Genomic DNA, 72,089 nt, shown 5'->3' with positions numbered 1-72,089 from the left:
CTGATAAACTCGCAAGTAAGGAGTAATGTGTTTTCATAATGTGCAAGTGATCTCCGACCTTATAATATAGGTTCATTAGTTCAAGAATTCATAAACATGAGAGCGAAATACATAGCTCACCGCCCAAGAAGTTGTGCCTTCCCCAATGACTGTAGCAGACCACAACAAAGATTTGGCTAACCAGATCAGGAATGAACTTTTACCTAAAGTGAAAGAGGCAATATCCAAAAAGCAATGTGCAATGATGTGTGACCTCTAGACAGATAGCTATCGTAAGTTTGACTACCAAACTGCTACATCCTCCTGCATGATGAGTCGATAGACACATGAAGAATAAAAAATAATATTCTGGTATCTACGAGGTTCTGCGATGTGCCGAAGACTGGCAAAAAGACATTATTATTACACATATGTACGAACAGGTGGCATATCTGTGTATTACTGTCCCAAAACCAGGAAAAGTTACTTTCGTTGCGGATTAGGGAGCTAACGGTAAGAAAGCACTGGAAGCACATAAGTGTCTCTCATGCGTGGTACACTATATCAATACAGCACTGTACACGCTCTGAATGAAATATTTTTAACGAATGAAAGTCCTGACGTATAAGAATCCATCCTATAAGTTTGTAAATTTGTAGGTTTTATGATGAGGTCTGGCGTAGTCGCTAGCTTAGAGGAAACATTGCACCAAGACGCCGAAAGTAGGTGGAACAGTGTGTATGTAATTCTGGAGTTATTTCATATGGAAAAAGACCAAATAGAGATCGTTCCGCGTGAATCCAACAAATACGAGGTGGTCAAGTCTTATCACACTGCGACTATGGAAAGGGGTGTGGAGTTTATGCAGTTTTTCAGGGAGGTCACAGACGATCTGTAAGGCGAAAAGGTGCCAAAGCTATCTTTTATAGTGCCGTGGATTTTCGAATTGTTAGGTCATTGTCAAACTGGAATCGACGATGTGAATATGAGGATGGACCATCACCGTTTTTGAAAGAGACGGTTCTAACTGAGCGTCGTGGCCATCACTACGAAGCGACGTTCCTACACCCGTCTTTCCAGGAGCTACCAGTACAAGTACAAATTGTTCGGCAAACTAAGTGGTTGTGACAAAAGTGATCGAAGATTTAACTCCTTCTCCTACAAGAAAATTCGAAAATTGTTGAAAGTCAATCTCAAAATCAAGAGATGAAATAGAGAAATAAACCCAGGTTCAAAAAAAAAAAAAAAAAAAAAGAAACATAACACCCTGATCGAGATAGGACATTCGTATTTACAGGACACGAACATCAGTTTCTACTCCAGAAATGATTAGCATTTCAGTCACCTCAGTTCAGCATGTGTTCAAATGGTTCAAATGGCTCTGAGCACTATGCGACTCAACTTGTGAGGTCATCAGTGGCCTAGAACTTAGAACTAAGTAAACCTAACTAACCTAAGGACATCACACACAGCCATGCCCGAGGCAGGATTCGAACCTGCGACCGTAGCGGTCACGCGGTTCCAGACTGAAGCTCAGCATGTGTCCTATTGCCTAGTAGGCACAGGGTCCACCAAGGGCCCTGACAACTTGTTCCATGCGTGGTGGCATCGACTCGTATACGGCACGAGTGGCGTCCTCTGGTATAGCTATCCATTCTGCATTCATCTGATTCCAAAGTTCGTCTGTGGTGGTTGTCACAGCGCTGCACCCATCGTTTCAACATAAGCCACACATTTTCTATTGGCGTTATGTCTGGAGATCTGGCGGCCAAGGCAAAAGGCTGACATGCTGTGACACCAAGAAGGCACGTGTTTATGGAGCAACATTTCGTCGTGCATTGCCTTGCCAAGTCATCATCATCAAACTACAGCAGATCGCTGTGTCCGCTGAATCGTTTATGTATATACAGAAGAACAGCGGTCCTATTTCACTTCCTTGGGCCACTCCTGACGATACCCTTGTCCCTGATGAACACTCGCTGTCGGGGACAAAGTACTGTGTTCTACTATTTAACAAGTCTTCGAACCACTCACGTATCTGTGAATCAATCCTATATACTCGTACCTTCGTTAGCGACCTGCGACGGTACACCGTGTCAAATGTTTTCTGCAAATCTAGAAATATGGACTCTGCCTGTTGCTCTTCGTCCAATCTTCGCAGTATATCACGTGAGAAAATAGAAGCTGAGTTTCGTTAGAGCGATGCTTTCTAAAACCGTGCAAATTCTTGGACATAACTTTCTCAGTCTCAAGAAAGTTTAATGTATTCAAACTGAGAATATTTTCAAGGATTCTGCAGCAAGAAAAGCTTAGGGACATTGGCCTATAATTTTGCGGGTTCATTTCTTACCCTTCTTATATGCTGGAGTCATCTGCGCTTTCTTCCTGCCTGCTGGGACTTCGTGCTGGGCGAGACACCCACGACATATGTAAGTTACGTGAGGGGCCAGTGCCGTAGAGTACTCTCCATAAAATCGAACTGGCATTCCATCTGGACCTTGTGATTCATTTGCTTTCAAATCTTTCAGTTGTTTCTCTACGCCAGAGGTGCTTGTTACTACGTTGTCCATTCGGGAGTCTGTCCAATAGTCAAATGACGGTATGTTTATACGATTCTCCTCTGTGAACGATATCTTGAACGTGACATTTAAAACTTGGACTTTCGTTTTGCTATCTCCAACTGTCACACCAGACTGGTCAACAAGGGAATGAGTGCAAGCGTTAGATCGCTTAGCGATTTTACGAAAGACCAGAATTCTCTCGGGTTCTGTGCCAGATATTTTGCTAAGGTGTGACGGTGGAAGTTGTGTGCTTCGCGCACAGATCTTTTCACACACGCACGAATCTCTACTAACCTTCATTTGTCGTCATTTGTGCATTCCCCTTTGAACCGAGAGTGCAACAACCTCTGCTTCCTCAGCAACTGCTAACTTTCGTTGGTAAACAATGGCGGATCTTTCCCATCTTTTAACAATTTAGCAAGCACAAAATTCTCCAGACCACGATTGACAGTCTCCTTAAACTTTCTCCTTAATTCCTCTATATCCATCTTTCTGCATATATGTGATGCCAGTTAACTCTCTAAACGAGATGCTAATAACTGCTTCTCTCCTCTATGTAACAGGAACACTCTCCTAGAGTTCTTGACTAATTTATTAACTCTCGTAATCATAGTTACTATAATGACATCATGATCGCTAATCCCCATATCTATACTGACATTGTCGATAAAGTCTGACCTATTTGTAGCTCACAAGGATTAAAATATTTCCTTTCCGTGTGAGCTGCCGAGCTAGCTGCTCAAAACAATTTTCAGAAAAGTGTTCAAAATTATTTCGCGTGTCTGTCTGTATGTACCCCCCACAATGAATCGCTAGACATCCCAATGTATACGCGGCAGGTTAAAATCACCTCCAACTAGTGTTGCATGATCTGGGTATTTACACACTATTGACACTAGTCTCTTTTTGAATAACTCTAGAACTGTCCACAGCAGAATCGGCTGGCCGGTAAAAACATCCAACACCTGTTACACGCGACCAGAAGACTTCACTGTCACACTTAACTTCGACCTCAATAGAGACAACGTTTTTGTCAATTGCAGTGAACGCTTCCCCTCTCATGGCCTCTAATCCGTCTTTTCGATACATGCTGCGAGACTCTCTAAATACATTATGTGATCAAAAGTATCCGGACACCTGGCTGAAAATTACTTACAAGTTCGTAGCGCCCTCTGTCGGTAATACTGGAATCCAGTATGGTGTTAGCTCACCCTTAGCCTTGATGACAGCTTCCACTCTCGCAGTCATACGTTCCATCAGGTGCTGGAAGGTTTCTTGGAGACTGGCAGCCCATCCTTCACGGAGTGCTGCACTGAGCAGAGGTATCGATGTCGGTCGGAGAGGCCTGGCACGAATTCGGCGTTCCAAAACATCCGGAAGGTGTTCTATAGGATTCACGTCAGGAGTCTGTGCAGGCCAGTCCATTATCGTCGTGTAACCACTCCGCCACAGGCCGTGCATTATGAACAAATGCTCCATTGTGTTGAAAGATGCAATAGGTATTCCCGAATTGCTCTTCAACAGTGGGAAGCAAGAAGGTGCTTAAAACGTCAGTGTAGGCCTGTGCTGTGATAGTGCCACGCAAAATAACAAGAGGTGCAAGCCCCTCTCCATGAAAAACACGACCACACAATAACATCACCGCCTCCGAATTTTACTGTTGGCACTAGACACGCTGGCAGATGACGTTCACCGGCCTTTCGCCATACCCACACCCCACCATCGGATCGCCACATTGCGCACCATGATTCGTCACTCAACACAACGTTTTTCCACTGTTCAACCGTCCAATGTTTACGCTCCTTACACCAAGCAAGGCGTCGTTTGGTATTTACGGTCGTGATGTGTGGCTTATGAGCAGCCGCTCGACCATGAAATCCCCAAGTTTTCTCACCTCCCGCTTGTCATAGTACTTGCAGTGGATCCTGATGCAGCTTGGAATTCCTGTGTGGTGGTCTGGATAGATGTCTGCCTATTACACATTACGACCCTCTTCAACTGTCGGCGATCTCTGTCAGTCAACAGACGAGGTTGGCCTGTACGATTTTGTGCTGTACGTGTCCCTTCGCGTTTCCGCTTCACTACCACATCGGAAACAGTGAACATAGGGATGTTTATGAATGTGGAAATCTCGGGTACAGACGTATGACACGTGACACCTAATCACCTGACCTCGTTCGAAGTCCGTGAATTCCGCGGAGCGCCCCATTCTGTTCTCTTATGACGTCTAATGGCTACTGAGGTTGCTGATATGGGGTACCTGGTAATAGGTGGCAGCACAATACACCTAACATGAAAAACGTATGTTTTTGGGGGTGTCCGGATACTTTTGATCACACAGTGTATCTCAGAGCTTTCCACAGGCAGCTCAAGGTATAGAGAATAATTTCAGCGCGAGAACTTTCTTGGAGCGCCGTAAATTAAAGAACTTTATTACTGATACTTCGACAGTTTACTGATAAAAGTGTGATAATCGAAGCGTCTTTATTCTGAACGCCGTTTGTCTTCCTTTGCCGCATATCGACCGGCGAGTGTTCATCAGAGCACCTCAAGCTACTGCCTAGCATAAAAGATCCTCATATGGCACTACACAAGTACTCTGCCATGGTAGTAGCTGTTTCCTTTGTGTAGTGCACCCCTGACCTACCAAGGGGAGTCTTATAAATCTCCACACGTTAAAGCAGGTCTAGACATCTGCAGGCAAGACCATCACAGAGTCGACGAAGCCTTCGATTGAGACGTTCCACTCGATCACCTCTGGGAATGATGCTGCACATTGCGAACTCTCTGCTTGCACACGGGGTGCGAGTCCAGCAGTCTTCACCACCTCGGCCAGCCGCCTGTACGAACTGGTGATCGCTTCAGAACCCATGCCACAGACGTCGATGGTGCCAGCCAGCGTGAGCCACAACATGCAGATGAGCGCACCCTGCACGCTGGATAGCCACAGGCAAGGCCGCCCCCAGATCTCTAATGAGGCCCCCCAGCAGACATACCGAGTGCATATTGGCTATCTTTCCAGCCTTGAACGCCGTCTGCCTAAGGGGCTCCATAACGCGCTTAACGTTGGAGCTCCCAATAACTACACTACTGGCCATTAAAACTGCTACACCAAGAAGAAATGCAGATGATAAACTGGTATTCATTGGACAAATATATTATACGAGAACTGACATGTGATTACATTTTCACGCAATTTGGGTGCATAGATCCTGAGAAATCAGTCCCCAGAACAACTACGTCTGGCCATAATAACGGCCTTCATACACCTGGGCATTGAGTCAAACAGAGCTTGGACGGCGTGAACAGGTACAGCTGCCCATGCAGCTACAGCACGATACCACAGTTCATCAAGAGTAGTGACTGGCGTATTGTGACAAGCCAGTTGCTCATCCACCATTGACCAGACATTTTCAGTTGGTGAGAGATCTGGAGAATGTGCTGGCCATGGCAGCTGTCGAACATTTTCAGAATGCAGAAAGGCCCGTACATGACGTGCAACATGCGGTTGTGCATTATCCTGCTGAAATGTATGGTTTCACAGGGATCGAATGAAGGGAAGAGCCAAGGGTCGTAACACATCTGAAATGTAATGTCCACTGTTCAAAGTGCCGTCAATGCGGACAAGAGATGACCGAGACGTGTAACCAGTGGCACCCCATACCATCACGCCGGATGATACACCAGTATGGCGATGACGAATACACGCTTCCAATGTGCGTTCACTGCGATGTCGCCAAACACGGATGCGACCATCATGATGCTGTAAACAGAACCAGGATTCATCCGAAAAAATGACGTTTTGCCATTCGTGCACCATGATTCGTCGTCGAGTACACCATCGCAGGCGCTCCTGTCTGCGATGCAGCGTCAACGGTAACCACAGCCACGGTCTCCGAGCTGATAGTCCATGTTGCTGCAAACTTCGTCGAACTGTTCGTGCAGATGATTGTTGTCTTGCAAACGTCCCCATCTCTTGACACGGATCGAGACGTGGCTGCACGATCCGTTATAGCCATGGGGATAAGATGCCTGTCATCTCGACTGCTAGTGATACGAGGCCATTGGGATCCAGCACGGCGTTCCGTATTACCCTCCTGAACCCACCGATTCTATATTCTGCTAACAGTCATTGGATCTCGACCAACGCCAGCAGCATTGTCGCGATACGATAAACCGCAATCGCGATGGGCTACAATCCGACCTTTATCAAAGTCGGAAACGTGATGGTACGCGTTTCTCTTCCTTACACGAGGCATCACAAAAACGTTTCATCAGGCAACGCCAGTCAACTGCTGTTTGTGTATGAGAAGTCGGTTGGAAACTTTCCTCATGTCAGCACACTGTAGGTGTCGCCACCGGCGCCAACCTTGTGTGAATGCTCTGAAAAGCTAATCATTTGCATATCAGAGCATCTTCTTCCTGTCGGTTAAATGTCGCGTCTGTAGCACGTCATCTTCGTGGTGTAGCAATTTTAATGGTTCAAATGGCTCTGAGCACTATGGGACTCATCTTCTGAAGTCATCAGTCCCCTAGAACTTAGAACTACCTAAACCTAAGTAACCTAAGGACATCACACACATCCATGCCCGAGGCAGGATTCGAATCTGCGACCGTAGCGGTCGCGCGGTTCCAGACTGAAGCGCCTAGAACCGCTTGGCAGCAATTTTAATGGTCAGTAGCGTAGTAAACCCCTCCCGCTGTGCTCGGACCCTGCAGAAGGAGCGGCCACCTCTCTACCTGCTTGCAGAGTGAATTGGCGAGGCCAGGCGGCCAGTCTCCACATCTGACCCCGGGCCGAGGGACGCGGACGCGTCATCACTCGTCACTCACCCCGCTGCGCGGGCGGATCCGCGGCGTCGGGCGGACCAGGAGGTGCCTCCGAAGCAGAACACGTGGGCGAAACAAGCGACACGTGAGGTGTCCCATGTGACGCCCCAGATTCTCAGCCACCGCTATAGCGCTAGGCAGCAGCCTGAAGGAGACTGCACATTCAGCAGTTTGCGAACTGTGACCAGATCTTCCTGCGTCCGCACGCGGCATGCAACCATCCTCGCCATCGTAGCAAGAGTAACTAAAGAAGAGAACTATAAAAGCAGGTAATTCTATTTATGCACCTTGCTATCTCCATGATGTCCCCCAAATGGACGCTAATGTGTTAATGAGCTACGTAGGTGGCTGTTCAGAGATCAACTACTGCGCTACAGACTGAATGAATTTACACTTACAAAAACGCGAGATTAAACCTTGTAAACAGACAAACACGCACGAAATTTAATGAACATACCAGGTGATCAAAAAGTCAGTATAAATTTGAAAACTGAATAAATCACGGAATAATGTAGATAGAGAGGTACTAATTAACACACATCCTTGGAATGACATGGGGTTTTATTAGAACCAAAAAAAATACAAAAGTTGAAAAATGTCCGACAGATGGCGCTTCATCTGATCAGAATAGCAATAATTAGCATGACAAAGTAAGACAAAGCAAAGATGATGTTCTTTACAGGAAATGCTCAATATGTCCACCATTATTCCTCAACAATAGCTGAAGTCGAGGAATAATGTTGTGAACAGCACCGTAAGGCATGTCCGGAGTTATGGTGAGGCATTGGCGTCGGATGTTGTCTTACAGCATCCATACAGATGCCGGTCGATCACGATACACTTGCCACTTCAGGTAACCCCAAAGCCAATAATCGCACGGACTGAGGTCTGGGGACCTGGGAGGCCAAGCATGACGAAAGTGGCGGCTGAGCACACGATCATCACCAAACGACGCGCGCAAGAGATCTTTCACGCGTCTAGCAATATGGGGTGGAGCGCCATCCTGCAGATAAACATCGTACGTTCCAGCAGGTGTTTATCAGCCTGGCTGGGGATGATGTGATTCTGTAACATATCGGCGTACCTCTCACCCGTCACGGTAGCAGTTACAAAACCAGAATCACGCATTTCCTCGAAGAAAAAAGGCCCGATAACGGTAGATGTGGTAAATCCAACCCATACCGTGACTTTCTCGTCGTGCAATGGAGTTTCCACGACAGTTCTAGGATCTTCGGTAGCCCAAATTCTGCAGTTGTGGGCTTTGACAAAACCTCGGAGCGTGAAATGAGCTTCGTCGGTCCACAAGACGTTACTCAACCAATCGTGATCTTCCACCATCCTCTGAAACGCCCACACCGCAAATGCCCTCCGCTTCACTAAATCGCCAGGTAACAGTTCATAATGCCGATGGATTTTGTACGGATAGCACCGAAGGGTACGCCTAAGTACCAACCAAACAGTAGTGTATGGAATGCCGGTGCGACTTGCGACTGCACGAGCGCTGACTTCCCCGTGCATAGACGAACCCGCTACAGTCTCCATTTCTTCCTGAACTGTCTCAGCAGCATTACGCCTTGTGCTCGGTCGGCCACTACGGGGTCTATCGTCTAAACAACCCTTGGCTTCGATCTTCGAAATCATTCTTACCACAGCTGCATTTGTCAACGGACCTTTACCCGTTCGAATCCCCTTCCTATGGCGATAGGATCGTAACGCTGAACTAGCACATTCCCCTTTCTGATAATACAGATTCACTAAAAGCGCCTTTTCAGGTAACATCAACATGCTGCGACTGCTGGCGCATCTGATTCTCTCTCTCATTACAGCTCCTTTTATACACGATTGTCATGCGCAGTCACTGACGTTTTACTGTCCAGCGCCATGTGTCGGACATTTTGTGAACTTTGTTTTTTTTTTGTTGTTGTAATAAAACCCCATGTCATTGCAAAAATGTGTGTCAATTTTTACCTCTCTATCTACGTTATTCCGTGGTTTCTTAAGTTTTCAAATTTATACTGACTTTTCGATCACCCGGTACCACAAAGAAATACAGAAAAAGATAACCCTTAACTTGCTGCTTTGCAGTTGTTCTTGTATATCAGCCGAGAGCTGGAGCCTGAGTGATCCTGCTGGCATGATTAAACATTACCCAGTACATCACTTGTTTTACAGTTCCACTCGTTAATAGCCAAAGAAATTGCTCTTGTACTCGTTGACGGGTTCTCTTCAGCGTCATTCTATGGAGGGAATGCGATGGAGTGGAACGTTGTGGAGAACGATCTCGATAAAGGCAGCAGATCTTTCCATTAACGTGAGCTTCGTCATTCGGAAGGATTATATCGGTGTATTCTGCAAACGTGTATTCAACCACGTTGCCGTATATTCACAGACACGTGAATAAGGCTCGAATAAGGTCAGAGATGTAGGAGAGACGTAAAATGACATCTGCTGACCCGACGTAACCACCCCACACCATGGCTACCCGTTGCATACGTACCTGGCAAACTGTAACACGGAGACGGTATGTTTCCGGACATGGGTTACGACTCAAAATATTATCTATTCACTCCCATTACCCTGTATGTGTGGATGTTTACATGTAAGTGCATTTTGGTACTGTATCTTGGCCATTACTCGTCGCTTATGGGCAAAATCTAGAGTTTACCCTGCCGGTTGTCTGTCTAGGAGGGCGCCGTGCCAGAAGCTCGTCTTGCTGCCCAAGTGTGTGGCCTTCGTTTTGAATACATCCTTTAACTGTGGTACTGTTGTTGGATAATTTTGGAAATTCAAGGCCAGCAGTTACCAGTTAATAGTTTTAGGGATACGAACGCAACTATTTAAAACTATTTGTTTTGAAAAAAATTGTTACCATTATTATTACAGCCATTCTGGGCGAAGAAACGCAAAACAAAATTTGATGATCTTATTGATGAAAATTTAGCTGTCTAAGATTTCATTATTTTGAGTAATGATTTCTGATTATTACTATTATCGCCGTTTTCGAGATTAAAATTTATTCATTTACAACCTGATTCTATTGAGTAGAGATTTTATATGCTTATTATCAACGCTAATTTGGGCAAAGCATATTTATTGTCAAACTTATGCTTGGGGATAAATTTTAACTATTCGAAATAGTTTTAGTAAAATTTTCTAACCTTATTATTATTGCCATTTTGGACGACAGAACCTTACAGTAAGATTTAATTACCTTGGAGATGGAAATTTAACTATTTCAGATTTCATTGTTTTGCGTAAGGCCTTCTTATTATTACTGTTATCGCCACTTTGGGCATAAGGTACTCAGAGTCAAAATGTAACTGTGTTTGGCAATAAAATTTAACGTTTTAAGATCTTATTGTTTGTAGTGGAAGTTTCTTGGAATTATTACTTTCGCCCTTCTGGGCGAAGGAGACCACTTGGTTGTAGTTGTATTCATTTATTTTACTATCGGTTATAAATCAGATTTGGAATATCACTGCCTGTAGCCCGAATTTTAATTAAATATTTTAACTGTTTAAAAATTTCGGAGGGCAAAATTGTTTTCTTTAAGAGTAAGTGTTTATATAAAATGTAATCGCACCCAAAATAAAATCATTGCATGCTGGTGCCCTTTCATGTTTTCCTGGTCCAGCCCTCCGCTGCACAGTCGATTGTGCTGTTTCCTGTGTCGTTCAGTTTTTTCTTCACCCAAACAGAAACAACATCCATTAGGTAATTCACTTCCGTAATGCGACATCTACTGTATGTGTCCACCTGCGTCTGCTGTTTGCCAAAATGTCTTGTGTGACGGAAACGAATGATACTCCAGGAATCCGTGCAGCGGTACACTCTCGCCGGAGACTCTCTTCACATTATGCCGCAGCGCCACATGCTCCCGCCACGTGCTCCACAAGCAGCAGCTCCTGCTACACACGCTGTGTCTCGGCTGCTCGATACCTGAAACTGTCCAAATGGCGCACACTGCCCACTCAATTCGGCCCTAATTGTTCCCGAAGGACGCATGACAGGCAATTCCCGGACAGATTTGAAGCTCGCTGACGTCCGATAAAGCAGACCCGCGTATCAGCTTATCGTCAACTTCGAGTGCTGATTTCCAGGTCCGACGTTTGTAGATAACTCCCGCTTAACATTGAGAGAAGAGTTGGTACGCTTTGTTTAGTTTGTTTCCCCTTCTGTATAAACAATCCAAACTTTATAACATTAAATTCTATAACTTAAAAATTTATTAATACACTACTGGCCATTAAAATTGCTACACCACGAAGATGACGTGTAACAGACGCGAAATTTAACCGACAGGAAGATGATGCTGTGATATGCAAATGATTTGCTTTTCAGAGCATTCACACAAGGTTGGCGCCGGTGGTGACACCTACAACGTGCTGACATGAGGAAAGTTTCCAACCGATTTCTCATACAAAAACAGCAGTTGACCGGCGTTGCCTGGTGAAACGTTGTTGTGATGCCTCGTGTAAGGAGGAGAAATGCGTACCATCACGTTTCCGACTTTGATGGTTCAAAATGGCTCTGAGCACTATGGGACTCAACTGCTGAGGTCATTAGTCCCCCAGAACTTAGAACTAGTTAAACCTAACTAACCTAAGGACATCACAAACATCCATGCCCGAGGCAGGATTCGAACCTGCGACCGTAGCGGTCTTGCGGTTCCAGACTGCAGCGCCTTTAACCGCACGGCCACTTCGGCCGGCCGACTTTGATGAAGGTCGGATTGTAGCCTATCGCGATTGCGGTTTATCGTATCGCGACACTGCTGCTCGCGTTGGTCGAGATCCGACTGTTAGCAGAATATGGAATCGGTGGGTTCAGGAGGGTAATACGGAACGCCGTGCTCGTTCCCAACGGCCTCGTATCACAGGCAGTCGAGATGACAGGTATCTTATCCGCATGGCTGTAAACGGATCGTGCAGCCACGTCTCGACCCCTGAGTCAACAGATGGGGACGTTTGAAAGACAACAACCATCTGCACGAACAGTTCGACGACGTTTGCAGCAACATGGACTATCAGCTCGGAGACCATGGCTGCGGTTACCCTTGACGCTGCATCACGGACAGGAGCGCCTGCGATGGTGTACTCAACGACGAACCTGGGTGCACGAATGGCAAAACGTTATTTTTTCGTATGAATCCTGGTTCTGTTTACAGCGTCGTGATGGTCGCATCCGTGTTTGGCGATATCGCGGTGAACGCACATTGGAAGCGTGTATTCGTCATCGCCATACTGGCGTATCACCCGGCGTGATGGTATGGGGTGCCACTGGTTACACGTCTCGGTCACCTCTTGTTCGCATTGACGGCACTTTGAACAGTGGACATTACATTTGTGTTACGACCCTTGGCTCTACCCTTCATTAGATCCCTCCGGAACCCTACATTTCAGCACGATAACGCACGACCGCGTGTTGCAAGTCCTGTACGGGCCGTTCTGGATACAGAAAATGTTCGACTGCTGCCCTGGCCAGCACATTCTCCAGATCTCTCACCACATGAAAATGTCTGGTCAATGGTCGCCGAGCAACTGGCTCGTCACAATACGCTAGTCACTACCCTTCATGAACTGTGGTATCGTGTTGAAGCTGCATGGGCAGCTGTACCTGTACACGCCATTGAAGCTCTGTTTGGTTCAATGCCCAGGCGTATCAAGGCCGTTATTACGGCCAGAGGTGGTTGTTCTGGGTACTGATTTCTCAGGATCTATGCACCCAAATTGCGTAAAAATGTAATCACATGTCAGTTCTAGTATAATATATTTGTCCAATGAATACCCGTTTATCATCTGTATTTCTTCTTGGTGTAGCAATTTTATTGGCCAGTAGTGTATATTGTAGGCTGTGCATCTATCGAAGCCCTAGGACACCTCTTATCACCCGAAATGTGCAATGTCTGAATGCTTCCATTGCCTGTTTTAAACTTCTCGCTGCGAAAATCAGTCCGTCGGTTATGCCACATTGTACAGGATTAGTCTGTCGTAATCCTGACGTTAACTCGAGTTCCGCCTGACGTATCAGTGGTAACAAATTTAAATTATCACGTTGATATGTTCGAGAGACAAAATGTAGAATATCAAGTGGAGACACTGCTGTGCTTCCGCACTTCTGTCAGTTTCGGTACAAAACCAGAGACAGGCTGTGGCGTGGCGTAGAGACACGAACCGGGGGTGCAGGGCGCGCACTGTCCAGACACAAGTGGCGTGGCGCGCAGCGACGAGACGCAGCGAATGCGCCAGAGCGCGTCACCTTCATAAGACGCAACACAGCTAGATCTTTTGCAGTTCACAAATGTTCAGCAGTGAAGGAGATATTAGATACATCCGTTATCGTTGTAAAAATAAATAAGAAATATTCTACGTAATGAAAGAACTGTACATATATCTCGACTGCTTCCATATTTTTTACACAGTGTCGAAAGGTTCCTGTATTCTGTCAGACAATGTGAAGGATAGCTTTCAAAGAAAAGGCTCGAAGAGGATACATTCTACTCGTCCGGAAGAGAAGCTATTAATGTCGTTCATATTAGTTGACAAAAAGCCAGTCTGTTTGTTAAGCAAGCATTTGTTTAAAGCGTTTCGCAAAAGCACGAATACACAATCATTGTATGCTGCTGCACTTATGGAGCGCAAAATAAATACAGCATTCTTTCTTTTACTGGTACTAAGCTGTTGGATTTTCATTCAGACTCCTTTCATTCTACTCTCTGAAAGGCCATCCCACAGCTCAGTCAACTGCACATAATACGTCACAGGTTTTATGGCAGAACCTTCAACCTGAACAAGTGCCTATTTTACTGTTAAATGTGGAAAGAAGTCGGATAGCAACGTAAATGATTTTAGTGGTATTTTATTTTGTGTTATTCGTATGCAAATTCGAAGCTTATTTACTAGAGACTATACCTGCTTTCCTCTGTATTTTTCAGTATTGATAACGGCTAGGCACTAGCCTAAAACAAGATTTAAAAAAAAATGCCGAATAAAATCTGCAAGAAAAGGACGACTGATTGCTGTGCTCTATCATTTAGAATGCCTGTGTCTTCTGCAGCCAAATGGGAGGAAATGACAAACCGATTCCACCCACCACGGAACAAGCCTAACTGTGTCGGCAGTGTCGATGCTGAACACGTCAGATTCATAAAGGCACCACTACTCTGGGTACCTGCTTTTGTCAACCGAAAATGGTTTTTCAGTTGTATAGTTAGGCATCGTAGACGTAGATGGGCTGTTGGTAACAGTGGACATAGGTTAATATGCCAGCATCTGCTATGGACGACCTTTTCAGAACAGTAACAAGGGCTTCTTAACCTGCTAGCCGCGGCTTCATTACTGGCTGAGACGTACAAGGTTCGTTATTATTTTGTGGAAGATGAGGCTTTCCCCCCTTCTCACTAATATACTTAATGAAATCTTTCTTACGGAATCATTTGATAAACGAGTGGAGAACATATAACAACAGATTGTGATGGGGTCGAAAACTACAATCACATCTGGCGACTCCGCAATATATTCGACAATAGCTTTACACTTACTACGTAGACACTCTCTTATTCCATTTCGAGATAGGGACCGCATTCTCTATACATTCATTATCAGATTAACAGTTAATTGCAATATATTAATTTTTATTTTCGCTGTGGCACAACAAGATGATTTAGGCATTACATTTACTGCGAAAAGTGGCACAAATTGATTCTGATATGTACTGTTTTCATCATATGAATCTACTTCATACCTTTAGTCAGATGTGAGAGTCTTACGAGTTCACTCAAGTGATAGCAGTTACAAAACTTTCAGTTTTAAACACGGCTGTTTCTCGGCAACCGTACACTAGTTTCAATATAGGATTACACAGCCAACTGGTTGCAAGTAACTGTTTGGTACATTGAGCTAGGTTTCTACACCACTACGAATCTCTTCATCAGAAATTTTGAGAAACCGTAAAATTACATTGCGAGAAGGCAATGGCCAGAATTAAGAGCAGATATACTCAACTCAAAAAGTAAATCAAAACACGTTCCAGCCTTTATTTTTTAACTTGAACTTCTGCTCTTAATTCTGACCATTGCTTTCTTGCAATGTAATTTTACGGTTTCTCAAAATTTCATTCTGATGAAGATATCCGTAGTGGTGTCGAAGCCTAAGTCAATGTACCAAACAGTTATTTGCAACCGATTGGCCGTATATTGCTATGTTGAAAGAAAGTTACAAAACTGATTATCTGCCTGTCGTTACGGCGGAGCATTTGACTTGTACAACATGTGGCCGTCTGTTGGAAGAGCAGTTCCAGGTTGTCACTGACACAGTCTCTTGCACAAGTTCGGTGCTTAACTTCAGAGCACCTGTTCTGAATTTCGGTTTTTGTTGTACCGTCACTAGCTCCAGATCTGGAAGAAAACTTTGGAAAGAAGCCATATCTTTTCTCAGTTCATCGTTTGGGACATTTTTAAAAATATATTTTGACCTTCCTGAACATACAGTACTTAAAAAGTACTTTCATCGACGTCTAGTATATTCATTTGTGCTTTCCTCCTTCTCTTATCATTGAATTTAGCAACTGCAGATGCTCCAGGTAGCGTTTACGAAATTTGGGCTTGGAAAGTAGGAGATTGTCCTGATCAACAAGAACAAGAATCATCAACCAACAGTTCATGATTTTCTGCATCACCTAAAAAGCTCTCATATGCTTCTGCAGGTATTGGTTTTTCGATCACAGGCTTGCTCTTCGATGGTCGAGATATTAAAAAATTGTGCTCGGACTCAAGACGTGACACCTGGTAATACTCTCAAATATTTTCCTTCCATCACCTGATGGGAGAGTGCTGCCTTCTTTATATTTGGTGTGCCGCCATCTTATATTTTTCCATCTCTGTTTATTGTCGCTCACTAGAAAGAAAAAAGCCAATTTTCTGTCTAGTGATTCGTCTGCATTAAAAGACAACGATGATTCAAATTGTGAACCAACATGTAAAATTTTACCAATAATGAGATTTGTTGGCTTACTGTTTCCGTTTAGTTCTGCCACGTTCTGTCTCGCATAGTACGATTGCAGTAGAACGCACAATTATGATCGCGTAATTGACGATACTTGTCACTCATTTCACAAAACTTTACGTTCAAATCATCTCGCATTTCAACACTTCAAAGACTGACACTTCGAAGTCCGTCGTGTGTGGTTTGGAATTCCCTGAGAGCACCCTACGCGAATACTGAAAATGTGTAAAACTTTCGAAGAAGTGTGTTCTGTCACAGTAGATACAATTACCACTTTACTAACACACGATGTATAGACATTTCTGGATATGAATAATTTAGAATAATGAAACACGAAAGAAGTGTCACTTCACCATCTCCCACTTCAGCCAACTTGGATACAGTTTTTGATGAGAAACCAAAACCGTATATGTCGAAAATTAAGGAAGGACCTGGCGAAATTATTTGTGAAATGACTGGCCTTAATTTCAGGAAACATCTCGGCTTTCTTCATTGTGCACTAGCAGTTTACTGGAAACTATTCCTTTTTACTTTACAATATATTTCCTAATCCTTCACGACGAAACTAATTTTCGTTATTTAAATAAGTAAACTGACTATTTTACGTACTGCTTTTGTGACTGAGAACTGATAATTACGTAAATTCCATTTCAGCAGCCTATGCTGATTACAATGAAACCACCTGCTTCAGTTCTTCGCTTGACTGCTTGTGGAACACGATCACGTCTCATTGGGTGGGGGAGGAGGGGGCGATTTCCAAGTGTGAACGCCACTATGTCCTTGTATTCCCGTTTCTTCGAGTTGCTAGTAGGAATCGTATTAACTTGAAACAACAATACTGAGATTTCAAGCATTTGATTTATTTCATTTAATTTATTTTTCTCATTTCTTGAGACAAACAGTTCTTCTTTGCGCGCGGTGTGGCCGCTCGGTTAGAGGCGCCATGTCACTGTTTTCTCGGTCCTCTCTCGGGCATGGGTGTGTGTGTTGTTCTTAGCATAAGTTAGTTTAAGTAGTGTGTAAGTCTTGGGACCGATGACCTAAGCAGTTTGGTCCCATATAAATTCACACACATTTTAAAAGTTCTTCTTTCTTGTTTGACTTTTATTTCCTCTGACGCTGCGCCTCATTCGGATCTTTCTGCCTTATACGGGGTGAGTCACCTAACGTTACCGCTGGATATATTTCGTGAACCACATCAAATACTGACGAATCGATTCCACAGACCGAACGTGAGGAGAGGGGCTAGTGTAATTGGTTAATACAAACCATAAAAAAATGCACGGAAGTATGTTTTTTAACACAAACCTACGTTTTTTTAAATGGAACCCCGTTAGTTTTGTTAGCACATCTGAACATATAAACAAATACATAATCAGTGCCGTTTGTTGCATTGTAAAATGTTAATTACATCCGGAGATATTGTAACCTAAAGTTGACGCTTGAGTACCACTCCTCCGCTGTTCGATCGTGTGTATCGGAGAGCACCGAATTACGTAGGGATCCAAAGGGAACGGTGATGGACCTTAGGTACAGAAGAGACTGGAACAGCACATTACGTCCAGAGGCTAACAACTTTTTATTGGTCTTTTTCACTGACGCACATGTACATTACCATGAGGGGTGAGGTACACATACACATGTGGTTTCCGTTTTCAATTACGGAGTGGAATAAAGTGTGTCCCGACATGTCAGGCCAATAGATGTTCAATGTGGTGGCCATCATTTGCTGCACACAATTGCAATCTCTGGCGTACTGAATGTCGTACACGCCGCAGTACATCTGGTGTAATGTCGCCGCAGGCTGCCACAATACGTTGTTTCATATCCTCTGGGGCTGTAGGCACATCACGGTACACATTCTCCTTTAACGTACCCCACAGAAAGAAGTCCAGAGGTGTAAGAACAGGAGAACGGGCTGGCCAATTTATGCGTCCTCCACGTCCTATGAAACGCCCGTCGAACGTATACCTCACCCCTCATGGTAATGTACATGTGCGTCACCGAAAAAGACCAATAAAAAGGTGTTAGCATGAGGACGTAATGTGCTGTTCCAGTCTCTTCTGTACCTAAGGTCCATCACCGTTCCCTTTGGATCCCTACATAATTCGGTGCTCTCCGATACACACGATCGAACAGCGGAGGAGTGGTAGTCAAGAGTCAACTTTAGGTTACAACATCTCCGGATGTAATTAACATTTTACAATGCAACAAACGGCACTGATTATGTATTTGTTTATATGTTAAGATGTGCTAACAAAACTAACGGGGTTCCATTTAAAAAAAACGTAGGTTTGTGTTAAAAAACATACTTCCGTGCATTTTTTTATGGTTTGTATTAACCAATTACACTAGCCCCTCTACTCACGTTCGGTCTGTGGAATCGATTCGTCAGTATTTGATGTGGTTTACGAAATATATCCAGCGGTAATGTTAGGTGACTCACCCTGTATACTAAGCACAGAACCTGCAACCACACAGCCTGTCCAAAGCAAGCAGTTCATAGTGTGTACCAGGTGCGTTTCATTTCTGCTCGTAATCTTGTCTCTGTGGTGTGAGGAAAGTTCTTAGACGTACTTCAGATACTTGACTGATCGCCTGATAAAGACAAAAGGCTCCTCCTCAAGTGTTTTGTTTACTGGGTTCAGCTCACCCAAGCAGAGTCGCCTGAAAAACAGCAGATCCATTTGGACTGCCGGCCTTTCATAATTATGATCATTACGGTGTTTGCTTATCAGTATTGTGACGAGGCGTGTTTGATCTAACAGCGACTGCGTACTAAAGAGAGTAGGCATTTACCTGCTCTGGTTAACTCTTAGCTGCGACGTATGTTGACAGGAGCACAATTACTATGGAGGGGTCTCTCAGATCGCCTTTTTATTTTTTATGTATCAAACTTCAGGTTCGATGTATATAGTTACGTGACTTCCTGCTGTTCGTTACACTTCTTAGATACAGGCGTTATGGAAATTTGTAGTTATTAAACGATGCAGAATTTGTAACACTTTGAAAACTAAAACACAGCAAAATTTGTAGTTTATTATTATTTTATGTATTACTAAAATAACAGCACATAGTGACCTCCTCATCAGGTAGATAGCATTAGACATCCGCAACATAAGTATACGGTAAAACACATTTCGGCTATAACAAATTGTATTTGGAATCAGCTTTGAGTTTACTACTCATCGTTTCAGCCTTAGAGCGATTATTCCAACCCATAATGCTAAGAAAGGAGAAATTCCGCCCATTTTTTATTTTAAAAATGAAGAAGAAATTAATTACCTATTGTATCGTTCCGAGGCCCTGAATCGAATTTCAGTTGCTTTCAGCCTGCATCCATTTCGCACAGATCCTCCACAATTCTGCAATCAAACTGGAACACCGAACTGTTGTCACAGATACAACAATAGGTTGATATTTTTCGTTTTTCGAAAAAAAATATTTGTGTATCTGAGGCTCATGTCTCCAAACCACCAAGTTTTCTCCGAGACTTCTCGGCTCTGGTTCCAAAAAAAAAAAAAAAAAAAAAAAAAAAAAAAAAAAATTATTTCTGTTCTTATCGAAAAAGTACGATTCTCCATCGCCATCACCTGTCACGTCTCCATCACTGTCAATTTCCTCTCCGAATTAGTATCGTGATCAGTAAATACCCGAAATCAGGATCATTATCACTGTCATCAAAGTTATCATCTGAGAATTCGCTGAGGCGTTGTCGAACGCCCATATCCCTCTCGCATCGAAAACGCTGCATAGAACGTCTAACTTTCCTCACCACGAAGAAACGGTAGCGTTCAACAAAAATACAGTATTCCCACCCTGTGGTACGTATGTGAGACTTGCCGAGGCCTAGCTTGCCGTCCAGTAGGAAGGTACACTGACGAGTAATACTTCACCTTAAATATCACAAGACAAAAAACTGTAGCAGTCTGAGAGACCGTCAACAGTAGTTACGGGTTAATCAGATCCTCACGTCACTTGACTGTTATCCTCTCGGTCCGTTCCGCTGCTCCTGTATGCAGAGGAAAGCGCGTACCGTGAGATGTTTTCGGAGGGCGACGAAAGCATTCGCAAAAGGCCCGGTCGTCGGCACAGTAGATGACGGCTGGGGGGCTACGTCAAAAGCGGACCTCGCTCGAGGAGGGAGAGTCCATATCTCTGGCAAACGGGGCCCGGTAGCTGGTGTGAGCGCCGGCTGGCTGCAGTGTCCGACAGCTGGGCAGCGCCAGGGCGGTAGGCGCCGCAGTGGAACGTTCCACGTCAGGTGGCGACTGTTTCGACACTTCCCCGGCATCTGCTGGCTGAACGGGCGAACGGCTCTCTTCAGAGATGCATATCTGCAGGCGCTGTCAAAGTTCCGTTTCCAAGTAAAACCTGGACCCGCGCACCTGGGCCGCCGACTGTGTGTCGCCCGTGTCGACAGCAAATTTCTCTGGTTCGTTTCTGGTTCTCCCGTCTATTCACTTCCTCCGCGCGCAACAAGCGACCATTTTGGTTGGAAATCAGACGGTGACGTCATGAGAGGTAACGAGACATCTCTTAACATTTTGGGAGCAAGTAATTCTATTGGGAGCCCGCCTTCCCGGGCGGGAGGGCGTGCCGGTCCCCGGCACGAATCCGCCCGGCGGATTAGTGTCGAGGTCCAGTGTGTCGGCCAGCCTGTGGATGGTTTTTAAGGCGGTTTTCCATCTGCCTCGGACTGGTTCCCCTTATTCCGCCTCACTTACACTATGTCGGCGATTGCTGCGCAAACACTGTCTGCTGCGTGTAGTAGCCGCACGGTCTGGGCCGCCTTGGGACGGTTCGCGAGGCTCCTCCTGTCGGAGGTTCGAGTCCTCCCTCGGGCATGGGTGTGTGTGTGTGTTACCCTTAGCGTAAGCTCGTTAGTTTTAGCAGTGTCTAAGCCTATGGACCGTAGACCTCAGCAGTTTGGTCCCATAGTGCCATACCACAAATTAAAAAAAAAGACACTCTCTCTACATACGTGTACACCATAATTACTGTTCCTCCTACCACCGAACTTTACTACTTCCCACTATATCTAACTTTAACCCATTCATTTCCCTTTTGAAAGTTTCTAAGCTACTTGACTGATTAAAGGATCTGACATTCCACATAGTGATCCGTAGAATGCCAGTTTTGTTTCTCCTGATAATGAAGTCCTCCTGAGGAGTCCCTGCCTGGAGATCCGAATGGGGGACTATTTTACTTCCAGAATATTTTATCCAAGAGGATGCCATAAATTAACCACACACTACCACACACTAGAGCTGTATGCCCTCAGGAAAAATTACGGCTGTACTTTCCGCTTGCCTTCAGCTGTTTGCAATACCAGCATAGCATGGCCATTTTGTTTGTCAACCATTCCTTGCAACTACTGAAAAGGCTGCTGTCCCTCCTCAGGACCCACGCATTTGTATGTTTCTCTGGCCTCTCAACAGATATCACTTCATTGTGGTTGCACCTACTGTATAACTATGACGTATCACTGAGCCACACAAGCCTCCATACCAGCGGAAAGCTCCATGGTTTATTGGGGGTGGGGGGGGGGGGTGGGGGGGTGGGGAGGGGTCAGATCTGTGCAGAAGATAATTTTCATTTCCGTTTCACCAGTTCCCTGCAGCCCACTCGAAAATGCTTAAGGCATAATCAAGTAATTCTTCCCTAGTTTTTATCGACGTTGTTTTTGCCTTTCTCACATGTAAACACTCTTTTTTTTTTCTCATATCATTTATGTTCTTATGAGAGAAAATAAACTGGGCAATCCGAAGTGGGTTGCTTCTATGTTGTCAGCGCTGTGTAGCGCTTTGCATTGGATCTCTGACTGCGCTTTCTTTGGAAGAGACTGTGGCTGGTTGGACTCGTTGGAAGTTAGTCGCCAGCAGTGATGGGAGTACTGTTGGACAGTTGGAGGTGAACAGCGAGCAATGATGGATGTTAAATGTGAGAAGTTAGCATTGATGGACGGTAGAGGTGTGAAGTGTTAGCATGAGCTATGGACGGTAGAGGTGTGAAGTGTTAACGTGGGCTAACAATCTACAAGTATCCGACTTGGAGACTGAAAATTATTCGTGATTATATATCTTTGTACTGGATGTCAATGACGATTTATATTCGTGTTTGAACTGGATGTCGCATTATGAAGGTAAAAAAAAAAAAAAAAATACATTATTTGGTTTGCAACAAAATCTTTCCACACAGTTTTAATCTGCCAGGAAGTTTCATATCAGCGCACATTCTCCTGCAGAATGAAAATCTCACTCTGGAAACATCCCCCAGGCTGTTGCTAAGCCATGACTCCGCAACATCCTTTCTTTCAGGAGTGCTAGTTCTGCAAGGTTCGCAGGAGTGCTTCTGTAAAGTTTGGAAGGTAGAAGACGAGGTACTGGCAGAAGTGAAGCTGTTAGGACGGGGCGTGAGTCGTGCTTGGGTAGCTCAGATGGTAGAGCACTTGCCGGCGAAAGGGAAAGGTCCCGAGTTCGAGTCTCGGTTCGGCACACAGTTTTAATCTGCCAGGAAGTTTCATATCAGCGCACATTCTGTTGCAGAATGAAAATCTCACTGTAAAATCTTTCCTTTGCTAACCACATGCCTATTAGTAGTTATTGACTTTAGTAGTTAGAATCTTTTATTTAGCTGGCAGTATTGACTCTCGCTGTATTGCAGTAGTTTGCGTAATGAAGATTTTTCTGAGGTAAGTGCTTAATGAAATGTATAGGTTATTGTTAAGATTTCTTTTTAGTCAGGGCCATGCTTTTTATTTGAAGAAAGGTTGTAAGTTTTTTGAGGAGTCAGATTGTGTTGTGCTAGAATATTGTGTGTCAGTGTTGACATGATAAGAAAAAGTAAAGAGAAAGTAGGCTCAGTACGTTCAGTTTTACTCAGCTGTTTCAGATCAAATAACGTAGAAGTTTCATCTTCTCAGTCATTCAGCAATTTAAGTACAGACACACTCATTTAAATAAAGAAGTTTCAATGTTGTACCTATTCTATAGATTAACAGTTCCTGCCTTTGCCATTAAATAATTTATGCAAGGCCAGTACACATGATTCATTTACAAGAGCCTTTATGCATCGTTCATTGTCCAAATTTTTTACATTACATATCTGAAAAGATGCGGAATGTTCTCACTCCAGAAAGTACCAAACTAGTCAATCTATGCTCACGACTGGAATTCCATAACATGGTTTACCCTGTCAGGATTAGCTAAGCTGTAGTTCTCTAATAATGAGTCACATCTCACAATGTTAATTGAGTTGTTATACTGCATGGGTATGGGCACACAGAATAAGCAGAATTAACTTTCTTGTATTCTTTATTATAAAAGCAATGAGAAGTCGTGTAGTGAAACACTTTTATTTCGCTCTAGAGGTGTTTGTCGGACTGCTAGCTCCACCTTAGCATGTCTATCAGCTGACGGTGGTTATTCTGCCTGGCGGCGTCCAGCGGCGTCTCCCCATCACTAGTCGTGGCCCATCTGTCGGCCCCCGCCTCCAGGAGTGCCGCCGCCGCCTCTACGTGGCCATTGAATGCCACCAAATGTAGTGGGGTCACCCCGTGATTACTCCTGGCGTTCGGGTCAGCGCAGAACGCCGCCAGTTGCCGCACCACAGGTGCGTGGTCGAAGAACGCTGCAAAGTGCAGAGGTGTGCCCTGCGTGTTGTTCCTGGCATCGACCTCTGCACCGGCCTGCAGCAGACACGCGACTGCCTCCTCGTATCCCCCAAGTGCTGCCCAGTGTAGGGCGGTCATCATGTCCCCATCCCTCGCCCCCACGTCCGCCCCCGCCACCAGCAGTGAACGCAGCTGACTGGATGCACCCTCCTGAGCCGCTTGAATCAGCCTCCGGTTCTTCTCCTCTCCAGTGAGGCTCCTGCGTGAAACAGAGAAATTCACACAATTTTCTCCACACGTATATTTATGGCAAAACTATGTCGTGTTCCAAAAATATATCTCTCCAGTAACAAATGGTAAACCTACAGCATTCTTACTTCTCTGATACAAAACACTGCGAAAATCGCTGTATATTAAGGTACAGATGCACAGCAGTATCGTATTCTGGAAGTCTTCATCCGCTTACCATCAAAATTTCCTACATTCCATTCCTCAAGAAATTCAGCTGCCAAATTGTGAAACATCGATGCCTGACACTGAGTTCCTTTGACTTCACAACGCTGCTGTTAAGCTGTGGTTGCCCTCCACTGAAAGAGATGCTTCATGTAGGTAATTCCGATCTTCTGTGTGAAGGAATCCCTTCCTACTCTTGCAAACATGGCACACAAAACTAACCACATCGCAAGATATTTATTATGGCAGCAAAAGATTTCCGTTCAGATATTTGCAAATTTCTTGACACAACTTCGTCATCAGAGAAAGCTACTGCTTACTGGGGAGCCATTTGGTTGTGATATTTGAGATGTAGCAATGACAGTAAGTTGACTCCATTACTCCCCCCCCCCCTCCTACCCACAAAAATGCTTGTTGACCTATTCACATTTTCACTGCCAGTATTTGGCCAGCAAGGGGGGACAGGTTGTGGTGTAAAGTTCCTGATTACCAGACTTTTCGCCAATGTCCTGGTTTAAATACCAAACCACAGAAAATGAAGTGCGGGCATGTGACACTGTTAATAGTGATCCATCTGTCAGAGGGGGCGTTAAGTTTAGCAGCTGCCTTCGTGCATTTGGTGAGGAGGAAGCCATGTGCTGGCACAAGGTTTCACCCTCTCCCTTCTCTCATCATTATCATAACCATCATCATCGTCAAAATGTAACACAAACATTACACTGCATTACACACACACACACAGACACACACACAGACTTTCACCTAAATTCTTGTGACTATGATCTGTCTTCAGACTACAGCAAAACTTACAGCTTATGAGACTAAAACATTGTTTCTTGCAGTTGTATAGCCTATTATTCTAAATACTGCTTCAAATGAATCTTGGCTTCCTGAACACAATGCCGACCTTAGACCTGATGTATGCAATAAAAACTTGCCAATCATTTACAGGTAAGGGTCTCACCACAGTGAGTGTAATAGAAAAGAACCTACACCCCCTGTGCTCAGGACCAGCATACAGCCAATTCTAACTAAGTTAAGACAATTTATTCTACACCTCTGTCATGTGAGATATTACAGCTGATAAATCCAATATTCAGTAATCAATCAAATACACAACTACCTTCTCTGTACATATGTGCACAAAGATATACAAATTTCAATATTTCAGCTGAAAAATCATACAGTTGTTACAACCAAGTGGATATTAGCATTCTGACTGTACTGTGAAACACTTCTTCATCTTTTCAATCGAATGGTGAGACAGGAAATGTGAATTCTGAGCGACTGTACAGTGGGCAACAACTAGGAAGTCGCATTCGCTCTCTCGATTCTTTCCTAAGCGTGGTCCTGGTGGAAGCAATATGTCATTGTCTGCCTCTGGTGTGTGCATCGGTTCCCACGGAACCGCAGTCTGACATGGAATATTACCGATAGTACTACTTAGTTTTAAAGCACACTGAGCACTAACAGATATCAAATTAATGCCTACAGATTCTAAAGAAATCCTGCAAATATGTGTCAAACCATGATTTGTTGGATCAAGCAAATATAATGGTTCATGCAGAGCCATTTCTCTATCCATACCGCTGTTGTAATGGTAACCAGATGCATACTGATTGGGATCAGTGTCGTTGTAAGACATTTAGCCTACCATGCACTCTAACTACAATTGGGATGCTCCATCATTACTTCCATTACAAGAATCCCCTGCTTCAGTCCTACAAATGTTCTGGATGACTCAGATATTAAACTCTGTCCGAACAGGACTTGGAAGGCCCAATGGTACCGACCGGCCACCCTGTCATCCTCACCCACAGGTATCACTGGATGCAGATATGGAGGGCATGTGGTCAGCACACCGCTCTCCCAGACGTACGTCAGTTTATGAGACCAGAGCTGCTACTTCTCAATCAAGTAGCTCCTCAGTTTGACTCACAAGGGCTGAGTGCACCCCACCTGCCAACAGCGCTCGGCAGACTGGATGGTCACTGATCCAAGTGCTATCCCAGCCCGACAGCACTTAACTTCGGTGATCTGATGGGAACCGATGTTACCACTGTGGCAAGGCCGTTGGCATGACTCAGATACTAGGAGTCTATATTCTGTTAATATAAAGAACTGGTTGCATCATTACCACTTCCAGTGCAAGAACCCCCTGCTTCAGTCCTATAAATGTTCTGGATGCACCATATACTGGAAATTTATATTCTGTTATGGCAACCATGGGCAAACATCTGTGCCTCTGAGTTTTTGGCTGGACTTTGGAATCATTTGTTGAAGCAGCTACATGAATCACCTTCAGAGGGAGGAGATTCTGGTTTGCATGTTTGTGATTACTGGAGGCAGCAGTGGTGTCAATCTGTAGCAGTATTGATGGAAGCTGAAGAAATAAATTAAAATTTGTGCCACGGCCGGTACTTGAACCAAGGTCACATTTCTTACCAAGCAGGCGTGCCAGCCATTACAGCATTGCGGCTAACTCAGCTTCACTGACTACCGTAGTCTAATGCCCTCCCTAATCAATTCACATCTTCATCTTTTTTCACTTTTTTAGATCGTTGCTATTGCCAACGCTGGTACAGGAGTAGCACCCTAGCATTGGATGCAACGGGGAAATCCTGCCTGTACCTCATGCTTAAGTGATCTATAGATCTGACATAATTAAAGTTTCCTCGAGACATCTTTATCTATGATAATGATGAAAGTTGAAGAAATGAATTAAAATTTGTGTCATGTCCTGAGGTGCAGATGGGATTTCCCCATTACGTCAAACATGAAGCGTTATTCCAGTACAAGAGAGCCTCTGCAATAGTGACGATCTTAGTAGGCGAAAATAAGCTGAAGATGAGATATGAAAATTTTATGGAAAGCACTGGGCTAGTGTAGTCTGTGCAGTGGTGGTAACCATAATGCTGTGGTGGTGTAATGGCTTGCAGACCTACCTTTCAAGGAGACCTAGGTTCAAGTGTTGGACATGGCATAATTTTTAATTCATTTCTTCAGCTTCCAGCATTATCGTAGATAGAGATGAGACTCAAATGTCCCCAGAAAAATTTATTTATATCACATCTGTAGTGGTGTGTTTGAGGTGTGTGCTGAAGACAGTCTCCTCCTTCACGCAGTGAGCTGTGATACGAGAGGCAGGTTGGCGAGCTGCACTCCTGATTTTGATGCCAGTTGATATGATCGCCAATTTGTGGACCTGAAGAATAATCATATGCATGAAAATGAAAACTGTCAGGTTAAAAGTTTATCTGCGTTTACTCTTAAATTTTCTTCTGATACCACTCATATACATGGTCTTTATTAACAAGAATGATTCACTCTAAAATATTGCAGCGTTACCAGCTATTTGATTCTATGCACTACTGGTAGCTCTGCGTTGAGGAGGGGATATGGGAAGAGCCGTAGGGGACAGTCTGAAAAGTTATACTGAGTTCACCTCAGTTATGTTTGTAGGGATAGGGGAAGCAGCAAGTCTGTAGGGAGGGTGGTGCTGACAGGGGGGGGGGAGGGGGGCAGTTACAATGGTACTGGGCTCTGAGGACATATTTCGGTCATTCCAGCGACTGGCAGAGAAGGTTGAGAAGTACAGTCTTGAGCACTGACTTTTGATGAAGTTCACAAAATGCAGCATTGTCCCCAGAACAGATGGTGGCCCTTCGGTTCTGAGTAGAGTGAAGGACTGAACCAGAGACTTCGAAAGTTCTGTGACAAGCTAAGATGTGACTTCCTGGACTTTCGCCATAGGGTTGAGAATTGTAGGGTTTCTCTAATTGGGTCAGTTATGCAGTACACATCAGAAGCTGCTACTCGTAGCTGGCTGTGTGTAGGGTGCACGCAAGGTTTTTTTTATTTTTTTTATTTTTTAGAGTAGCTATTCTGCATCCGATCCAGATAACGACAACTGTAGGGAATCCAGAAGTGTCAGCGTAATATCGAAAGAAATGTCTTTGTAGGTGAGAGTAGCGACATCCTAATGCCTAATGGTTAACTGCCGAAGCATTCACAACAAAGTGCGGAGTTTGAAGCGCTCCTGAAAAACACATAAGCTCTTATAATACTAGGTACAGAAAGCTGATTGAAACTTGAAATTGATACCAGTGAGATTTTTCAGGAAAATTTAATTGTATATCGAAAAGATAGGCTAATGGGAAATGGAGTATTTGTTGAAGTAGACAAGAAATGCAGATACACCGAGATAGAAATTGAATGTGGATGTGAGATTCTTTGGGCAAGACTAAGTACCAGGGGTGGGCGCTAAATGATAATTGGATCCTTCTATTGCGTACCAGATTCATCTCCTCATGTAACAGAAAACCTTAGATAAAACCTCAGTTCACTTTGCCAATCATACTGTAATAATTGGCGGAGACTTAAATCATCAAACAATTAATTGGGGAAATTACAGTTTTGTTAGTAGTGGGCATGATAAGACATCCTGCGAAATATTACCAAATGCCTTTTCTGAAAACTACGTAGTGCAGATACTTGGGAACACCAGTCATGATGCAAATATATTAGATCTAATGGCAACAAATAGACCTGACTTATTTGAGAATGTCCACATCAAAACTGATATCAGTGACCACGATGCAGTTGTGGCAACAAAGATTACCATAGTACGAAGGATATCTAAAACAGACAGAAATATATATGTATGTTCAGTAAACTAGATAAAAAACGAGGAGTGCCATATCTCAATGAGAAACTTTAAACTTTTAGCACATGGCAGGAGCATGTAGAGGAACAATAGCACAAGCTCAAAGTAATAGTTGACGATAAACTGGACAGATATTTACTTAATAGAACAGTTCATAATGGGAGGGACCCGCCATTGTATACAGTCACTGTAAAGAAACTTCTAAGGAAACAGAGATTACCGCATAATAGGTGTAAAACAAAGAGTAGGGCTATAGACAGGGAGATGCTGAATGAAACACGCTTTTCTGTCAAGAGAGCAATGCGTTATGCTTTCAATGACTACCATAGCAGCATATTGTCAAATGATATTTCATAAAACCCAAGGAAATTCTGGTCGGATGTAAAGGTTGTTTGTGGCACCAAAGTTCGTGTCCAGTCCCTAGCGAATGAGACGAATACGAATAATCTGCTGAATTACAAACGCATGTCACTAACGTCGATTTGTAGTAGGATTTTAGAACATATACTGTGCTCCAAGATTATGAATCGCCTCGAAGAAAATGTTGTATTGACAAATAGCCAATACAGGTTTAGAATATATCGTTCTTGTGATACACAACTAGGTCTTTATTCTCACGAAGTAATGAGTGCTATCGACATTGGACATCAAATTGATCCCATACTTTCAGATTTCCAGAAGGCTTTTGACACCGTTTCTCACAAGCGACTTCTAATTAAATTGTGTGCCTTTGGAGTATCGTCTCAGTTGTGTGACTGGATTCGTGACTACCGTTCAGATAGTACACAGTTTGTAATAACCGCCGGAAAGTCATCGAGTAAAACAATTATAACATATGGCGTTCCCCTAAGGAAGTGTTATAAGGCCTCTGTTGTTCCTGGTTACATGAAAGATTTAGGAGACAATCTGAGTAGCCCTCTTAGACTGTTACCAGATGATGCTGCCATTTACCGTCATATAAAGTTATCAGCTGATCAAAATTACTAGCAAAATGATTTAGTCAAGATATCTGTAAGGCACGAAAAAAATATAGATTGACTCTAACTCGTGAAAAGTGTGACGTGATCCACATGAGAACTAAAAAGAATCCGCTAAATTTCATCTACACGATAAATCAGTTTCATGTACAAAGGAAGAAGTTCACTTTTCTCACGGTGCATTACAGACTGTCGTAATTGTTTGGTTCTCACCGATCAATACTTCTTGTAACAAAATTATAAGGGTCACCCGGAAAGTAACGTCTCACTTTTTTTCTACAACAGTTACTTATTCCGCTCAAAGAAAATTATACATGTAAAAGAGTTACTTTTTATGTACACACCACGTAATGTCCTTCCATTTTATGGCCTTCCTCCATCGAGGCATAAGAGCGTGTATGCTCCGCTGGCAGTAGTTCTCGTTTTAGTCACAAACCCATTTCTTCACAGCGCGAGTCACTTACTTGTTGACCAAAACAAGTTTTCAATACATGCTATCCTTTAAAAGCCGAAACATGTGGTATTCTGAGAAAGCTTAATCAAGGCTAGGGTGGATGGGGTAGCACTGTTCAACCCTGTTTCGTGATGTGTTCAGATGTTTTCAAACTTGTGTGAGGCCGTGCGTTGTCATGTTGAATCAAAACTTCTGCTGCGCAGTTCACGGCAGCAGCGCCAACTGCCGAATCGTAATTGCTTCAATCCTCGCGATGATGTCTGCACTGTGTAACACTCACGCGGGACGGCCAAGGATGGCCTCCCTGCCTGCTGAAAATAATCAAATCATGAAGCTCCGTCCAACCGCCTTCTGATGCGTCAGTTTCTGTGCGTAGAGACCAATTGTAGTCCTGTCAATTCTAGGTGCTCCACAGACTTCACACAAACATTTGCAGATAAACCCCATAGCGCTTTTCTCCGCAATAAGAAAATCAATAACGGCATGCTTCTTGTAACGTAGACTACTTACAGACGTCATTTTGAAACGTTGCTGCAGCTGAGCTATCTCTTGGAGGAAACGCGCTCACGTAGAAAAAGTACAGTGGATCCACACCTAACATGGTTGTCGGCTCAGGAAAAAAATGTGGCTTGTCACTTTACGTGCGAACCTTGTATATCAAGATCTGCTGTGTAGCTATCTGTTTAAAATAATTCTTTGTGATCTTCCATGTCCTGTGTTTTTTTATGTAAGGTGTTTCATTCAACCTCATCACCGTCTACTACCGTTCAAAGAGCGAAATCTTCACTTTGTTCACCTGCAAAATTCTTATTAATACCGTGCCTACATACTCTTTCTCAATACACATTCTGCTCTCCACCCAGATTTTCTTTTTGTCTTTGCCAATACATTTTCACTTGATTTTGCAAGCTCTGTCTTAGATAATTTTATTCTCTTCTCTAACACTTCTATTTCCTCCTCTGCTTCTTCCCTTATCATTTTTTTCGTTTTTTGATTGCATGTTGTGCTTTCTTCCCATATATTTGTTCATAGTGGTGTTTTCTGTGCTGTATGGTTTTTCTGTTCCCATGTCTTGTTTCTGATAACAGTCCTCTAACTTGTTTCCTAAATTTTTTCTGTCCCATTCTCTAGTGACAATTTACTAATTTCTATTTACTTGTGCTACATGATGAATGATATTGAGGACTACGTGACGTTAAACCCAATATGCTACACAATTTAAAAGTTTTTTCTGGGCATCGTGTGTATTCTGTTTGACATTACTGATTGTGTTTGGGGTATGCATTTTACTGTGTCATCTTCTGGTTTTTCTACGTAGTGATCCACATTGTGTTCTGTCTCTTCAATGCTTTCCCCGTAACTTTCTTCTAATTGGTTTTTAGTATGCACCTGTTCTAGTGTTTATTGACCTACGTTATTTGTATGTCCGAAATATGGCAAATCTGTGTCAGGGTCCTGTTCCTTATATAACCTCTGTATCTTACTCCTACACAATTATATAACAGTGAGTGAACCGGTGTTGTCTACTTATGCTACATGACACGCTTACAAGCAAACTGGATTCGCAGGCCATGCACGTACATGGCTGAACCTCCAATGATAGTCAAATCTAGAAATACTTGAGTCACTTTTCAACGGCTGATACGTTTTCTTTAGTCCATTGAAACCTTTCTTACACAACTATCATCGTTAAAGTACTTGTTTTACTTCCATGTGTTCCCTTGAATAGTTAGAGAGGCTTCTGCATTATGGAGTAATACCTTACTGTATTCTGCTGAGATCTTTACGTGAGCTACATTGCCAAACAACATATTCCATTAAAGTGTACAGCCCCTTGTCGGCGGCACCGCTCCAGAACTCTCACTGCGGCGTCCGGCTCACGTGACCTCTGTGAGAGGTCTCCAGCTAGTCTCATCAGTGGTCGCGAGTACAGCAGGCCAGACAGGTACCAGTCTGGAAGCCGTTAGTCATCTTGGCAAAGGGTAGCAGCGCATCACAGGCTTGGCCACGTAGCTGATGTACTGCAGCCAAGACTTGGGAGCCTGAGTACGAGGGCTGTCCAGAAAGTAAGTTACGATCGGTCGCGAAATGGAAACGACTATGAAAATCCGATAAAGCTTTGCAAATATGTGTTGGGCAGTGTCTCTAGCATGACTCTAGGTAAAATTATGTTGCTCTTTTCATTCCTGAGCTCTTAGTGAGCGCGTAAAGATGTTATAGAAAATAGTGTCTCCCACCAAGTACGAGGGCCTGGTGATTATTTTCCCCTGAAGCTATGCAACCAACATTACATAACTGTCGTGCGGTTTCTTCTTCAAGACAATTCTCAGCCTCATTTCAATTGGAAATGTTTGGTTACCCACAATACAGCCCGTAATTGTCTCCCACTGAGTTTCATCTCTGCTCAAACGAACCGCTGGCTATGAAGACAACATTTTGGCACAGACAACGAGCTTTAGGCCAGAGTAGAGAATTGGCGGAAAGCACTGGCGGCTGCCTTCTATGATGAGGGTATTGGAAAGTTGGTACAACGCTACGACGAACGTCTGAGTCAAAACGGCGACTACGTAGAGAAGTAGCTGAAAGGTGTAGCTGTTACAAATGAAACATTTCTGATTTTCACTGTGATTTTCATTTCGCGATCAATCGTAACTTACTTTCTGGACAGCCCTCGTATTTATTACTACTTGTCCGAGCCAATGACGTTATACCTGGCCAGCGATGACCGAATGTGGCCTACTTTTCTGGACTCAACAGCGGTCCTCACCACCCCTCTATCTCGCAAGAGCCGGCCGCGGTGGTCTAGCGGTTCTAGGCGCTCAGTCCGGAACCGCGCGACTGCTACGGTCGCAGGTTCGAATCCTGCCTCGGGCATGGTTGTGTGTGATGTCCTTAGGTTAGTTAGGTTTAAGTAGTTCTAAGTTCTAGGGGACTGATGACCACAGATGTGAAGTCTCATAGTGCTCAGAGCCATTTTTTTATCTCGCAAGAATGGCTTTCAGGTGTCGAGCTTGTTGCCTGTCGCTATATCAGCAAGCCGATAGGAGTTATCGCGAAACTTTTACTCCCTCTTGCGCAATCGATCTGTGCTGTCAGAATGACATGACGTCTCCTCCTCGCTGGAGTGACGTTTCTGATGTTACGATTCCGGCCACACACTTGCGCGAGGTGAGCCAACACCTTTTGGGCTTGTTCTGCTTTCCACAATGTCGCCTTTCTGCCTGGTTGTCGTTTTGACTGTGACATGGAGCGTTGGCCTGGCTTGGTTGGCTTTGGACTTTGATAAAATTTTGCATTTGTCCCTAACACATTTCTGGTTTGTGACACAATAGTGTGTGCCTATGGGTTTACAGTCAGATAGCAAATTTTTTCATGAAGCCAACTATGGTCGTCCGCTACCAGCGGTCATTGATTTCCAAAAGGGAAAGTGAATTTTAGGATGGGTTTTCGCAGAAACTGTACTCAGGATACTTGCAAAACTCCCTCAGCTGCAGACGGTTGTTTACAACATGAGACTTGTCTCGGTGTCTCCACTCAACCACGCCAGCAACACGACTGATCAGACTTCCTGATTATCACGAGCAGCCGCCTTAGCTGTTACGCCAGATGAGCACGCAGACAGATCTGACTTCAACTTGTACTGAGGCCGATGTTTCGACGTATAATTTACAAAACTATCATCAGAATTTCCCTCAATGACTCTTATTCCCCACTGGTGCTGTTCTCATACACCCAATAGGAAAACTCCTCATTCTAGTGCTTGGAAAACCAAGGTGCAAATACAAATCACAGTGGAAGTTCGATCTATGCCTGAACGTGTGGTGAGGTAACCTAATGGCGAAGACGACGTCTTGTGACGTTTGCTGTTGTAGGTTTCAGTCTTAAAACTGGTTTATTGCAGATATCCCTGCGAGCGGTCCTGTGCTAGGCCTTCATCTCTGCCTATCTGCCATAACTACTGCAAACTACACCCATTTCAATCTGCTTACTGCATTCAGGTCCACAGCTGCAATTTTTACACCCACATTTCCTTCAGTGGGGAACTGACAATTCCTGGGTGCCTCAGGATGTGCCTTGTCAGTCGATCGCTTGTTTTAGTCGTTTCTTTTTTCCCCATGTTGATTCAGTGTCTCCTTATTAGTCACTCATCTAACCTTCAGCCTTCTACTGTAGCAGAACATTTGAGAAGCGTCAATTCTGTCCAATAAATGCATTGAGAAAAAACTATCATAACACTTAAGTCTATATTCCTCCTTGTCATAAACGTTTTTCATGTTACTAACATTCTCCATTTAATAGTCTCCATACTTAGGCCGTCATCATTTATTTTTCCCCCCAAATTGCAAACCTCGTTTACTACTCTTAGAGTCACATTTCTTAAGCCAAGTCCCTCAAGATTGCCTTATTTAATTCAGCTACATTCCATTACACTTCTCGTACTTTTGTTAATGTTCATCTTATCTTATTTTGTCATGGCTGGTTCTCACCAGGATCTCAATACTTCTGAGGAAATGTCGTCTACACTGGGAGTCTTGTTTTGAGTTAGGTCTTTCAGAACTCTGGCAATTCTTCTCGCCTGCTTTGTCTATAACACTGTCCTCAAGCCCGACTCTCTTATATGGACTATTTATTCCTTTCAGAATTGGCTAGCTATCTGGACGTCCTGACACTTATACAGCTGCTTCTCTTTTCTCCAGATGTCTCTTTAACTCTCCTATAGGCGATACCTGACTTTCCTCCAGTTATGCATGCTTCTACAGCCTTGCATAGGAAGACCCACCTGCTTAGGCATTTTATGATTTCTATCAATCTCATTTTTTACACATTGTGTTCCCTTTCACCTGCTTCATTTTTTGCATTTTTAATTTTCTTCTTTCATGATCTAAATTCAATATCTCCTATGTTAACCCTCTAACGGTAAGGTTGTGGTTGGATCCGACCCCAGCGAGTCAGCGAGTCTGTTTTGTTTATAACTCCCCACTCCCTTTTCTGAGAGCGCTGTGGTTCCAGCTACCCTACCAGCCAGTCGTCCCGAGAACGCCGAGGAGGCCACGTCAGTCTGGTGAGTGACCTCTGCAGCTACTCTCTCTATCCGAAAGCTACATTACCGGTGCTCGGGTTGGATCCGACCCCACCTTTCTGTTTACGTCACACTTATCAGTTTCTTTTGTGTGGAGGATTCAACCCCATATTGATGTTTATATTACATCTAAGTTTTGTTTTCTCTTCTAGTATCTTACTAAAATGTTGCATCAACTCCTTAGAACTTCTGAGGAGATATACAACGAGTTTCTCCGATAAGAGACTGAGTCAGAGGATGGCGACAATATCGATGCAGAAAACTGTTCAGAAACCGACGATGATGTGTTATCTAATACTGATAACGAGGATGATGTATTTCATTGTGCGGCAGGAGCAGTCGAGTTTGATAATTCTGAGTCAGTTGTGTATGCTGAGAGAAATTTTGAGCTAGGTAAAGACATAGAGACAATATGGAGCAACAAATGACGCGAGAATATCATTTCTCAAAAATCTTGCGCTCTCTTTGACAAAACCTCCTATGGAAAAGAGGTTGAATAACACACATCTCGTTCGTCTATTGGAAAACTTTTAGAAAAAGAACCAATCGAATTAGACAAGCCTACCCAAGCACAGCCACTAAAGAAAAGATGTGATTTTTGTGACAGATCAAAAGATAGGAAGGGGAATGCTTTTTGTAGTAAGTTTAATCGTTCTATATGTGGGGAGCATAAAGTTATTATATGCCCTGGCTGTAAAGAAACTGAGATGTGATAAATTGTGCCAAATATGTATTTTCAGGGCTGTATGTAATCGTTTCCAGGATAACATTATACATTTATTATTTGTTCCTATTACATTATGTATACAAAGACATTTATTATTGAGAATTTTATATTTCGAAACTGCTGACACTATAATTATTTTCTACATTTCCTATCTTTAGAATTTCTAAAGCACTCAGGTTCCTGGTTAATGACTGAATCTATTGATTTTGACTATGTTTTCAATAATTTTATAGATAATATTTCTATAAAGGTATTTTTTTTTGTAGTCAAGTTCCTATTTTTTTCCAAAGTACTTTATATTCTTACTTATTGACTATAAAAATAAAAAGCTTGTTGTTATAACAAATATTATATATGTTTAACTGATAATAAAACTTTTCCCCATTATTCATTTTTTTTATTTTATCCCGAAAAATCGATATTTGGAGAGTGGGGTCTGATCCAACCCCACCTTACCGTTTATGTCAGGAAACTTCACCTTACCGTTAGAGGGTTAAGCAGGGGATTCTACCAGGCCTTGTCTTTTTAGCTATATGATCTTCTGCAGGCTTCTCTATTTCGTTGCACAAAGCTACCCATGCGTCTTCTATCCTACTCATTTCAATTGTTTTATTCCAACTTTGGCTAATTCTCTCTCTTTACCCTCAACAACTTATGTTTTCTTAAATTTCTTCATGTTCCATCTCTTTAATTTCTGACTTTTCTGCAATTTCTTCAGTTTTAATCTGTATAACCAGTTCATTATGTTAAGAATGCATTGCTGTCTCTGAAAACGTTTGTTTAAATGTGATTTCGAAACTGTCTTATAATTATAATGTAAGCTGTAAATAAAGTACTGGCAACATAGTACAGACACTCGCAGTAGGTCGGACATGTTCAAATACACTGCTGTCCAAAATTAAAGCAACAAACCGCTAATTCCCCCTGTTGTGTCTAATTCACGGTATAATCGTACAAAATGTCAGCAGATGTCCGTACAATCGTGTTCTTCCCGGAAGATGGCATTCCGAATAGACAACCACGACAACGATGACGTCACAACACCAGTCAAATGGGGCAGTGTTTGCCGTGAAGTCCTATATCCACAGTCGCTGTGTACACAGTCACAGACGGTGCAGTATGGCACAAAGAAGATGCCTACCAGACTCTCTGCGATGAAGGGCCACAAGAAGAATCGAAGCAGGAGAGTCGCAAAATGATGTGGCCCAAAGACTTAATGCGAATCGTTCTGTTATTTCTCGGATGCGATGACAATTTATACAAACCCGATCAATATCAACAGGATCAGGGCACGGCCGATAAGTGTGATATCAACAGAGGACCTCTATTTGGCCGTAACGGAACGACGGTACCGACTTAGTACTGCACGGCAACTGGCATCTGACCTCGCATCATCCATGCTGTATCGAGACAAACGGTGTACAGAAGCCTTAGCCAGAGTAACCTTTACAGTCGGAGACTTTCTGTATGTGTACCTCTGATGCTTCTTCACAGAAGGGAAGGTCTAGAGTGGAACAGTTGACCAATGTTCTTTTCACAGATGGGTCCGAATTTGATCTAGAGAGTGATTGTCGTCAAATTTGCATCTGGAGGGAACGTGAACACAGTTTCTCTACACAAACATTGTGGAAAGAGACCTATATCGAGGAGGACCTATAATGGCGTGGGCAAGGATTTTTTTGACCACTCAAAAACCTCTTCATGAAATTGTACAGGTGAATCAGCAAGGTTTAATTGCTGTTAGGTATCGTGACGACATCCTGGAACCTACGTGTGGATGTTGAAAGGTAGTGTGGTCCAAGCCTTCGTATTGATGGACGATAATGCTCGACCTCATAGAGCACGGGTGGTTGATATTTTCTTGGAAACTAAAGATATTGCACAGATGGCGTGGTCTGCTCGCTCTCCCAATTTCGCTTGCTGTGTCTGAAGGACAAACCGGTTTTTGATTCCACAACTGCGTCTGCCATGCGGCATAATAGTCAACGTGGCCTATGGAATACAAGTTTTGTTGCTCATGATGACATCCTCCTGAGTCGTTTCCGTCTGGAGACGTTAATGGGAGACTATTACCTTCGAAATATTTTATCCAAAAATATTCCATCATCGTATAACCATACAGAAGTTCTGCTCGCTGTTTCCCCTTGCTTTCAGCCTTTTGCAATACGTCTCAGAAATGCTGTATTGGCTAATATTACAGGGCCAATTCAGTCAGTCATACAGATTGTTGCCGCTGCAACTACTGAAATGGCTGCTGGCCCTTTGAGGAACTACAGGTTAGTCCTCGTTGTGGCTGCTTGTATGTTACCACCGGCGTTGCAAAGTCCGTTTTTCTTCGGGAGGGTCACTGCTTGTGATGAGAGAGAGATACGCATTAAGTCCCAGTACGGAGAAAATACGAAAGTGTCCCCAAAAGTCGTTTAAATAAAAATATACAAATTCACATACTTAAACATACACATCACAACATTCCATATCGTCAGTTGGGGGATACACATTATTTTGCATCTCTTTTCATGGTAACTATTCCTCTATCGTTTCTTTTTGAGCACAGCCACAGACTTACATTCTCAGTTATTTATTGACATGAAGTCAATATTTTTGGCGCTGCAATGGACTGATAACCTTTTTTACACACATTCCTACCAGGATTCATTTAGGAAGATAGAAATCCATCATTTAATCCACGAACTGCATCGAGCAAACCAATTCATTCACTATCTTTTGCACGGAATTTTGTTTCGTAACTCTTTTCTCATATAAGTGCCTCGAGTGAATCATTTGTTTCTTCAGTTGAATATAATGCCTCCTGTAAACCCAGAGAAGGAGGTACAAACTCGATCCATGCCTACTGGAAGGTCCAATTTTACGAGTATCAGAGGTGTAACTTTTCCTGACATAAACACTGATTTGTCAAGATATAATAAATGAAGAATCAATTCTTGACCTAAACTTTGAGTTAAGAAATCCACAAGTCGTACTGTGCATTTGGAAAACGTGCACGTATAGTGATGGAACTCACCGGATGTGGGAGATTGCGACGTCATCAGGTGGGGGAGTGCTGCCGGCGGCCATGTTCAGTGCAGCTGTAGTAGGAGTCCGGCTGTGGTCGCTGTGTGGCTGCAAGGGAGGGCTGGGCGTGGGGTTGCTGCCTGCTGCGGCTGCCACACTGCACAGACAGACAGACAGCGTGTAGGAGGGGCCAGAGGCCAGCTGCTGCTGACAGACTGTCCACACACAGGCAGCAGGTCACACTGTGCCATCGGGAGCAGTCTATCTGCTCAGCTGGATGACTTACCAGTGAGGCTAACAGTCAGCTTCCTCTGAGTTGTCCACAGAAGTAGACTAGCATTCAAGACAACAGACTGTTCAAAACAAAGCGCAGATGAAAGATACTGTGGACCAACAGTTATGATGGTGTCACAAGCGACCTATTGGATAAGACAGTGTAAATACATAACAACCACTTTCACACAGAAATTAGAAGTAAATAATCTTTAAGTGTACTTAATGTGATACTACACTCCTGGAAATTGAAATAAGAACACCGTGAATTCATTGTCCCAGGAAGGGGAAACTTTATTGACACATTCCTGGGGTCAGATACAACACATGATCACACTGACAGAACCACAGGCACATAGACACAGGCAACAGAGCATGCACAATGTCGGCACTAGTACAGTGTATATCCACCTTTCGCAGCAATGCAGGCTGCTATTCTCCCATGGAGACGATCGTAGAGATGCTGGATGTAGTCCTGTGGAACGGCTTGCCATGCCATTTCCACCTGGCGCCTCAGTTGGACCAGCGTTCGTGCTGGACGTGCAGACCGCGTGAGACGACGCTTCATCCAGTCCCAAACATGCTCAATGGGGGACAGATCCGGAGATCTTGCTGGCCAGGGTAGTTGACTTACACCTTCTAGAGCACGTTGGGTGGTACGGGAAACATGCGGACGTGCATTGTCCTGTTGGAACAGCAAGTTCCCTTGCCGGTCTAGGAATGGTAGAACGATGGGTTCGATGAAGGTTTGGATGTACCGTGCACTATTCAGTGTCCCCTCGACGATCACCAGTGGTGTACGGCCAGTGTAGGAGATCGCTCCCCACACCATGATGCCGGGTGTTGGCCCTGTGTGCCTCAGTCGTATGCAGTCCTGATTGTGGCGCTCACCTGCACGGCGCCAAACACGCATACGACCATCATTGGCACCAAGGCAGAAGCGACTCTCATCGCTGAAGACGACACGTCTCCATTCGTCCCTCCATTCATGCCTGTCGCGACACCACTGGAGGCGGGCTGCACGATGTTGGGGCGTGAGCGGAAGACGGCCTAACAGTGTGCGGGACCGTAGCACAGCTTCATGGAGACGGTTGCAAATGGTCCTCGCCGATACCCCAGGAGCAACAGTGTCCCTAATTTGCTGGGAAGTGGCAGTGCGGTCCCCTACGGCACTGCGTAGGATCCTACGGTCTTGGCGTGCATCCGTGCGTCGCTGCTGTCCGGTCCCAGGTCGACGGGCACGTGCACCTTCCGCCGACCACTGGCGACAACATCGATGTACTGTGGAGACCTCACGCCCCACGTGTTGAGCAATTCGGCGGTACGTCCACCCGGCCTCCCGCATGCCCACTATACGCCCTCGCTCAAAGTCCGTCAACTGCACATACGGTTCACGTCCACGCTGCCGCGGCATGCTACCAGTGTTAAAGACTGCGATGGAGCTCCGTATGCCACGGCAAACTGGCTGACACTGACGGCGGCGGTGCACAAATGCTGCGCAGCTAGCGCCATTCGACGGCCAACACCGCGGTTCCTGGTGTGTCCGCTGTGCCGTGCGTGTGATCATTGCTTGTACAGCCCTCTCGCAGTGTCCGGAGCAAGTATGGTGGGTCTGACACACCGGTGTCAATGTGTTCTTTTTTCCATTTCCAGGAGTGTATAAACGAGATGATGTTTGTAGCTCATATGTTAGGGACTGGGCTGTTAGAGGCACAGATGGTAAACTGGGAGGACAGAAACATCTAAACTGAGAACAGAAGAAATTTCATATGTGGAAGGAGCACAGAATATGGGATACAATGAAGCAGTTTCACTGAAAAATTTAATTTCCATAAAAATATGACACAGACTGAAAAATTGCCCAATAAATGGATTTCATTGACATCTGTCAACAAAGGCCTCCTCTGAATATTGAGTATCATGTGACCTTGAAGTTGAATGAGTCGGTGAGGAAGATCAGTGAAATAGGCAGAGACAATATACATAAACGTTTCACACAGACACAGAATTTGGGCCGTACTGCTGTGAATTCTTCCACCCCCACATCGTATATGAACGTTAATGATTTTTTATTTTTCATGGAGGTAAAAAAGGTAGCTGCCGCTGTAGCCTCACACTGCATGTTGTTTTGAAGCCGGTGTGGGGTGGGGCTTGCCGCCACCTTAAATAGCCCAAAACATTAACAGACTAATGTTTACGATTGCTTCTTGTTATTTATTTCTATCGTGTGCACGCAAGAGCTGTCCTAAATATCAAAAATTACAGTATTTACATCAATAAAACAGTATCAGGAACGCAATTTCGATCTCTTTTCTGTTCAGGAAAGAAGCGACGCGTGATATCATATCTTGTATACCTCCATGTCGAATAGACTTCTTGTTTTCTTGGATTGTCAGTGCAGTAGTAACACTGTAGTTTATACATCGTCTCACTTTAAATTCGTACGTATGATGAATGATTCACTACGTCGCGAATCATAGCATTTTACAGAGTACAAAAAGATATAATGTTTTGAACGTCTTCCAGCTTTGTGCAATGCTATTAATGTGATTGAGGAAATGGTCTCATACGCTTAGACCCTGTAAAATTGATATTTTACATTAACATGTACATAAATCATATTTTTTTTAGTATTGATAGCCTAACATCTAGAAATGTAAGTCTACTTTGATCATGTTCTTCATTTTACTTTTGAATTTCATTTTGAAATTTTCAAAGTATACAGGGTGATTCACTAACTATTGCCACCTACAATACCTCCGAAAGTATGATAGTAGCTGAAAAGTTTGTGGGAGAAATGTTGCATGGGACAATGGGGGCCATAATATGACTTGAGTTATTTATTGCTATGTGGGGTTGCATCAGAGATATGAAGATCCACTTTGCGTTTTTAAATGGGATGCTATAGTTGGGTACTTATTTTCTGATAGTAACTATCGACGAATTCAATTATGTGTAACAGTAAGATCTTTGAAGGTCAACGAAGGTCACAAAGGTGTCAAATGGTTCAAATGGCTCTGAGCACTATGGGACTCAACTGCTGTGGTCATCAGTCCCCTAGAACTTAGAACTACTTAAACCTAACTAACCTAAGGACATCACACACACCCATGCCCGAGGCAGGATTCGCACCTGCGACCGTAGCAGCAGCGCGGCTCCGGACTGGAGCGCCTAGAACCGCATGGCCACCGCGGCCGGTCACAAAGGTGTCATGAACGTCCATTTACTGAGGGTGTTCGAAGTGATGACTATTGGCATCAATGCAGTGCTGCAATCTTCTTGTCATGGATTGAGTGGTATTCCTTATCAGTTCGGCACTTATCGAAGCAGATGCTCTGAGAATTCTCTCTCATATATCGTGCAAATAGAATACAGCGTCTCAATCCAACGTGCCATTGGCATGTAAACACCGTTCGACGGTTTCGAAATACAAAACCAAAAAGGAACGGTAAGACTAGTATCGTCGAATCAAGCGAATGTGAATGATGCATTCCTTCAAAGAACGATATGCTTCTCATTTAAGGAGAATGCCAATGAAATTCAGTGAGAGCTAGAGACTTTTACGCTGAAAGATATCCTCTGCGTACTCACCCAACACGTCGTACATTTAAATATGTGTATGATAAATGGAGAACAATTGGATCTTTAACGCATCAGAAACATATCCAGCAAAGGAAAGTTACTAAGAAGGAAATGGAAATGGTACCCTTGCCACTGTGGTTCGAGATCCTTGTGTTAGTTCACGTCAAATTGCAAGGAAATCTGGCATGAGCCAGAGTAGTGTTGTTCGTGTTCTGCATAGTCATAAATATCATCCTTACCATATCAGTCTCCACCAAGAATTAACTGGTTCGGATTGTATGCATCGCACTGAATTCTGCCGATGGACTCAACTTCAGATTCAGATGGATGACACATTTATTAATTTGATTTTATTTACTGACGAGGCTACATTCATGAACCATGCAAATGGTAATTTGCATAACATGCATTATTGGGCAACTGCAAAAGAATGTGGGCTGTGGCACGTTGCACTCCAAAAACCGTGGTCAGTGAATGTATGTTGTGGAATTCTGGAGGACAGTAATACAGGCCCCTATTTCATCGAAGGAAATCTTAATGGTAGGAAGTACATCACATTCTATCCAGAAACTGTTATTGAAAGAAATACCTTTAGGAAAAGGAAAATAATGTGGTATCAGCACAATGGACGTCATGCACATTTTTCACTGATGGCTACAAATGAGTTGCAGATACAATTCCCAAATCGTTGGATTGGACGCGGAGGAGATGTGTCGTGGCCAGCTGGTTCGCCAGACTTGACGCTTCTGGATTTTTCCTTGTGGGGATTCGTAAAACACAGTATTTATAAAGATGTTCCAACTACACTTGAAGATATACGAAAGAGAATTGTCAGAGCATGTGCTTCGATAAGTGCCTAAGTGATGAGAAAGACCACTCAATCCATGATAAGAAGATTGCAGCACTGCATTCATACCAATGGTTATCACTTCGAACACCTTCTGTAAATGGACCTTCAAAGACGATACTACACTCCTGGAAATTGAAATAAGAACACCGTGAATTCATTGTCCCAGGAAGGGGAAACTTTATTGACACATTCCTGGGGTCAGATACATCACATGATCACACTGACAGAACCACAGGCACATAGACACAGGCAACAGAGCATGCACAATGTCGGCACTAGTACAGTGTATATCCACCTTTCGCAGCAATGCAGGCTGCTATTCTCCCATGGAGACGATCGTAGAGATGCTGGATGTAGTCCTGTGGAACGGCTTGCCATGCCATTTCCACCTGGCGCCTCAGTTGAACCAGCGTTCGTGCTGGACGTGCAGACCGCGTGAGACGACGCTTCATCCAGTCCCAAACATGCTCAATGGGGGACAGATCCGGAGATCTTGCTGGCCAGGGTAGTTGACTTACACCTTCTAGAGCACGTTGGGTGGCACGGGATACATGCGGACGTGCATTGTCCTGTTGGAACAGCAAGTTCCCTTGCCGGTCTAGGAATGGTAGAACGATGGGTTCGATGACGGTTTGGATGTACCGTGCACTATTCAGTGTCCCCTCGACGATCACCAGTGGTGTACGGCCAGTGTAGGAGATCGCTCCCCACACCATGATGCCAGGTGTTGGCCCTGTGTGCCTCAGTCGTATGCAGTCCTGATTGTGGCGCTCACCTGCACGGCGCCAAACACGCATACGACCATCATTGGCACCAAGGCAGAAGCGACTCTCATCGCTGAAGACGACACGTCTCCATTCGTCCCTCCATTCACGCCTGTCGCGACACCACTGGAGGCGGGCTGCACGATGTTGGGGCGTGAGCGGAAGACGGCCTAACGGTGTGCGGGACCGTAGCCCAGCTTCATGGAGACGGTTGCGAATGGTCCTCGCCGATACCCCAGGAGCGACAGTGTCCCTAATTTGCTGGGAAGTGGCAGTGCGGTCCCCTACGGCACTGCGTAGGATCCTACGGTCTTGGCGTGCATCCGTGCGTCGCTGCGGTCCGGTCCCAGGTCGACGGGCACGTGCACCTTCCGCCGACCACTGGCGACAACATCGATGTACTGTGGAGACCTCACACCCCACGTGTTGAGCAATTCGGCAGTACGTCCACCCGGCCTCCCGCATGCCCACTATACGCCCTCGCTCAAAGTCCGTCAACTGCACATACGGTTCACGTCCACGCTTTCGCGGCATGCTACCAGTGTTAAAGACTGCGATGGAGCTCCGTATGCCACGGCAAACTGGCTGACACTGACGGCGGCGGTGCACAAATGCTGCGCAGCTAGCGCCATTCGACGGCCAACACCGCGGTTCCTGGTGTGTCCGCTGTGCCGTGCGTGTGATCATTGCTTGTACAGCCCTCTCGCAGTGTCCGGAGCAAGTATGGTGGGTCTGACACACCTGTGTCAATGTGTTCTTTTTTCCATTTCCAGGAGTGTATTACACATGATTGGATTCGTCCCGATAGCTGCTATTAGAAAAGAAGTACCAAACTATAGCATCCCACTTAAAAAAGAATGTTGACCTTCATATCTCTGAAGCGACCCCAGCTAGCAACAAAAAACCAACATCATATTATGGCCCTCGTTGCCCCATGCAACTTTTGTCCCACCAACTTTCGGAGTTATTCTTGGCGGCAATAGTTAGAGACACAACCTGTATAAAACTTCAAACTATTCACTACCCTTTTCAGATTCTCTCACCTCCCTTCCAGATTAAAGGATCCACATTCCAATCGCTGGCCCATAGAATACCAGTTTTGTCGCTCCTGATGATGACATCCTCCTGAGTAGTTTCCACCTGGAGGCGTCAATAGGAGACTATTAGCTCCGGAATACTTCAGCCAAAACTGTGCCATTATCGAATAACCATACAGCAGATCTGCATGCTGTTGGGAAACGTTACAGGGGCAGTTCCGTCAGACATACAGACTCTTGCCGCTGCAACTACTGATATGGCTGCTGACCCTTTGAGGAACTACAGCTTAGACTTCGTTGTGGTTGCTTGTATGGTACCGCTGTTTCAGCAGTTGAGCCCCACGAGTCAGCCCAGGTCGGAAAGTCCATTTTCCCTGGGGAGGGGCGCTGTTTGTGATGAAAGAGAGATACGCATTCGATCGCAGTGTGGATAAAATTTTCAACTTTCACTACATACGAAAGTGTCCGGAAAAGGCGTTCAAATGAAAATACATATACAAATTCACAACAATCCATATCGTTAATTGGGGGACGAACATTATTTTATATCTCTTTACCTGGTAAATATTCATCTGTCGTTTCTTTTTGAGCACAGCCACAGACTTACATTCGCAATTATTCATCGAATTGAAGTCTATGTTTTTGGGATTGCAGTGCACTGTTAACCTTTATTACCCCAATTTAAACTAGAAACTTCATCCAGCACACCAATTCATTCACTCTCTTTTGAAAACAATTTTGGTTCGTAACTCTTTTCTCATATAAGTGCCCCGAGTGAATCATTTTTTTCTTCAGTAGAATGTTATTCCTCCCAGGAACTCAGAGAAGGAAGTAGAAGCTTATCGTGATCCATGCCTACTGCAACGTCCAAATTTATCAGAGGTGTAACTTTCCCTGGCATGTAATTCATAAACCCTTATTTATCAAGATATACTGAAGCAACAATCAATTTTTGTATATATTAAGATGGTATCTGTTCTTTCGGCCGCCATGTCCGAAAGAACAGATACCATCGGTAACCATGCAGCTCGTTAGAATGAAATTACAATGAAATGAACACCCTTAGCTGCTTACAGGCGTTGACATACGTCAACGGGGACAGATGAAAATGTGTGCCCCGACTGGGACTCGAACCCGGGATCTCCTGCTTACATGGCAGACGCTCTATCCATCTGAGCCACCGAGGAGACAGAGGGTAGCGCGACTGCAGGGATTTACCTCTGGCACGCCTCCCGAGAAACCCACATTCTCACAATCAATTTTTGGCTATATCACTTGGTTAACGACACCACAAGTCATACTACGCTTTTGGAAAACGTGCACGTGTAGTGATGGAACTCACCGGATGTGGGAGATTGCGACGTCATCAGGTGGGGGAGTGCTGTCGGCGGCCATGTTCAGTGCAGCTGTAGTAGGAGTCCGGCTGTGGTCGCTGTGTGGCTGCAAGGGAGGGCTGGGCGTGGGGTTGCTGCCTGCTGCGGCTGCCACACTGCACAGACAGACAGACAGCGTGTAGGAGGGGCCAGAGGCCAGCTGCTGCTGACAGACTGTCCACACACAGGCAGCAGGTCACACTGTGCCATCGGGAGCAGTCTATCTGCTCAGCTGGATGACTTACCAGTGAGGCTAACAGTCAGCTTCCTCTGAGTTGTCCACAGAAGTAGACTAGCATTCAAGACAACAGACTGTTCAAAACAAAGCGCAGATGAAAGATACTGTGGACCAACAGTTATGATGGTGTCACAAGCGACCTATTGGATAAGACAGTGTAAATACATAACAACCACTTTCACACAGAAATTAGAAGTCAATAATCTTTAAATGTACTTAATGTGATACTATAAACGAGATGATGTTTGTAGCTCATATGTTAGGGACTGGGCTGTTAGAGGCACAGATGGTAAACTGGGAGGACAGAAACATCTAAACTGAGAACAGAAGAAATTTCATGTGTGTAAGGAGCACAGAATATGGGATACAATGAAGCAGTTTCACTGAAAAATTTAATTTCCATAAAAATATGACACAGACTGAAACATTACCCAATAAATGGATTTAATTGACATCTGTCAACAAAGGCCTTCTATGAATATTAAGTAGCATCTGACCTTGAAGTTGAATGATTGTGTGAGGAAGAGCAGTAAAGTAGGCAGACATTTACATACACATTTCACAGAGATTCGGAATTTCGGCTGTACCACTGTGAATTCCTCCACCCCCACAATGTATACGAACGTTAATGATTTTTTATTTTTCATGGAGGTAAAAAAAGGATGTGGGGCTGTACCCTTACGCTGCATATTGTTTTCAAGGTGGTGTGGGTGGGGCCTGCCGCCATCTTAAATAGCCCAAAACATTAGCAAGCAACAGCTGTCCTAAATACTGAAAATGACAGTGTTCGTATCAATAACGTAGTGTCAGGAAGGCAACTTCGATCGTTCTCGGTTCAGGAAAGAATTAATGCATGCTATCAGATGTTGTATATCTCCATGCCGAATAGTTCTCGTTTTCTTGTATTGTCAGCTCATTAGTCTCACTGTGGTTTACACATCGTCCCACTTTAAAATCGTATGTCTGATGTGTCATTCAGTGTATGGCCAATTATAATATTTTAAAGCGTAAAAGAAGATAAAATTTTTCAAACATGTTCCAGTATTGTGCAAGACTATGAATGTGATTGAGGGAATAGTCTCAAACTCTTAGGCCCTGTAAAACTGATATTTTACATTAACATGTATGTAAAACAAAATTGTGTTAGTAACGATAGCCTAACCTGTAGGTCTACGTTTCCAACCATAGCTTATTTGCTTCTTTTTCCGAAAAACTTCTCGCCAGTAACTAAGTCAACTTTATTTAGAAATAACCAAACGCAACTGGAATGTGAGTCTACTTTGATCATCTGCATCATTTCACTTTTGAATTGCATTTTGAGATCCTTTGTGATAAATCAACAGTCAGTTGGCTAGTTTGATCTTCCATGTATCAGTCATTTTATATTGACATCAATCTTTTTTGTAAATATGCGTATATTCTGATCATTTATTAGGTTTTTTTTTTTTTAATTTAAGTTTTAGTGCCAGAATGGTGACTGAGTGAATGAATAGAGGACTCCGATACGCTTACTGATTTTACATAATACCAAAATGTTACTCAGTAGTTCTTAGCCATAACCATTTACACATTACAATAACAGATAATCTTTTGCGAAACAAGAGGAGTAGTCAAAGACAAAAGTTTTCAGTCTAGTCTAAGATTTTACTCTGCTGTCTGTCAGGCACCTAATATCAGTTACTAAGCGATCAAAAATATTCCTTACAGCTTTGTGAACCCTGTTTGTGCTACAGACAACCTTAACGCGGCCTAACATATGTCTTATTATTCTTGTGGTATAGCAATTATGTACATCATTGTTCCCTTTGAATTGCAGTGGATTATTTACAATAAATTTCGTGAGGGTATTAGTCGTCAAGGGGATGGATCGTTATTATCATACCGAGCAGTGAGCACGCACGACGAAAAAGTGTCCACATAAGTTTTCAGCCAAAGCTTTCTTCTGAAAAGAACAAAACGGCAAACACACAGATACACAGACGCAGACACACACACACATACACACACACACTTTCACACAATCGTACACACAAAATTTCCACACGCTTGACCGACGGAGTAAATGCGAGCATTTTTTTTCTGAAGACATGTCACTGCAATGTATTCCGTGGTGTTAAACTATGTTAGTAACAATTTCTTGATTTTTATGAAACATTATCACTGATTCTGATGAAAATTAATCTGGGTGAAGTCAAGCATATATGGTAATCAGACACTTTTATAGACCACTCTAACATTCTGCGTGGTGTCTGTTTCTTCTATATCGTGTCTCCCTACCACTTTCGCGCAACGACGCTCTGAGCGTGTTTTTTAGGGAATTGACTAGTTTGAACCTGGGACCTGTTGCTGGTAAGGAGACGCCAGACCACACATGACATGTAGAGTTCAGAAGAGTTCAGTGAGACTAGCGATGATATAACCAAATAATGATTTCAGCGTCAGCTCCACTGCACTCCCTGTAAAAGAATCTTAATACTAACTAAATTTAGTGGAAGGGGTTCTAGGCTTTCCTATTTTTAGTTAGCTGGTAAAATAAAGTCGAAAAAGCAGTTAAGTTTACCATTGGAAATTTTATTCTACATACAAAACATTGTTTATAAATTGCACTATTGATAAAAGGAAATGTTTTAATACAGGATGGTAAAAACCGACTGCGTTCAACAAAAATGTGAACGAATATTCCCTGAATGGGTTTCCAAGTTCTACAAATGGATCAAAGGATGACCTATGCCATATCAAATCTATAATCTAGGTTTAAATTAAGTTTCACAAAAGAGAAAACTATCAAAATGGTCTACAGTGACCCTCAATTATCTTCAATTACTTATCTACCTTGTCGTAAATTACAGTGGCTGATGTGGCTTCTCAAAAACTATATAACAGAAAAATCATCGCGTTTCAGATTTTTGCTTCAAGTGGCAAATGTGAACACCATGAGCTTTAATTGACGATCGACACTAGTATTACGCAAAAAAGGGGGTGCAACAGATGAGACTTCTGCAGTTCTGAGTGAAGCTTTATGCGCTCAAAAATGCGGCATCGCGTGTGTTCATTACCTTGTCGGTGTTCGTCAGGGGGCGGAGGACAGCACAGCTCCGCTCACCTCGCTGTCTCGGAAGGATGTCCTAACTTCTCCTTACTACAATTTACCGAAGTTGGTTTAAAAAAGAAACTATCTGGCTGTGTTTTCATCTGACCAATCAGGGTCTCAATGTTAACCTTAAGCTCCACCTACAAAAATTCTGTCTATCCAATGAGAAACGTTATACTTTTCGTGATGGGGCAATGTTTTTAAAGTTTGCAACGTAACAGAGACGCGAAAAAGTCTCACGCTAACACTTGCAGCTGGTGTGGTCCTTCAGTGTTATCGTAACATCTATACTGTTCTTTTGGAGGGCTCTATCTTTTAACATGGGCTGGGGGGTGGTCCTAACGTAACAGATACGCGCAAAAGTCTCATGCTAAAACTTGTGGGTGGTGTAGCCCTTTTTGTGTTATCGTAAGATCTATACTGTTCTTCTGGAGGGCTCTAGCTTTTAACATTGGCTGGGGGGTGGTCTTGACGTAACAGAAAGGCGAAAAAGTCTCACGCTAAAACTTGCGGGTGGTGTGGTTCTAGCGGTTAGCTGGCGACGTGGGTGTCCGTCCGTCCCTTATCGTAGGGCCTTCCAGCTTAACACGGTTCTGCTCTCGGCTTCTGTTCTCGTTTCTCCCTTCGGAACTGCGTCTGTCCCACGGTGGGAAGGTATGACACGCATTTAGGCATTCTTGTGTTAGTCTGTGGTATTCCAGTTGCTCACTCGTTACTCGTATTACTTCGGTTAATTTAATGTCACGATTTATTCGGAGCTATGTGACATACTACTGGATTTGCTTATCATGTCAGGGTTTTCATGGAAGGTGTTGGATTTGCCTGACACCTTACACCGCCGTGGTGCTGTTGTGATGGGTGCGTGACGTCTGGTTGCCAGGTACAGTTTGGGAGAATCATGCTATCAAAACTGGTGCCAGAGAGAGGGATTTGTGCGACATTCTTGTCCAAAAATTTACTTGGAGCAGATAGTCAGAGAAGCAACTGCTAAATGTAACGTCTTTGACCTGCTACCAACAAACAGACCTGACCTTATCGAATCAACTAACGTAGAGGAAGGTATCGTTGAGCATACGGCTATGATAGCAACTATGACTAAAGGTATTACAAGAAATGTAAAGAAAGGCAGGAACCTATCTTTGCTTAGGAAGAGTGACAGCCTACAAATTACAGAGAATCTGAGCCGTCAGCATCAAATATTCAATGATTTGGAGCACAAACGAAAAAAAAATCGTTCAATACGCCTTAGACTAGTAAGTTTCGAGCAAAATCTTAAGGTACAGGAATGACGCACCGTGTTTTAATAGCCGTGCTAAAAAACTGTTGTATAAACAAAGAGCATAGATTCTAGAGAAGACAAACGTACCTAACAACCAAATGCTGAACGAAGTGGAAATGATCATCAGATAAGTGAAGCTGTCAGGGCCTTTGAAAGTAAAATTTTGCAAATTGCTTGTAGTAAAAAACCTAAGATGTTTTGGTATTACGTAAAATCAGTAAGCGTTTCGTAGTCCTGTATTCATTCACTCAGTGACCATTCTGCCGCCGGCCGGAGTGGCCGTGCGGTTCTAGGCGCTACAGTCTGGAGCCGAGCGACCGCTACGGTCGCAGGTTCGAATCCTGCCTCGGGCATGGATGTGTGTGATGTCCTTAGGTTAGTTAGGTTTAATTAGTTCTAAGTTCTAGGCGACTGATGACCTCAGAAGTTAAGTCGCATAGTGCTCAGAGCCATTTGAACCATTTTGAACAATTCTGCCACTGAAACAGAAGATGACAGAGAGATGGCCGAAATACTGAATTCGGTCTTCCGAAGTTGTTTCACCATGGTCCCTTGTTACAACCATCGTACGAACGTCGAAAGGGCATATACTGAGATAAGCGATAGCGGAATGGAAAATCAACTGCAATCGCTTATGGGGTGGGAAAACACACGACCAGATGATATACCTGTAAGATTCTGCAAAGATTATGCGAAAGAACTTGCTCCCGTTCTAGCAGTAATTTATTGTAGATCGCTTGAGCAACGAAGCGTACCTAGTTACTGGAAGAAAGCGCAGGTTATTCCACCGTTCAACGCAACATCATCGTAATGGGCTTTCGGAGCCGAAGGCCCACTCATGTACCCTTGATGATACGTCTAGATACGACCCTCACAGATGACACGTACGTTAGCATCGTGTCTGATCACCTGCATCCATTCATATACATAGTGCGTTCCAACAGACTTGCGCAATTGCAGCGGGTCAATACGACGCCTCACACGTCGAGAATTGCTACAGAGTGGCTCCAGGAACACTCTTCTGAGTTTAAACACATCCACTGGCCACAGAAGTACCCAAACATGAACACTATTCCAGAATAAGATTTTCACTCTGCAGCGGAGTGTGCGCTGATATGAAACTTCCTGGCAGATTAAAACTGTGTGTCGTGCTCTACCACTTGCCCGCGAAAGGCAAAGGTCCCGAGTTCGAGTCTCGGTCCGGCACACAGTTTTAATCTGCCAGGAAGTTTCATGAACATTATTGATCATATATGGGATGTCATGCAACGTGCTGTTCAGAAGAGATCTCCACCCCCTCGTCTCTTATGGATTTATCGACAGCCTTGCAGGATTCATGCTGTCAGTTCCCTGCAGCACTACTTCAGACGTTAGTTGAGTCCATGCCACGGCATGTTGCGGCACTTCTGCGTGCTCGCAGGGGCACAACGATATTAGGCAGGTGTACCAGTTTTTTTGGCTCTTCAATGTACTATGTGCTACATAATGAATGACATTGATATCTACCTGACGTTAAACCTAGTGCGTTACGTAATTATAAATTTTACCATGTACATTCCGTTTAACAATACTGATTGTGTTTTGGGATATGTATTTTATTGTGTCATCTTACAGTGAGAGGTTACTGGTTTTTTTACATAGTGATCCACATTGTGTTATTTCTGGGATGTGTCGAAAATCTATAGAGACCAAAACGTTATCCCAAAGACCAGGACACAGCCAACCACGTGTGATATCAAAAGCAGAGGACCATTATTTGGCGATAACGACACGACGGTAGCGAGTTACTATTGCACGGCAATTGGCACCTGACCTCACAGCATGCACTGGACGAGCTGTATTGAGGCAAACCGTGCACAGAAGGCTTCGGCAGAACGGCCATTATTGTCGGAGACCTCTGATGCGACTTCACAGAAGGGAACATCTAGAGTGGAGTCGTCGAAATCCCACCGCCACGATCGAACAATGGACCAACGTTCTTTTCGCGGATGAGCCTCAATTTGGTCCAGAGAGTGATTCTCAACAAAATTGCGTCAGGAGGGAAAGTTGAACACGATTTCTCGACAGAAACATTGTGGAAAGAGACCTATATCGAGGAGGATCCCTAATGGCGTGAACAGGGATTTTTTGACCACTCAAAAACTGTTCAGTAAATAGTACAGGTGAATCGTGACTATATCTTGGACCCTCACATGCGGTTGTTGAGGGGTGGTTTGGACCCGGACTTCGTATTAATGGACGATAATGCTCGACCTCATAGTGCACAGGTGGTTGACGTATTCTTGGAAACGAACGATATTGCACAGATGGCGTGGCCTGCTCGCTCTTCCGATTTCAGTCCCACAGTGCCATGTCTGGGATGCACTATGGAGACAGGTTTGAGCACCTCAGCATCCACCAACCACTCTCAAAGACTTGCAAGCAGGTTTGCAAGAAGAATGGACGTTATTGTCTCAAATTGAAATTGATGATATAATTAATAGAATGCCGCATCGTTGTTAGGCCGGTACAGCTGCCAGTGGTGGTCACACCCCACACTGAGCACATTAACGTTGCCGGAGAGTGTATGCAAATCGGTTAAGTTGGAAAAAACGAATAACATTTTTGCCTACCGTTATGCGTTTTGCAGTTGTTTGCATTCTGTATCCTTTATGTTGTTTCTAATTTACTGTCATTTGTTTACATTCCAGAATGAGATTTTCACTCTGCAGCGGAGTGTGCGCTGTTACGAAACTTCCTCGCAGATTAAAACTGTGTGCCCGACCGAGACTCGAACTCGGGATCTTTGCCTTTCGCGGGCAAGTGCTCTACCATTTGAGCTACCGAAGCACGACTCACGCCCGGTCCTCACAGCTTTACTTCTGCCAGTATCTCGTCGTGCTTCGGTAGCTCAGATGGTAGAGCACTTGCCCGCGAAAGGCTAAGGTCCCGAGTTCGAGTCTCGGTCGGGCACACAGTTTTAACCTGCCAGGATGTTTCATTTGTTTACATTGTTTTATGGCAAAATAAATGCAGCCTTGAAAAAATTTCCTTTTGTTGCTTTAATTTTGAACACCAATGTAGTATTGGAAGCCGACAGGTGACGGTGATGTCGATGTTTAATGAGTATTCGAGCGGCATCCAGTTGTGAGGGTTGTTGTTGTATGGCACTGAAGACTATCGATTTCATCGCTCTAATGCGCGGTTTCGAAAGGTGGTCAATGTTCGTGGATAAGAAACGGGGTTCCCTGTGCCAAAAATGCATCAGAATTTTATCCGAGATTACGTGAAGCCATTGGCGAGAGATCATCCCCGCACAGGACGGTAGCACGATGAGTCAAGGCGGTTAGCGTGTGTCACATTGAGGCTGCGGATCGGCAGCGCACAGGTCGGCTGTCCACTCCCTCCCTGAGACCAGATTGCCACCGTGTGTATTCTCGTTTCGGCAGACCAGAGGGGGATTCCCTAGGAATTATCTGTAGAGGTTGGTGTCATTCATCAAACTGTGTGGCACATGCAGTAGAAATGTTTTAAGGAAAACTGCGTCCCCCTGGGTTCCAGGTCTTCTCACCGATGGATAGAAGTGGCAGAAATGAAGGTATGCACTGGCTGGCACCCACCTGACCAGATACCGCAACGAAGGAGGCGCCTTTCTGCATCGCACTGTCGCCATTGACGAGACGTGGGCGCGAGCCTACGAACCTGGATGAAAGTGTCAGCGGAATTAATGACGTAACCCAGGTTCGCCACGTTGAGAAAATTTTGTCAGGGACCAAGCTGGATACAGATTATAGTCATATGGCGTATGACTATGAAGGTTTTATTCTTGCGCTTGCTGTGCCTAAGGGACTAACCGTTAACAGTGTCGATTTTTGGATCGACATCTGCGTTCTGCCATGCGGCATAATAGTCAACGCTCATGAGATGGTCGCCCAGTCGTGTTGCATGACAACGTACGTTCTTATGCCGCACCAAACGCCGACCTCATATTGTGTTACTGGGAGGTGTTGGAACACTCTCCGTTCTCACCAGACATGAGTGCTTGTGACTTCTACATGTTTCCGAAACTGAAGGAACACCTCCGAAGCCAGCATTTGCTGCGTGGCAACTGTTCCCCGCGCAATAGGGTGATACGTCGCTGTCATCAGCAAGGAATGCCTCGCCAACTGTCCCCATCGGCTTCCCGGGTGGCTACACTGAAGGAATCTCAAACAACTGTACCTGTTAGTTCATTAAATACTGCCCTCGTATAAGCAATCTCAAACATTCTAGTGCCATCAAGTATCCTCGACTTCCTTCATGATTCTAAAAGCAACTGTTTGCGATAATCACACAATGCAAAATTCTACTAGGTGGCTTGCTCTTTCATTTTCCCCTGGAACCAAGATTCCTACCACCCTTCTCTTCCTTTTCCTACTACTTTATTCCAGTCTCCAACCACAATCAAATCTTCTTCTCCCTTAAGTACCTAAATAATTCATCTTATCTCTCACATATTTTTAATCTCTTCTCCATCTGAGGAGCTAATTGATAAATAAACTTGTACTGCCTTTGTGGTTGTTTGTTTGGTGTCTGTTTCCGCTATGATAATACATTCACACGTAATTAGCAATATTTCTATTTTCTGATTCATCATTACCATTTTAGCTACTTGATTTGGTGTTGATGACCCTGTAATGACCGGATCAGAACTCCTGTTCTTGCTGCCACCACACTTCAGTGGTTCCCACTGTATAGAACTTCATCCTATTCATTTCCTTTTTTAGATTCTCTAACCTCCCTTCCACATTAACGGATCTACATTCCATGAGCTGGCCCATAGAATACCAATTTTTTGCTCCTGATGATGACGTCCTCCTAAGTAATTTCCGCCTCAATTCGTTAATGGGAGACTATTACCTCCGAAATAATTTAGTCATCATTGTATATCCATGTAGCAGATCTGCATGCTTTCAGCCGTTTGCAATACAATCACAGCAAGGCCATGTTGACTAATATTACTAGGCCAGTTCAGTCAGTCAAACAGACTGTATCCGCTGCAACTACTAAAATGGGTGCTAGCCCTTTGAGAAACTACAGGTTAGTCTTCGTTGTGGTTGATTGTGTGGTACCGCTATTTCTGCAGTTGAGGCCCACGAGTCACCACAGGGTCATTAAATCCATTTTTCTTGGGGAGGGGCGCTGTTGGTTATGAGCGAGAGATTCACAACCGATTCCAAAATGGCGAAAATTTTCAGCTGTCACTATACACGAAAGTGGTCCGCAAAAGTCGTTTAAATAAAAATATACAAATTTACGTGTTTAAACATACACATCACAACATTCCATATCGTCAGTTCGGGGATGGACATTATTTTTTATCGCTATTCCCGATAACTATTGCTCTATCGTTTCTTTTTTAGCACAGTCAAGACTTACATTCGCAACTGCATTAGTTAACAAATTTAAACTTTTTTCTGCATCTGCTTTGTAAATGGGTGGATTTACCTACTTTTGGGGTGCTGACTACACTGGTAAAATCAATATTTCACTATGACGTCACATTTCCTAGATACACAACAGAATAAAAAAAAGTAATAGCGAAAATTGATACGACAAAGTCAAACAAAAATACATATTCAGAACTTTTGAAATCAATACTATTTTGTACGTATACATGGGCATGATGCCAATAAAAGCTCCAAGTTAGTTCAGAAGATATTTGCACCTTTAATCGTCTTTGGTTTTTGAAAAATGCGACGACGGATCTCTTCTTTTGTTTGCCGTTTCATCACTCTCCCTAACAAGACCCCAGCAGTAGTCACCCATCACCAGAGTGTTCCAATGTCCTTGGTAACGGTGTTCCACGGTAAGAATGCCTTGGTGGAAGCGTTCACCATGCTCATCGGTTACGGCTCCCAAATTTTCCGGGAAGGAATAGAGGTGAGGATGTAAAAAGTGAATTTTAAGCGACATTCTACTCCCCATGTTCTTATAGTTGTCCAACAGATAATTCACAATAGTAACATAGTTTTTGTCTTTTGTGTTACCTAAAAGGCCCTTCACAATTGCTTTAAAAGAAGACCAAGCAGCTAATTGAATATCTGTGAGTTTGGTATCAAAGGTTGGATCTTTCAGCAATTTTCTTATTTGTGGCCCAACAAACATACCCTCTTTCAGCTTTGCCTCACTTAGTTTGAGAAACTTTTCTTTTAAGTGATTGAAGGCCTCACCTTCTTTATCCAGAGCTTCTACAAAGTTCTTGATAAGGCCCAACTTGATATGAAGATGAGGCAAAATGATTTTATCGGGCTCAACCAGTGGGGTTTTGTTCACATTTATGTTTCCAGGAACATATGCCTTCCTTATAGGCCATTCCTTGACTGTATAGTGGTTCTTGGTGTCACGGCTGTCCCAAAGGCACAAGAAGCAGCAGTATTTCGTGAATCCAGCCTATAAACCTGTAAGGAGTGCAACAACTTTTAAATTCATGATGCTTATTTTGATTGCCTCTGGCAGCAAAGCCATGTTTTCTTAGGTTTTTTCCATGTGTACTGCGTAAGCCAAAGGTACCGATGCAAATCCATTGCCATTATGCAGTAGTACTGCTTTCAAGCTGGTTTTACTGGAGTCAATAAATAGTCGCCACTCATGTGGGCTATGTTGTACACCTAGCCGAATCATCAGACCATTGACATCTCTACATACACACACTGAATTCTGCATATCGAAATATTGAGCGAAGGAAGCACCTCTTGATCTGAAACAGGAGATTTTTGTGCCTGGAGCTAGAAGGTTCCCGTTGTTGCAGTCTCGACCCCAAGAGTTCAGCTTGCTGTTTCGAAAGTTTTAGATCGTGAACAAGATCGTTCAATTCCTTTTGACTAAACAGCTGTGTTGAAGTGTCATTATATTGAGGGTAGTACTCTTCTATATGTTCAATACTTTCTGATACTTCACATGGTGTCTGGTTCCGTGGCTTTCAAGTTACAGACAGGAACCGGCAACCCCTCATCATGGGGCACAGGCAAATCTGAAGAGACATTTGGATACTTTATTTTAAGTCTAGTTTTGCTTGAATGTCCCGAAATATTTGTAAGACAGGAGAAACAGTCTGAATAATGGTCATTAGGCTCGCACCACACCATTGAAACAGCGAATGACATGGCTCGGCGTTTTCCTTTCAACCAATCATTAAGGTTGTAGTACACGTTATGCAGGCAATATGACATGCGAAATTTTTATCTTGATCACCAACAGGACAATCAAAATACAATTTATATGTATTCTCAAACAAATCAGTGATTGGTTTTCTTTGGGCTTTTGTAGTGAATTTCCCATACACATAACGAGATTTACTAGGTGCTATTTTTCTTAGCGTATGTTCTAAACACAAAAAGTTTGCACTAACAGGAAACACTCACTGAGGATCTCTTTAACACCACTGCATTACCACACCAACCATTTACTGACGATTTGTAGATCTTCTGTCTCTCCTCTGCCAATCAAAAACAAATAACTAAACAGCAAAACAGGAGAACATCAAAAAGCGAAATACTTAATACGAATAATAAAAAACCTTTAAAAACTCAAAAATGGTACATGCTAGAAAATTTTGAAAGCTATATTCGGATTCTACACACAAAAATACACACAAGTTGATGTGTCACATCCCAGATGCAAAATGGCTGTCGAGTAGTGTCATTTATTGACGTGAAATCAGTGTTTTTGGCGTTCCCATGACCTTTTTTAACCCGTTCTACACCCATTCCTTCCACTGTTAATTTAGGAAGATAGATTTCTATCATTTAAACCAGAAACTACATTCAGCACACCAATTCATTCACTATCTTTTGAAAACAATTTTAGTTCGTAACTCTTTTATCACGTAAGCACCTCGAGCGATTCATTTGTTTCTTCAGTTGAGTGTTATTCTACCCGTGAACCCAGAGAAGGTGGTACAAATTCATCTTGGTCCATGCCTACTGGAACGTGCAAATTTATTACAGGTATAACTTTTCCAGACATGTAATTCATAATCTCTTACTTATCAAGGTATAGTAAAGGAACAATCGATTTTTGGCTATATCACTTGGTTAACGACACCACAAGTCATACTACGCTTTTGGAAAACGTGCACGTGTAGTGATGGAACTCACCGGATGTGGGAGATTGCGACGTCATCAGGTGGGGGAGTGCTGTCGGCGGCCATGTTCAGTGCAGCTGTAGTGGGAGTCCGGCTGTGGTCGCTGTGTGGCTGCAAGGGAGGGCTGGGCGTGGGACTGCTGCCTGCTGCGGCTGCCACACTGCACAGACAGACAGACAGCGTGTAGGAGGGGCCAGAGGCCAGCTGCTGCTGACAGACTGTCCACACACAGACAACAGGTTACACTGCAGCAACGGGAGCACTCTATCCGCTCAGCTGGATGTGAATTAGTCTCACTTTAAAATCGTACATATGATGAATCATATACAGGGCTATTACAAATGATTGAAGCGATTTCATAAATTCACTGTAGCTCCATTCATTGACATATGGTCACGACACACTACAGATACGTAGAAAAACTCATAAAGTTTTGTTCGGCTGAAGCCGCACTTCAGGTTTCTGCCGCCAGAGCGCTCGAGAGCGCAGTGAGACAAAATGGCGACAGGAGCCGAGAAAGCGTATGTCGTGCTTGAAATGCACTCACATCAGTCAGTCATAACAGTGCAACGACACTTCAGGACGAAGTACAACAAAGATCCAACAACTGCTAACTCCATTCGGCGATGGTATGCGCAGTTTAAAGCTTCTGGATGCTTCTGTAAGGGGAAATCAACGGGTCGGCCTGCAGTGAGCGAAGAAACGGTTGAACGCGTGCGGGCAAGTTTCACGCATAGTGATGTGAAAGATTCAGTGTTTAAACCTCCTCTACCAAGAAACGTGCCAGAACTGCGAGCTCGCATCAACAATGCTTTCGAACTCATTGATGGGGACATGCTGCGCCGAGTGTGGGAGGAACTTGATTATCGGCTTGATGTCTGCCGAATCACTAAAGGGGCACATATCGAACATTTGTGAATGCCTAAAAAAACTTTTTGAGTTTTTGTATGTGTGTGCAAAGCATTGCGAAAATATCTCAAATAATAAAGTTATTGTAGAGCTGTGAAATCGCTTCAATCATTTGTAATAACCCTGTAGTGTGTGGCCAATCATAGCAATTGGCACAGTAAAATGAGATATAATTTTTAAAACATGTTCCAACATTGTGCAATGCTATGAATGTGATTGAGGAAGTGGCCTCAAACGCTTAGACCTTGTGAAATTGATATTTTGCATTAACATGTAAGTAATTTAGTTTTTTGGTAAGGATAGCCTAACCTATAGGCCTACGATTCCAACCATAGCCTATTTGATTGTTTTTGGGAAAAATTTCTCGCCAGTCAGTCATTCAGCTTTTTTTAGCAAAAACCAAACACAAATGGAACGAAAGCCTACTTTGATCATCTGCAAGTGTTAGCGATGATGACATTATGCATAATTCTACAAGATGACTGCGTCATTTATTTTTCCCCAGGATGCATGTTCTCCTAGTACCCTTCTCTTCCTTTCTGTACTGCTTTAATCCAGTCTTCCATCACAATCAAAATTTCTTCTTACTTAAGTACCACAAAAATACATATTATCTCATCATATATGTTTTAATTTCTTCTCCATCTCAGGAGCTAATTGATAAACACACGTCTACTGCCTTGGTGGTTATTGGTTTCGTGTTTATCTGCGCCATGATAATGCATTCATACGTACTTAGCAATATTTCTATTTTCTGATTCATCATTAGGCCGACTCCTGAATTTTAACTACTTGATTGGGTTTTGATGACCCTGTAATGGGCTGACTACAAGTCCTGTTCTTGCTGCCACCACACTTCAGTGGTTCCCACTATATAAAACTTCATCCTATTCACTTCCCTTTTCCGAGTATCAAACCTCCCTTCCAGATTAAGGGATCTACATTCCATGCGCTGGCCCACAGAAAACCAGAATACCAGTTTTGTTGCTCCTGATGATGACGTCATCCTAAGTAGTTTCCGCCTGGAGACGTTAATGGGAGATTATTACCCCCGAAATATTTTAGCCGAAGGTATACCATCATCGTATATCCATGCAGCAGATCTGCGTGCTTTCATCCATCTGCAATACAATTTCAGTAAGGCTGTGTTAACTAACATTACAGGGCCAGTTCAGTCAGCCATACAGTCTGTTCCTGCTGCAACTACTGAAATGGCTCCTGGTCCTTTGAGGCACTACGGGTTACTCTTCATTGTGGTTGCTTGTGTGGTACTGTTGTTTCAGCAGTTGAGGCCGGCGAGCTACCCCAGCTTCACAAAGTACATTGTTCTTGGGGAGTAGCGCTACTTGTGATAAGCGAGATATATGTATTCGATTCAAGTATGGGGAAAATTTTCAACTTGCACTACATACGAAAGAGGTCAGCAAAAGTCGTTTAAATAAAAATATACAAACGTACCTATTTAAACAAACAACATTCCGTATCGTTAATTGGAGGACACACATTATTTTGTATCTCTTTTCCTGGTAATTATTGCTCCATCGTTTCTTTTTGAGCAGTCATGGACTCACATTGGGAATTGTTTATTGACATGAAATCAATGTTTTTTTGCATTGCAATGCACTTTTCTTAACTTCTCCTACGCCTATTCCTCCCACTGTTAATTTAGGAAGGTAGAAATCCATCATTTAAACCAGAAACTGCATCCAGCACACCAATTCATTCACTATCTTTTGAAAACAATTTTGTTTCATAACTCTTTTCTCATATACGCATCTTGCATGAATCATTTGTTTCTTCAGTTGAGTGTTTTTCCACCTGTGAACCCAGGGAAGGTGGTAAAAACTCATCTTGGTCCATATATACTGAGACGTGCAAATTTATTACAGGTATAACTTTTCCAGACGTGTAATCCATAACCCCTTATTTATCAAGATATACTAAAGCAACAATCAATTTTTGGCTATATCACTTGATTAATGACACCACAAGTCTTATTATGCATTTGGAAAACGTGCACGTGTAGTGATGGAACTCACCGGATGTGGGAGATTGCGACGTCATCAGGTGGGGGAGTGCTGCCGGCGGCCATGTTCAGTGCAGTTGTACTGGGAGTCCGGCTGTGGTCGCTGTGTGGCTGCAAGGGAGGGCTGGGTGTGGGACTGCTGCCTGCTGTGGCTGCCACACTGCACAGACAGACAGACAGCGTGTAGGAGGGGCCAGAGGCCAGCTGCTGCTGACAGACTGTCCACACACAGGCAGCAGGTCACAACTGTGCCAACAGGAGCACTCTATCTGCTCAGCTGGATGACTTACCAGAGGCTAACAGTCAGCTTCCTCTGAGTTGTCAACAGAAGTAGACTAGCATTCAAGACAACAGACTGTTCAAAACAAAGCGCAGATGAAAGATACTGTGGACCAACAGTTATACTGGTGTCACAAGAGACCTACTGGATAAGACAGTGTAAATACATAACAACCACATTCACACAGAAATTAGAAGGTAATAATCTTTAAATTTACTTAATGTGATACTATGAATGAGATGGTGCTTGTAGCTCATATGTTAGGAACTGGGCTGTTAGAGGCACAGATGGTAAGTAGGGGGACAGAAGGATTTGAACATTAGCTGACGAACGTTTACGATTGCTTCTTGTCCTTTATTTCCGTAGTGTGCACGGAACAGATGTTCTAAGTACTAAAAATTACAGTGTTTACATCAATAACATAGTGTTGGGAAGGCAACTGCGATCGCTTTTCTGTCCAGGAAACAAGCAAGGCATGCTATCGTATCTTTTATACCTCCATGCGGAATAGGGTTCTTATTTCCTTACATTGTCAGTGCATTAGTCTCACTGTAGTTTACGCATCATCTCACTTTAAAATCGTATGTGTGAAGCATCATTCATAGTATTGTAAAGGGTAAAAAAAATGTAATTTTCTAAACGTATTCCAGCATTGTGCAATACTATGAATGTGAATGTGGGAATGGTCTCAAAAGCTTATACCCTGTAAAATCGCTATTTTACGTTAACAAGTATGTAATACACATTTTTTAGTAATGATAGCCTAACCTGTAAGCCTATGTTCCCATTTACAGTCTATTTGCTTCTTTTTCCGAAAAATTTCTCTCCCGTAACTCGATCAGAAATAACCAAACACAATTAGAATGCAAGTCTACTTTGATCGTGGGTTTCATTTTACTCTTGAATTTCATTTTGAGATTTTCAAAGTATATAAGCCTATACCATCCTTTGTAATAAACCAGCAGTTACTTGGTTAGTTTAATCTTCCATGTATCAGTCATTTCATATTAAGATCAATTGTATTGTAAATATACGTCCATGTTGATCATTTTAATTAAAGACATACATAGGTTAGCCAATAATTGTTACCCATAACCATTTACACATTAGAATAACAGATAATCTTTTTCGAAATAAGAGGAGTAGTCAAAGAGGAAAGTTTCCAGTTTTGTCGAAAATTTTACTTTGCTGTCTCTCAGGCACCTTATGTCAGTTGGTAAGCGATCAAAAATTTTGATTACAGCTTTGTGAACGCTGTGTGTGCTACAGACAACCTTAACGTGGCGTAATGCATGTACTATTAATCTTGTCGTATTGCAATTATGTACGTTACTGTTCACATTGAAGTGCAGTGGATTATTTACAAGAAACTTCGTGAGGGAATAACCGTACCGTGAAGAGGACAGAGTGCTACTCACACACCGAGCAGAGGCCATGCACGACGGAAAGAGTGTTCACAGAAGTTTTCAGCAAAAGCCTTCTTCAGAAAGGAAGCAAAGCGCGCGCACACACACACACACACGTTCATAGAATCGTACAGAAAAAATTCTCGCACAGTTGATCGATGTCTCCGGCTGTTCTAGCCAGATTCTCTTTTAAAGAGGGAGAAAATGCGAGCATTTTCTTCTGAAGACGTGCCACTGCGATGTATTCTGTGGTGTTAAACTATGTTAATAACCATTTAATGGTTTTCATCAAAAATTATCACGGATTCTGAATGAAAATTAATCTGGGTCAAGTCAAGCATCAAAGAGCGGTCAAAAACGGTAATCAGATGCTTTTATAGACCACCTGGGTGAGGAGCTGTGTGGAAGAGCGCTTACGAGAGAACTTGCACAATGTCGTAAGTAATTTTCCTGATCTTGCTGTTGTGATAGGTGTGTGACTTTACGATACCAGGTACAGTTCTAGAGAATCATGCTATCAAAACTGATGCCACAGAGAGGGCTTCATGTGACTTTGTTCTGAATGTCTTGTCCGAAAATTACTTCGAGCAGATAGTCAGAGAAACAACTGCTGAATGTAACGTCTTGGACCTCCAACCAACAAACTGACCGGAACTTACCGAATCAACTAACGTAGAGGAAGGTATCGGTGATCATTTGGCTATGATAGCAATTATCACTACAGGTATTAGAAGAAATGCAAGGAAAGACAGGAACCTATTTTTGCTTAGGAAGAGTGACAGCCTACAAATTACAGAGAATCTTAGCAGTCAGCATCAAATAGTCAATGATGAGGCCGTAGATTTGGAGCACAAACGGAATAAAATCGTTAAATACGCCTTAGACTAGTAAGTTTCGAGCAAAATCTTAAGGTACAGGAATGAGGCACTGTGATTTAATAGCCATGCTAAACGTAGAGGAAGGTATCGGTGATCATTTGGCTATGATAGCAATTATGACTACAGGTATTAGAAGAAATGTAAAGAAAGACAGGAACCTATTTTTGCTTAGGAAGAGTGACAGCCTACAAATTACAGAGAATCTTAGCAGTCAGCATCAAATAGTCAATGATGAGACCGTAGATTTGGAGCACAAACGGAATAAAATCGTTAAATACGCCTTAGACTAGTAAGTTTCGAGCAAAATCTTAAGGTACAGGAATGAGGCACTGTGATTTAATAGCCATGCTAAAAAACTGTTGCCTAAACAAAGAGGGCTTCATCACAGATTCAAGAGAAGTCAAACCGTACCTGACAACCAACAGCTGAACGCAGCGGAAATGAGGATCAGGAGAGCATTGAGAGAAGCTTTCGGAGCCTTTGAAGGTAAAATTTTGCAAGTCGCTCCGGTAAAAACCCTAAGAGGTTTTGGTCTTATGTAAAATCAGTAAACCTTTCGGTATCCTCAGTTCATTTACTCAGTGACAATACTGGCACTGAAACAGTGGATGACAGAGAGAAAGCTGAAATATCGAATCGAGGCACTGTCCCATGTGTCAATCATCGTACGAACGTCGAAATGGTAGATACTGAGATAAGCGATAGCGGACTGGATAATCAACTGCAGTCGCTTATGGAGTAAGAAAACATCAGGACCAGATGAGATACCCATAAGATTCTGCAAACATTATGCGAAAGAACTTGCTTCTCTTCTAGAAGTAATTTATCGTAGATCGCTTGAGCAATGAAGCGTACTTAGTCACCGGAAGAAAGTGCAAGCCATTCCACCATTCAACGAAACATCATCCTAATGGGCTTTCGGAGCCGAAGGTCTAGTCGTGTACTCTTGATGACTGCATGACACAAAGTTTTACGCCTCACCTGGGCCAATCAACTCCGAGTTTGGGCTGTTGATGCCCAGAAACATGTTGCCTTGTCGGACGAGTTTCGTTTCAAATTGTATCGAGCGGTTGGACGTGCACGGGTATGGAGACAACCTCATGGATACATGGACCCTGCGTGTCATCAGGGGAGTGTTGAAGCTGGTGTAATTGTGTGGGGCGTGTACAGTTGGAGTGATAGGGTACCATTGATACGTCTAGATATGACTCTCACAGGTGACACGTACATAAGCATCGTGTCTGATCACCTGCATCCATTCATGTACATAGTGCGTTCCAACAGATTTCAGCAAACTCCAGCAGGATCATGCGACACCCCACACGTCCAGAATTGCTACAGAGTGGCTCCATGAACACCCTTCTTAGTTTAAACACTTCCGCTGACCACTGAACTGCCGAGATATGAACGTTATTGACCTGGTATGCCATGCAACGTGCTACACAGAAGAGATCTCCGCCCCCCCCCCCCCCTATTCTCTTATGGATTTATGGACAGCCCTGCAAGATTCATGGTGTCAGTCCCCTCCAGCACTACTTCAGACGTTAGTCGAGGCCATGCCACGTCGTGTTGCTGCACTTCTGCGTGCTCGCAGCGGCCCTACATGGTATTAGGCATGTGTACCAGTTTTTTGGCTCTTCAGTATACTATGTGCTATATAATGAATAATATCAATGTCTACGTGACTTCAAGCCCAGTGTTCAAAAAATAAAAGTTCAAAAGTTCAAATGTGTGTGAAATCTTATGAGACTTAACTGCTTAGGTCATCAGTCCGTAAGCTTACACACTACTTAAGCTAAATTATCCTAAGGACAAACAAACATACCCGTGCCCGAGGAGGGACTCGAACCTCTGCCGGGACCAGCCGAAGCCCAGTGTGTTAACTTATTTAAATATATTTCCTGAACACCATGTATGTTCTGTTTAACATTACTGATTGCGTTTTGGGGTATGCATTTTATTGTCATCTTACACTGAGAGGTTTCTGGTTTGTTTTACATAGTAATCCACATTGTGTTATTTCTGGGATGTATCGATAATCTATAGAGACCAAAACAGTATGCCAAAGACCAGGGCATGGCCAACCACGTGTGATACCAATAGCAGAGGACCATTATTTGGCCATAACAGCAAGACAGTAACCTCTTACTGCTGCAAGGCAACAGGCATTTGAACACGCAGCAGGCACTGGATGTATTGTATTGAGGCAAACTGTGTACAGAAGTCTTTGGCAGGGTGGTCTTCATTGTTGTAGACCTACTGTATGTGTACCTCTGATGCATCTGCACGGAAGAGAACGTCTAGTCGTCAACATGCCAACTGGACGATTGAACAATGGACCAATGAGCTCGATTCTCGACAAGGTTGCATTTGGAGGGAAGGTGGAACACGTCGAGGAGGATACTTAACAGTGTGTGCAGCTTTTTTTTTTTTTTTTTTTTTTGGTCACTCGGAAACATCTACATGAAGTTGTACAGGTGAATCGGCAAGGTTTAACTATTATTAGGTATCGTGATCAGAATCTGAGTCTGGTTTAACTGCTGTTAGGTATTGTGACGAGGTTAGAACCTCACGTGTGGTTGTTAAGAGGTAGTACGGACCCAGACTTCGTATTGATGGACAATAATGCTTGACCTCATAGAGCAAAGGAGGTTGATGTTTTCTTGGAAACGAAAGGTATTGCACAGATGGCGTTGCGCCTTCGCTCTCCCGATTTCAGTCCAATAGCGCATGTCTGCATGCACTAGGGAGACAGCTTACATCACCTCAGCATCCACCAAGCACTCTCCAAGATTTGCAAGCAGGTCTGTAAGAAGAATGGGCTTTATTGTCTCAACACGCGATTGATGACATCATTAATAGAAAGTCCATCGCCGTCAGGCTCCTCAGCCAGAGGTGATCACATCACAAACTGAGCACATTCACCAGTTGCTGGAGTATGTGCGCAAATCCGTTAAGTTGGGAAAAACGAAGATCATTTATATCCATCATGGCAGTTTTTTACATTCTGTATTCTTTACAGTGTTTCTAATTTGCTATCATCTGCTCAGAGTGTTTTGGGGCAAAATAAACGCAGCTCTGCGAAATTTCCGTTTGTTCCTTAAATTTTGGACACCAGTGTAGTACACGGGAACGGTCAGGTGCCGGCGTTGTCGATGTTTAATGAGTGTTTGAGGGCCATATAGTTCTGAGAGTTGTTGCTGTATGGTACTGAAATCGATTTCATCGCTCGCAAGCGCGTTTTCGAAAGGAGATCAATGTTCGTGGATGATAATCTAGGTTCCCCGTGGTAAAAATGCATCAGAATTTCATCCAAGATTACGTGAAGCCACTGGCGACAGATCATCACCGTCTGCTGTCCACTCAGTCCTCGAGACGAGGTTGCCATCGTGGGAGTTCTCCTTTCCGAAGACCACCAGTCGACTCCCTAGGAATTATCTATAGATGTTGGTCCCTGTCATCAAACTGTGCGGCACATGCAGTAGAAACGTTTTAAGGAAAACTGCGTCCCTCTGAGTTCAACGTCACCTCACCGACGGTCAGAAGTGCCAGAAGTGACGGTGTGAACTGGCTGGCACCCACCTGAACAGATACCGCAACGAAGGAGGCGCGTTTCTGAATCGCATTGTCGCCATTGATGAGACGTCGGCGCGAGCCTAGGAACGTGAATTAAAGCGTCAGTGTAATTAATCACGTCACGCAGGTTCGCCATATTCAGAAAAATTTGACGGGAAGCCAGCTGGGTAAAGGTTGTAGTGACTTGGCTTTTCAGCATGAGGGTCTTATTCTTGCCCCTTCTTGTGTCTGAGGAACCCAACGATTTCTTGATCGGCATCTGCGTTCTGCCGAGCGGCACGATAGTCAACGTTTATCGCGATATGGTCGCCCAGTCGTGTTCTCTTCCTTTTCCTACTTCCTTATTCCAGTCTCCCATCACAATCAAATTTTCTTCTCCCTTAACTACCCGAATAATTGATCTTATCTCATCATACATTCTTTAAGCTCTTCTCCATCTAAGGAGCACACTGATAAATAAACTTGAACTGTCTTGGTGATTGTTGGTTTCGCGTCTATTTTCTCCATGATAACGCACTCACACGCACTTAGCAATAATTTCTGATTCATCATTAGGCCAACTCCCGAATTTTGGATGTTTTATTTGGTGTTGATGACCCTGTAATGACCTGACCAGAGATACAGTTCTAGTTACCATCTCACTTCAGTGGTTCCCACTATATAAAATTTCAACCTATTCATTTCCCTTTCCAAATTCTCTAACCTCCCTTCCAGATTAAGGGATCTACATTTCGTGCACTGCTCTTGATGATCTATTCCTCCTCAGTAGCTTCCGCCTGGAGATGTTAAAGGTAAACAATCATCTCTGAAATATTTTAGCCAAAAGTGTGCTATCATCGTATAACCATACACTAGATCTGCATGCTGTTGAGAAAACTTACAGCTGTAGTTTCGCCTTGCTTTCAGTCGTTTGCAATACAAACTCAGAAAGGCTGTCTTGACTAATATTACAGGGCCAGTACAGTCAGTCATAGAGATTGTTGTAACTGCTACTACTGGAATGGCTGTTGACCCTTTGAGGAACTACAGGTTAGTCATCGTTGTGGTTGCTTGTATACTACTACTGTTTCTGCAATTGAGGCCCACGAGTCACCCAAGGGTCGCAAAGTCCACTTTTCTTGGGGGGGGGGGGGGAAGGGGGTCACTGATTGTGATGAGCGAGAGATACGTGTTCGATCCTAGTATGGGGAAAATTTTCAATTGTCACTACATAGGAAAGTGTGTGCAAAAGGCGTTTAAATAAAAATATACAAACTCACAACATTCCATATCGTTGATTGGGAAACAAACATTATTTTGTATCACTTGAAAACTATTCCTCTGTCGTTTCTATTTGAGCACAGCCACAGACTTACATTCGCAATAATTTATGGACATGAAATCAATGTTTTTGGCGTTGCAATGCACTGATAACCTCTATTACACCCATTCCTACCAGGATGAATGTAATCTACAAACTGCATCCAGCACACCAATTCGTTCACTATCTTTTGAAAAGAATTTTCTTTTGTAACTCTTTTCTCATATCAGTGCCTTGAGTGAATCATTTGTTTCTTCAGTTGAATATAACGCCTCCCGTCAACCAACAGAAGGAAGCATAAACTCATCTTGATTCATGCTTACTGGAATGTCCAAATTAATCAGCGCTTTAACTTTTTCTGACCCTTAAGTCATAACCTCTGATTTATCAAGATACAGTTGTTGACCATGATACTTGATTAACAAACCCACAAGTCGCACTATGCATTTGGAAAATGCACACGTGTAGTGCCGGAACTCACCGCATGGGGGAGACTGCTGCGTCATCAGGTGGAGGAGTGCTGTCGGCGGCCACGTTCAGTGCAGCTGTACTGGGAGTCCGGTTGTGGTCGCTGTGTGGCTGCGAGAGGCGGCTGGGTGTGGGACTGCTGCCTGCTGTGGCTGCCACACTGCACAGACAGACAGACAGCGTGTAGGAGGGGCCAGAGGCCAGCTGCTGCTGACAGACTGTCCACACACAGGCAGCAGGTCACACTGTGGCAACGGGAACAGTGCATCCGCTCAGCTGGATGACTTACCAAGTAGGCTAACAGTCAGCTTCCTCTGACTTGTCCACAGAAGTAGATTAGCATTCAAGACAACAGACTGTTCAAAACAAAGCGCAGATGAAAGATACTGTGGACCAACAGTTATGATGGTGTCACAAGAGACCTATTGGATAAGAGAGTGTAAATACATAACAACCACTTTCACACAGAAATTAGAAGTAAATAATCTTTAAATGTACTTAATGTGATACTATAAACGAGATGTTGTTTGTAGCTCATATGTTAGACACTGGGCTCTTAGAGGCACAGATGGTAAATAGGGGGACAGAAGGATCTGAACTGAGAATGGAAGAAATTTCATATGTGGAAGGAGCACATAATTTGGGATACAGTGAAGCAGTTTCAGTGAAAAATTTAACTTCCATTAAAATATGACACAGATTGAAATATTGCCCAATAAACAGATTTCATTTATATCTGCCAACAAAGGCCTTCTCAGGATATTGTCATCTGACTTCAAAGATAAATGAGTATGTGACGAAGATCAGAAAAGTAGGTAGCGACCATGTACATACATATTTCGCATAGATACGGAATTTGGACCTTACCACCGTGGATTCTTCCACCCCCACAATGTATATTAATGTTAATGATTTTCGATTTTTCAAGGAGATAAGAAAAGGGAGCTGCCGCTGTAGCCCCTATTCCAGATACTAAAAATTACAGTGTTTACATCAGTAAAATAGTGTCAGGAAGGCAATTTCGATCTCTTTCCTGTTCAGGAAAGAAGCAAGGCATTCTTTCGTATCTTTTATACCTCCACTTCGAATAGAGTTCTTGTTTTCTTGCATTGTCTGAATTAGTGTCAGTGCAGTTTACACATCATCTCACTTTAAAATCGCAATTATGATGTGTCGTTCAGTGTTTGGTTAATCATAGTATTTTAAAGGATAAAAGAAGATATATTTCCCTAAAGATGTTCCAGCATAGTGCAATACTATGCATGTGATTAAGGGGATGGTCTCAAACGCTTAGACCCC

At 43.5% G+C, this 72,089-nt stretch overlaps 1 protein-coding gene across 1 annotated transcript; it reads right to left on the bottom strand.

Annotated features, from left to right (window-relative positions):
• Positions 1-23,684: 23,684 nt before the first annotated feature.
• On the bottom strand, positions 23,685-60,102 carry LOC126203534 (ankyrin repeat domain-containing protein 6-like). The gene is made up of 3 exons (XM_049937859.1): positions 59,961-60,102; positions 47,205-47,351; positions 23,685-24,246 (listed from the first exon to the last, which is right to left on the bottom strand). Exons 1-3 carry the CDS (start codon positions 60,011-60,013, stop codon positions 23,760-23,762), a joined length of 687 nt encoding a protein of 228 aa, XP_049793816.1. The 5' UTR covers positions 60,014-60,102; the 3' UTR covers positions 23,685-23,759.
• Positions 60,103-72,089: the final 11,987 nt, after the last annotated feature.

This window comes from Schistocerca nitens, chromosome 9 (assembly GCF_023898315.1).
Source record: "Schistocerca nitens isolate TAMUIC-IGC-003100 chromosome 9, iqSchNite1.1, whole genome shotgun sequence".
NCBI classification, from domain to species: Eukaryota; Metazoa; Arthropoda; class Insecta; order Orthoptera; family Acrididae; genus Schistocerca; species Schistocerca nitens.
The sequence above is the reverse complement of the archived record's forward strand: the minus strand, read 5'-3'. Positions and strand labels throughout refer to the sequence as shown.

Coding starts and splice junctions, on each gene's coding strand:
- LOC126203534 (XM_049937859.1), bottom strand. CDS start 60,013: ATGGCCGCCGACAGCACTCCCCCACCTGATGACGTCGCAATCTCCCAC. Junction 47,352..59,960: donor GTCGCAATCTCCCACATCCG/GTGAGTTCCATC, acceptor CTGTCTGTGCAG/TGTGGCAGCCGCAGCAGGCA. Junction 24,247..47,204: donor GTCGCAATCTCCCACATCCG/GTGAGTTCCATC, acceptor TGTTTCACGCAG/GAGCCTCACTGGAGAGGAGA.